Here is a 72,089-nt window from a genome sequence, read left to right on the forward strand (position 1 = left end):
TTTATTATTTAAATAAAATGATTAAAGCTGCTCGAAATATTTAATTTGAATATTTTGCTGAAAAGGACCTTTTCTTTAAACCAAAAAACTTTCACAAAGAACTCACAGATTTTTCAAAATTTTCTAATATTTTGTGTCAAAAATGAAAATTCCTAATTTCTGAATATTTGTTGTTTCGTTTTTTCCCTTCTTTCCCTCTTTTCTTTTTTGTCATTGATTGCAAAAGAATGAATGCTACATTGGATTGTTTGGTGGAGGGGGGTTCTTTATCATTTTTCTTATTTATACTTCATAATTTTTCACAACTTCCTCAACTTTGGAAATGTTACAGAACAGCGACAATGAAACTCGAACCCTGCAACTCTAACTTGGAAGTTGTGAAAAGTTACAAAGTAGCAAAAGAAACATTTTAAAAAAAGAGAAATGAAATAGTGAAGGGAAAAGCCCCAAACCCTAAATATTGTTCATTTTATTGCATTCAGTGGGTATGAGGGGAAAAAAAGGGGTGGGGGAGAAGGAAAAAAATAAAATACAAAATTTCAAAAAATATTTTTCAAAAAAAAGTGTCATGAGAAATTTAAAATGTCTCAGTTTCAAACCTTGTGAAATGGAAACATCAATTTTTTTCACAAAATTGTTTCCATTTTTTAACCAGTTTAAAAAAGAACCCTTAAAGTTGGCTTAAATTCTTTCTGTTTGTAGAAGTATTCTGACCAAAACATGGTTGTGCTCCATACTTACCTCTTAGCAGTTACAGTAATTAGCACTTATCAGAGTTTCACATGTTGAAAGCGCTTTACAAACAGCAGTCACCCCACAGAGCAACCAGGCAAGGCAAGTACGTAAGAATACTATATTCCCGTAGCGAAGACTGACTCCTGATTTCCATGCTGTGCACTAGACCATGTTCCCTTAGAGATCCCATTCTCTCCTAGTGTACTCTTTGTCCAGGAAGTGGAGCAAATGAGCCACTCAAATGGATATTAAGTTTTGATTATTGCTGACACACAGCCATCATGTGCGCCAGTTAAATTTCAGGAAAGGGCAGTGGGGTCAGTGAGGAGCATTTTTCCATCCTCCAGGATCCTTCAAAAAGCACCAAAATTAACACCAAATTGTTCTGATGGTCAGTAAGGCCTTTAACATATAATTGCAATAAACTGTCAAAGATACTGTTACAGCACATAAGAATTCTTACTCACTAAGGGCTATTGTTACAGCATTTGAGACGGAAGCTTGCAACGGGCGTTGGCTTTACATCAGAGGCATTTTATCCATTCCAAAAATCAGAGAAGAGAAACAGGACACAGCCCAAACTAAAGGAATTTGCATCTTGCAGGCTCACTGTGCCAATACGTGTAAAATGCAGTTTTGCACAGACAAATGCAAAACATGGGAATAGTATTTTTATTAATGAAAGGGTGCTGATTAAGCTGAAGTCATGCAATGGGAAGCTTCTGAGAACTTACCACTCAGTAGCCTCTGAGACGTTATCCACTTGAATCCCAAGAACTTAGCTCAACTCCAGACTCAGCACTGAGGTTTCTTTATTGACAAACAGTTAAACGATGCTTGAGTTGATCAGGCATAAGCGTAGGGGGTTGGGTACAAAGTACACCACACATCCAGTGCATATAATCATGTATCAACTTATATACACACTGTCATGGGGTTCACTCATTGTTAGGGGCACTACCTCCTGGCTGCTCTGGGCATTAGCTTCTTCCAGGTGCTGCACCCTCCTCTGGCAGGCTCTCCACCCATCGTCCTGTCTCACCCTGCTGTCCTTCTCACTCCAGGAGCCACAGCTTCCTCTTCGTGACTTCGCCAGGTCATTATAGGTATGTCTGCACTGCAATTAGATACCCATGGCTGGTCCATGCCAGCTGACTCAGGCTTGCAGGGCTGTTGCAATGTAAACCACCAGGCTTGGGCTGGAGCCCCTGCTCTAGGACCCTACGAGGTGCCTCGGCAGTTAATTGGCCCATCTAGCCACCTTAAGCTCTTCAAGCCTTGCATGAGGTGGACACGTATCCTCCTTCTCAAGCCTGTAACTCTTGGGAGTATGTATGCCTCCTGCCCTACATTTGTCTGAGCTGAGCCCACAGGTCATCCCTCTTTTGTTCCACTTCACCCACAGATTATGCTGGTCCTCCATGGCATCCCTAAACTTTTCTCTTTGGTACTCCAGGTCTTCTTCAGCTATTTGCAGGGCTTGCTATGCAGCTACTAGCTTTCCTTGGAGCTCCCTCACTTGCCCCACAGGATCCCCCAGCACCTCTTCACTCAGGGTCTGAGTCCCCACAGGAGCCTGCTCCACCTCTGTGTTAGTTCTTATGTCCATCGGGACCTCCTCCATCCCAATCATTTTATCTTCTAACTCCTTACCATCCACTACTGGGTGCATGGTTGACCACCTGCCACGTCCATGGTTATCACTGTCACATCTACCCTGATAGTCTCCAGCATACTCCAGTCCTCAGACACCCCCTTCTTTTTTCCTATCTCAGTGGGGTCCATGCCTTCCCCTTTGCTAGCCTGCAACTTCTTAAGAGGGCAATGTCTTTTTCTATGGCTGCCATTGCAGTATCCAAAACAAACCCTTGTCTTTGTCTTGTCAATAAGCCAGGCTTTGACCTTCTCTTGTCTAGCCTTCACCTCACAGTTCATAAATGGGCATCTCCCTTTCGGTGCCCTGGCTGACCACAGGCAAAACATGCCCCTCCCTTTCCTGTTCTCCCAACTCTTTGGGCTTTCTTGTTTTCCTGACTTCTGAGTAAGACTTCTCTCTCCCATAGAGATAGGGGCATTTTTTCTTTTTAGGTGTCACCTTCACCCAGAGGCATAACACTCCTTTGGCCAGGCCCCTGGTCTCCTGGCCCCAGTACCTCTTTTCCAATCTCACTCTCTGCAGCCTCTGCTAATTTCTTCCCACATGAGCTTATATCAATACAGTTGCTGTTCAGCCATCTGTGTCAAACAGTTTTGCGGGTACACACGCGCCTCCCATCATCTGTGCTTGTTCTTCAGCACCTGCCTTAGCAGAGCCTGGATCCGTCCATCTTGTTTTTCAGCCCCCTTCTGCAGGGGTGGTGACTCTGGAATCCAGCCTGGGAGGGTATAAGTGCAGTCAGCAAAAAAGGCTTCCATATATTGTGGCTCCATTGTCTCTCCCCATCCCCTTTTTTTCCCTCTTTCTTTCTTGCTACAGCCTTTCGCACTCCCCTTGTATCAGAGGTGACTGCCTCAGACAGTCCTTCACAGTCTCTTACACTCCCCTTTTATCAGGGATAATCACCTGCCCATGTTCTCCACCCATTGTCATGGGGCCCCTCACCACTATGGCACCTCCTCTTGCCCGCTCTGGGCATTGGCTCCTTCCAGGTGCTGCAACCTCCTCTGGTGATCTCTCCACCCATTGTCCTCTCTCACCCTGCTTCCCCTTTTGCTCCATAAGCCACAGCTTCCTCTTCATGACTTGGCCCTCCAGCCAGGTCATGATGGTATTCCCCTTCCGGGATATCAAAGTCTTTCAGTTGCTCTCAGCTACTGGGCTTTATACAGGCCCCTCCTGTTCCTGTCCAGCTGAGCCTTGTCTAATTAATCCCTGCTCCCTGGATCCTTCTCCAGGTGCAGCCTGGGCCTTTAATTGGCCCACCTACCCAGCACACCCCATCACAACACTCATACTTAATACTATCGGTTAATATATCATAGCATGCACTTTATGACTGGCCTACTAATTTTTATAGCTAATCCCCATCTAGATCATGAACTGTTCACACACTGCACTACATGCTGGGCCACAGCTGCAAACTATCACACATTGCTTACTATCCTACTAATCCTTTTCTACTAACTACATATTTTACATATATATAAGGCTACTGTACATTCAGGCTTTGTTCATTGTTTCATGTCCTTGCTCAGAACAGACTTCCACAGTGTACTGGCCAGAAAAAAGAATTTTGCGATTATTGCAGAGAAATCCTTGAAGCCATTAGCACAGTGAATGTCTACAAGAACAACAAAAGCAAATAGTGTAGTGGGAGACCTTGAAGGTCTATACAAAAAAAGAATACAAACAAAACCTGTATTCAGACAAAGCAATGCCTCATCTGAAGTACTTGGGGTTTTATTCACTTTGCCTTATAAAAGAATGATTGCCCCAGAGAAGAGGAAACAGAACGTAGCTAATATGATTCCAAGTTATAGGAATGTTTGTTAAGAAGAAATTGTAAAGAAGTTAAGAACTTTCCTTACTGGAGAACACCACAAAGTCTTCTTGGTCCATGTAAGTCACATTTTAAAGGTATTGGAGTTTTTAATAATTTCCAGTTCAATGGTAAAAGTTATATATGCAAGACATTTTCTTAAAAGCCTGGGTCCTGATCCTCACATAGTGTCCATCGGCATTGCTCCGTTGGTAGCATGAAGCTACACAGATTTACACCAGCTGAGGATCTGACTCATAACTTTGATCTTAAGTGTCACTTTAATCAAAGGACAGAATTTAAAAATTAAGATGAAATTGACAGTTTCTGGAGGACGTACAGTTCAACATTTCACTCTACAGGTACATGTAATGTTCAAGTAAGAGCAGCCAAGGCAAAATGGATCAGCCATAAATAAGAGAAATAGGTTTAACAATAAATACTAAGGAGAACAGCTGTACCCCAGCCTTCTCTTATCCAGCAATTCTTTATGTTCCTGGAATCTAGTTTCTCATTCCCACCCTGCGTTGGCCATTTTGATCTCGTATGCTATTTCTGTTTCAATTATCCTGGACTTTCTAGGAAAGTTTCTTAAAATTGCATCCCACATATCGTAACAAGCGAGGCTTATAGGGCTAAGTGCTGTCCCCAAGAGAGGAGGATGAGGTGAAGAAACCCTTCCCATGGGCCAAAGAGCAGTATCAGAGCCAGTTTGCAGCACTGATATAGTCTGTGTTGCTTCTGCATCCCTGTCCTGCAGGAAGCAACAGCCAGTGGATCCAACACAGCAGCAACAATGATGGTCTATTCCCCCAATTCATTCCTTCTTTGGGAACCTCCTGCACCAGCCCCCTCCCCCCTCAATTTTCACCCTGCACATCAGAACAATGTGGGGTCTGCTATAGCAAAGGCTCTCCACAGCCACAGAAGAGAGACAGGATTTACCCAAGAGTGCATGTTAGTGCCTATAGACTTGGCTTGCTCTAAAATTATTAAAAGACTCCTGGTGCATGCAGACATAGACTATTGATCTGCCTGATCTACCTACATAATATAGTCCTCAAAATCTTCATGATAGAGGTCATGATGAAGAAAAAAATATTGTCTTGAATAGGATTAAAAATAACATTGAGAAGCAGCTGTGACATTGCACCCCATAATGATTTATAGAAATATGCTTATGAGTGTAAATATGACATAACTGGAATATGTGTTATGCTAGATATACCATGTAACATATCTTTGCAAAGGTTATGATCTACTGAATGTATTCATCCTATTCATCCTATCCATTTGTATGCATGTATCATTTTTATATCTGAAGTTATGAGCGTTGGCTGTATGCTTGTATTTAAAATGTTTCCTGTCAGAAGCACATAAGACAGATTTTGGTCAACATAGTGTGAAGGGGTTATTCAAGTCATTGGGAGTACTTAACTAACAATGGACTTCAGGAGATGCCAATCCACATCTGAGCTTTCCTTGAAACATTCAAACTAACATGTAAACAATGGTGTTGGCCTGCAAAAAGCTGAATCATCCATAGACATGTGACTTGCCCAGGTGACTACAGAGTCCATCTTGTTGTTGTGATTTTGCACAAGAGAAGAAAGAGGTTTCCACCCATAAGAGAGAGAATATAAAAGACCCTGGAAACCCCTCCATTTTGTCCTCAGCTGGCCAAAAGATGGCCTCTCCACCCCAAAGAGATGCCTGAAAGAAACTGGAACAAAGGACAGTAACTACGGGGATGTGAGTGATTGCTGGACCCAAACTAGGAAGGAGTCTAGTCTGTGAAAGAAGCTCATTGGAACATCTCTGAGGTTGAGATTTACCTGCATTTAGTTTCCTACAGTATTAGGATTAGATTTGTGTGTTTTTGTTTTATTTTGTTTGGTAATTTACTTTGTTCTGTCTGTCATTACTTGGAACCACTTAAATCCTACTTTTTATACTTAATAAAATCAGTTTTTGCTTATTACTTGACCCAAAATAATGAATTCCTTACTTACAGCTGTGCATATCTCTCTATCAGTGGTGTAGAGGGCGAACAATTTATGAGTTTACCCTGTATAAGCTTTATACAGAGTAAAATGGATTTATTTGGGGTTTGGACCCCATTGGGAACTGGGTATCTGGGTGTTGGAGACAGGAACACTTCTTAAGCTGTTTTCAGTTAAGCCTGCAGCTTTTGGGGGATGTGGTTCAGGCCTGGATCTGTGTTTGCAGCAGGCTAGCATGTCTGGCTCAACAAGAAAGGGTACTGAAGTCCCAAGCTGCCAGGGAAAACAGGCTCAGAGGTAGTCTCAGCACATCACGTGGTCCCAAGGGAGTCTCTGTGACCCAACCTGTCACAGGAGCTATGAGCCTAACAGCTCCTCAATGCCAGCTGGCAGCGGGCCCACTGTTCTGTAACTCCTATTGGACCATTACACTCACTATACCTAAACACATTGCTATCAGTATTTCTCTGTACAGAGAGTCGTATGACGTATCAAATGAAAGCTAGTGGCATACCAGGCATTAATATCATTGCGTGATGTATGTACAGATGGTGTGTAAATGGCCTGGAAATGTGTTCCTAAAATATGTTTTGGGGGCAGACTTGATCAACAAGTTAGTCCTAGACAAAGGAATGTTGATTTGCCTGCGTCTCTCATGTAAATTGAGCATGGTGATGCCAGAGACAATGGGCAGTTCATTTGCATCTGAGGTAATCACATTATCAGGAGAATGAGGAAAGAGCATGGTGTCAGCACATCGGACACAAAGCAGGCTGAACCCTGGGGGAACAGCCTGACTCTTGAGACAAAGACAATGCAATTTGGGGAATACAAGGAGAAGCAAAAGGGTATCTTGTTCTTCATCACTCAGGGAACAAAGAGGCCAGTGCTCTTTGCATCTATGAACAATGGATCCCCAACCATGTGGGTTGGTGACACTAATGAAGTAGCTGTATGTGAGAACTGCTTTAGACAAAGCTTGGAGTCAACTGGCATTGTATGTAGTCTCTTCAAAGCATGTTACACTTTTGTTTTGTTTGTAACCATTTCTGCTTCTTTTATCTCTGCTTAGTATCTGCAGGTTACTTAACTGTAACTGAGATTCTTCAAGATGGACTCTACACATTCACACTCATGGGAGGCTCCAGACTGGTGCAGCCTGAATGGTAGAGCTTCAGCTAGCAGTAGCTATTGGGGCGCTCACATGCCTCCCTTGCCCCTCCCTTCAGAGAACATTCCAGACTGAGAGTATGAAAAGGGCATGGCACTCCAGCCACCTCACTTCCTTCCCCTGTGACCCCAAGCCCTTTGATAAGTAGGGCACCAAGATAGTGTGGAAAGGCAGGCAGGAAGTGTGACTATGCAGAGTCCATCTCAAAGAACCTCATTTACAGATAAGTAATCTTCATTCCTCCTTTTAAGTGTCCTCTGCATAGTCCGACTCATAAAATAGATTAATAAGCAGACCAGACCAGATGGGAACATGGAGTTTGAATTAAATAAGAACTGCTCTGCCAAATCTTATATCAGATCTAGATTCTAAATCTACAGAGTAGTATTAAGTAAAGGTGTGGACAGAACTCCATGTTGCCACTCTGCAGATTTTTATTAGAGGAATTTGCCTAGAAAAGGCCATAGACCCTGCCTTTAATCTCATAGAATGTTTCCTAACTCCTTAGGGAAAGGACAACCCCTTCAATTCATAAGTTACTTTAATACATAATCTAATGCATCTAGAAAGCGTTTGTATAGAAATAGGTTTTCCCTTGTTCTTTCTTTTATGAGCAATAAACAATTTGGTTCTATCTAAATAAAAGGCTAAAGCCCTTATAACATCCAGAGTATGCAACACAGTCTCCCCATCATGAGTATGGTGTTTGGGAAAGAAAACCAGCAAACGTATGAACTGGTTTACATGGAAATCTGATGAGACCACTTTTGGTAAAAAGCTTGGGTGTATACAAAGAACTACCTGGTCTTTATGAGCAAAAGAGTGAAAGGCAGATCAGCCATCAATGCGTGCAATTCACTGAGAGGTCTTGCAGATGTAATGACTATCAAAACATAGTCTTAATGGACAAATTAAATAAATTACAGCTTCCCAAAGACTCAAAAGGAGGTCTCATCGATTGAGAGAGTACTATGTTTCAATCTCAAAATGGCATAATGCATCTTATTGGAGGGTATAAATTGTTAAGCCCTTTAAAGAACCTTTTAACCCCATTATTAGTAAAAATTAATTTCCCCTCCATAGGTACATGCTATGCAGATATGGCTTAGGGCTTAACCTTTACCATCAGTGAGAGCAATCTGCTTTTTTTTTTTTTTTAAGTACAACAATATTGTAAAATTTAACTAATTGGTGCCATATGTGAATCTATCCCATACATAGAAATCCACATTAAAAATCCTTTCCATTTATGACTGTAGTATTACTTTATGGACTCTTTCCTAGAATGCAACGATACATGCACCTCTAATGAGCAATTCTTCTCTAACAGTCCCAGGGTGGAAAATCCCCACCCCTGCATTGTTAGATGGAATGACTGAAGATCTGGGTGATAGGTCATCCTGTATTGCTGGGCCAGCAAGTCTCGTACCAGAGGTAGGGGCTCCATTAGGCTTTGTGGCAGGTGAACTAAGTCCTGATACCACTGCTGTCTGGGCCATGCTGGCACTATTAAAATTACACTGGCCTTGTCCTGTCCTATCTTGTTTATTTGAGGGACAAGATGGGGGAGATAATATCTTTTATTGGCCCAGCTTCAGCTGGTGAGAGAGACAAGCTTTTGAGCTTACACAGACTTGACAAAGAGCTCCGTGTAAGCTCAAAAGCTTTTCTCTCTCCCCAACGGAAGTTGGTCCAATAAAATATAGTACCTCATGCACCTTGTCTCTCTAATATCCTGGGACCGACACAGCTACAGCAGCCCTTATCTTGTTTATGATTTTCTGAATGAGGGGACTTGGGAGAAATGCATCCATCAGACTATGACCACAAAGTAATAGAAAGGCAGCTAATATTGATTACGTCTCAGCCTGCTCTCAAGCAAAAATTCTGACACTTCTTGTTACTGCTGGATGCAAATAGATGTCATCAAGTGCCCCCATAAATTGAAAAGCTGTGTTATTGTGTCCTTCAAAAACCACTCATGCATTTGACATTTTGACCTGCTCTGATGGGCTGCAAGGGTGTTTTGCCATTGGGTGAACATCGTGATCTATCTACCAGTTCTAAAGGCTCTTCACCTCCATGCATAACTGTAGAGAATAACTCGCTCCTTGTTTGTTCAAATAACATAAACCAGTATATTGTCTGTTCCTACCTGAACTACCTTGTGTTGGACCTGAGGTAAAAATGACTTTAAGGCCAATCTGATTGCGTTCAGCTCTAATATGTTCATATAAAGACTAACACACACTATGATAAAAGGAACTAATTGGCTACAAGTGGCTCTAGACACAGATGCCAGCACCTGAGAGGTTATCTTTCTCTGGACTTTGGCACTGGACCTCTCAGAGCTGGAGGAAGACTTTTTTTCTTGGTGGAACTTTCTGGAGTTAATGATGGTCTATGCATTGTCTCTGGACCCTGTTCTCTGCCGGTTCCAGATGTATTTGCTAACACCACTGCTAACAGAATTGCTTGTAGTCTATGCTGTCTCTTTCTTTGCTTTCAATGTAAATGTAATGCAAACTGAACACTTGGAGGGTGAGTGTCCTGCCCCTAAACATGGCAGCCACCTAGCACATGTATCAGACACCAGAAAACCCCCAGACAAGATACACACCTTTTGAAACCTGGTTTCTTCTTTTGGCTCCATTAAGTATCAACTATACTATTATAACGAACTGTAATACTAAACTATCTTCAGCCGTTTTAACAACTAAGCTGTAAGCCAGCTAACTAATCATGAAACCGGGAGGATTCTGGAGCTCCACACAAATCATTCAGCTGGTAGCAGTTAGAAGGAAGTGAGGTGACTGGATTGCCACGCCCCTTTTATATCTTCACCCTGGAACACTCTAGGTGCATGCATGTGCTCCAATGGCTACTGCTAGCTAATGGTCTACCCATCAGGCTTCACCAGTCTGGAGCATCCCATGAGCGGGAATATACAAGGACACTTGAGTAAAACACTGACATCTGTTTTTTTAATTAATAAACTTATTCTTGTTTTATTATTGTAAGCAGAGTCAGGATGAGCTCCACCCTGACATCTGGTGGTGAGTTGTGGCAAGTTGTACTGTACTTGGCCTTTTGTTATGATGGAGGGACTTGCCATCAACTAAGTAGCACTCGCTAGGCAAGGGAAATGGGTTCCAAAACTCAGTGAATTGAGAGAGGCTGGGGACAGGTATTAATACCTGGTGGTATGGGGCACCTGGTGAGGACCTTACATGCTAATTGCACTTCCTCCTCTTTCCACTGTGGAATATCAGAGCTAATTTTGATTCCGTTAGGAGTCTAGGTACAGGCTGCTGAGCTGAATTCACTTTGGGCCAATGGTGCACCAGCACTGCGGCTCCCCTACTACAGGCTAAAATCACAAAAGAGCTAAACTTACTAAGAGCTGAAATCACTGAGTGTTGTGTTAAGTAGTGGGGGAGCCTGAAGATATATTGCGGAGCAGTCTGCGGGACAGCTGGCAGAGCAGAGCGGCTCATGGGATGGCTGGCAGAGCAGAGCGGCTGGTGGAGCGGAGCAGTTTGTGGGATGGCTGGAGCAGCTCATGGGGCACGGCTGGCAGAGAGGAGCGATTCATGGGACGGCTGGTGGAGTGGAGCGGAGCCCACGGCGAGGTGGGGCAATCAGCTTTGGACCACGTAAGGTGCCCCTTAACTCCCCCTCCCCCCATCTCCACCCAGGTTGGGAGGTAAAACTCTGCAGATAAACTTTCGAGCTCTGGTGCTGCACTGACCAGGGACAGGGACTTTTGGGTCGTTGGACTTTTGGGACTTTGGGTGACTTTGGGTTGCTGGACTCAAGAACCAAAGGGAAAGGACATACCCCAAATTGCTTGGGGTGGGTTTTTTTGCTCATGGGTTGTGTTATGAATCCTGTCTGTGGTGTTTCCCCAACATAATGCCACATTGTTTCTCTCTGTTATTAAAAGGCTTTTGCTACACTCAGACTCTGTGCTTGGGAGAGGGGAAGTATTGCCTCTTAGAGGCACCCAGCGGGGGTGGTATATATTTGTCCCAGGTCACTGGGTGGGGGCTCAAGCCAGTTTTGCATTGAGTATTGGAATGGAACCCCTAGATACTGAACCCGGCCCTTGTTGCTGCCAACTCTGACGGGCAGAAAAGTGACATCATAAATTTATCTCAGTCCTGTCAGAGTGAGATGTGCATCCTCAGCTGAGCCAACAGACTGGTGTGTATTCTGCTTCTTTGGAGACAGCTAACTTGGTAATTTCTGCACGTGCCCAGGGAAAGGAGCTGGATCCTGCAGAGGAACGCTCTTCCAGGTGGTTCGAGAACTGGGGACACCAAGAGCGATCCCCAAGGCAAGGAAAGGGTCTGGCAGAGCCCTGAGGAGTTTGTTGGGCTGGCACCTGATGCACAGTTTAGCAGCAGCAGCAAATCTCTCTTTAGCTGAGGCAGAGGGGTAACCAGGTTACTCACAGTTCTAACAAAGTGTCACAGCAACATTTGGGCTACTCGTGTCCATTCATTCATTCAGAAAGCAGGGCTACCTGACCTTTCCAGGGTTATGCATGAAGAAAATTTCCTTGTGATGAACCTAACCACCCCTGGCTGGGGGTGGTGCTCCAGATCAATTCAGCTGAAATACCCTTTACATTAAAACACTGACCCCTCAGGGAAGCCAGTTTTATTATGACAGTATTAGGGTAGTTCAGTAAATCACCCATTTGCAAACAATTTAATTAGAACTCCATCCTATCAGCAATATGTTAGAGCAACATCACATCCATAGAAGGAGAATGTTAATATCCAGGTATCTCTGTAAAAAGGGGAATTCTCCAATCCAAGCTGGCAGGTGACAGAGGAACTTTAGCATACCAATATTCTATTCCCAGCTCAGTCATTGAGCCTTTGTGTGACCTGGGGAATGTTACAACCTTCCAGTGTCTCAGTTATCCCTCTTTTACAGATGGAGAAACAACATTTACTCACCTTGGTAAAATGCTTTGAGCTCTAAGGATGAAAACTCTATATACATGCTAAGTATTGTTAGTTTAAGTTAGCATAGTTTATTTGGGGATGATTATATTTTCTGTTAGGTTACATTTTTTAAACAATATGCAATCTTCAAGCTGTTGCCTAAACAAGCACTATACTTCACAAACATCTATAGGTGATTATAGCATACGCACACATTCTCTGCATGCTACATTTTCTTTTTCATTTGGTTTCACCAAATTCACAATTAAAGCAGGTCACCCGATCGCTCTGACTGTCCTTCCCATGATGAGAAAACTTGTGATGTGCCTCAAGCTTCATTGACAGAAGTTCTTAAGAGGACTTCCATTGCTAGCTGAGAAGAGAGCAACTATGTCAGTAACCATTCTGTTGCCCCACTGTGTGAACATATGTAGACTAGACAGATAATGACCTTGTGAGAAACAAAGATGGCTGAAACCAGAGATGCTGGAAAGTAACTTACTGTGTAAGGCATAGGCGACAAGAGAAAATGGATGCAAGTCTCACAATTTTTTGGTTGATGAGTGCCAATCTGAATATGGGCTATTTCTAGAATTGAACCACACATGAATTTAAAAAGCGTTAGGTAATGAGCCTTGCATTGGTCTGTAGATTCATGTGCAGTAAATGAGGGAAATACCTTATCTACTTTTACCAATGCCTTATACTCATAAGCTACAGGATTGCATCGCAAACCAGCCTAGGTCAAATGAGAACAAAAACATTTCTTCTGTGATCTTCAACATAACATTGCATCACATTTTTCAGAGACATGGAAGAGAATCTTAAGTTGGGTGTTAAAATTCAAGGGCAGGTGCTGTCTGGCCTAGAGCATACATCAATTAGAGACACGAAAAGCAGCTGATCAGTTGTTGAAAATGCTTTATTACAGCAAAGACACATCTGCATCTCTCTCACTGGTGCCATAATGACTTTAAGGTCTCAGTAACTCCCATTAACATTAATGTGAGAACAACAGATGAGCAATCAAGATAACAAGGTTGCAGTTATATGGCACCTTCCAGCCCCATCTATCTCGGTTCTTATCAGGCACTCTCCTCTGCAGTATCTGAGCTCCTCCTAAAAAAGAAACACCATAAGGACGGTTCCAACAAGTACTTTGAATTTCTCCTTCCTCCCTAGAAAGTTGCTGGAATGTTTTGTCCCTTTTGTGTGCGTGAAAGAGTGTGCATGTACGAGAGAGAGATGAGGTCCTCCTCTTCCTCCACAGCCTTTTTTTCAGTAGCTCTTGCTGTCGTTTTGGACAAGTTAGGCTAAAGAAGTGCATCCCAAAGGATCTCAGAGCAATTTACAAAACTGATTTGGGAATCTGGCCTTTGACTTGGTTGCAGGAATAGGCCCCATATTTCATCTTCTGCTGAAGTATATCCACCACTAGGATGACAGGGTGATTGTACAACACAACAGCTTAGAGTGGGAAGTAAAGAATACTTTATCTAGTTTAAAACTACAAGGAGACATTTAGACAAAATAGTACTTACTCAAAATGGAATTTTTCCTGAAAGCCAGGTTGATAAATTGTGTTGCTGGGGGGATCTTTAACAAAAAATAATCAGGACCTTGCTTCTACGTCCCGTCCACAAGACTATACCTCTGGTTGTACAATGATCCATAGTACCATGCTGTGGCCCTTGATTTCAGAGTGTCTCACATGGTGGAATGTCAACCATCTTCATCGCTAAAATTCAGACGCCTGCAAGAGATGGTTTTCCTTTCAGATCTCTGATCCAGGTATTGACTCTTTGAGGTAGGGGCCATCTTTGTCATGAGCTTGTACAATGCCTAGAACAATGTGGCCCTGGTCCATGACTAGGGCTCTTAGATGTTACCACAATACAAATAATAAACAACTCAGCTTAATCTATGCCTATATTATTGGTTAATATTGCAGTGAGGGGGAGTGACTGCAATGTTGTTTGCTAGAGAGAAGAGAAATGTTCATAGTTCTGTATAGATAGGAAGCAAGGTGGCCTCGGAAGTGGAACTATGAAACACAAATGAAGCCCTTCTAGGGCTTCCAGTTGTGTGACTGGGCAAAACTCAGAGAGGGAAGGGCCTAAGTGTGGTTTCTCAAAAGCCATCTGACATAAGGCTACCAGCCCTATGAAGTGATGGTGTTGGATTCTGGAGATGAGTGGAGGTATTCTGACTTAACAAGATGACTGGTGGAATAAGTAAGCAGGATGTGACTTTGCAGCTGCTATGATGGAAGAAAGGTGGGCTTTCTATGCCTCTTTCATGGCCAGAACCAGCTGGAAGAAATTCCTTGTGCTGGAGCCTGCTTCGATCCATGATTTCCTGCACTGAGCCTCAAATTTTTTTTTCATTCCTGCTTATGCTGTTACAGGTCTGAAAACAAAGGAGATCTGGGAGGCTGATGGGGAAGGAGTTGATGCTTTAATGCCAAAGAGTGGGAGTGGCAATGGCAAATGAGCAATCATACTGATTCACTAGCCCTTCTATTCCATGGCCTTTTGGTGGACTAGAAGGACTTGCAAGGCAGTTTTGGAATTTCACTGTGTCTAGGAGATCCCAGGAATAATCCATTATTGTTGCTTTGTACCTGAAGACCAGAGGATTCTGATCTCATCCCAGAGAAGAAGGGCAGTCCAGGATAGGGACCACAGTTGCTAACTTTCACACAGTAAATAAGCACCCCGACTTTCACAATAAGCCAAAAATCAAGCTAATCCAGTTTCAAAACAAGCCAATCCCGAAGAACCCCAACACTCTATATGGCTAGATCCCCCCCAGTGTGCATTCTGGGATTGTGGTGGGCCTGCTGTGCACACCTGACTCTGTCCCCCGCTTGCCGTGAGCCGATCAAAAAAAAGAAGCAACAAGCTACAAGCCAAAAACTAGCCAACAAGCAACGCACAAGCCAATTAAGCCAAAAACAGGCCCAATTTCTGCATTTTTTTCCACAGGTTTGGCATATCTGATAGGGACATGTTTCTTGAATTCCCTATATTTATATATAAGCTGGAAAACTGATTCAGAGTGAGCTCAGCTGCATGCCTAGGTCCAGAGACTAACTGGGAGAAACCTAAGATGAGAATTGTGAAGAGGAAGATTTGGGTCTTGTATCAGAAACATTGTCAACCTGGATGCTGAAGGTTCCCAGGACAATACGTTTTAATAACTTCACCAACATGTCAGACAGCATCACAATGTGCTCCCCTCCAGAACCCTTTGCTTTCTGCAGTTCCATAAGTGAGCAGGATGCACATGTTGGAGTTGTCTCTGGCTTCAGAGTAGTTGAAAGTGCTCAGATGAAGTTGCCTCCAAGTGTCCTTTCTTGCATTTGAGTTTTTAGGGGTCTAGGTCTGAGATGCAGTGAGTAACCTGGCTGTCTGAAATGAGCTAGCACCAAGCCTGCAGCTCCCATCACACAGTCCAGGTTGTTGGGGGGGGGGGGGGGTTCGTTTGTGCTAAAGTTCTGAATAAGGGTCCTTCTGAGCACTGATCTTGCATTGCTCTGTAGGAGCTTGAGAGCCTGGTGTTTACTTGTTCCTGTCGCATGCCTGTGTGAAGTGGTTGCTGCCTGACTGCATTTGATTGGCCACAGGTGTCTAGTGATGTGTGATCCGAGTGCAGGTCTGCCCTTCCTAGGAGTGTTTATTCTGGATAAGACTTGGACTGTAGAGAAGTAGTGTTGGGGGAGTGTTAGTGTTTGGGAGTGTGCCAGATGTGCATGGCTCAGTTAAGTAAAGCTGATCTGAAAATAGATGTGTTTTGGGGGCATTCCACAGAAAATTTTGCTCCAAATGACATTTTTCAATGAAGTTCTCAGTGAAAAATTTCAACTTTTCAGCAAAACCTTGAAAGTGAAACACTGGCTGAAAACTGAAATATTTCAAATTCAAAATGGAATGTTATGAGCCCACAGTTCAGATGCATTATGCTCCCATTCTCCTGTATGGGACAGGCTCCTTGGCCAGATTGCAGTCAAAAAATGAACACCTGTTGACCTACATCTCAGAGGACCTGATCAAAAACCTCTTGAAGGCATTGAAAAGACTCATTGATTTCAGTGGCATTTTGGAACTGACCCATGGTTTCCAGTGATGGCTGGAGCAGGTATAGAGAATATCCTAAGGGCAGACCTGCTTCCCTATAATTTATTGTTTGAGAGTAAAAGTTTGATGTGCCTGCTTTAAAAATTAAAATGTGTTTTTCAGAGTGTATTTTTTTTCCTTGTGAGAAGACAACGGCTCATAAACCAATAAATACTACAGCCTGCACCCCTGAAGTGTATATATTCACAAGCTGTTTGTCTCTGCACACACCCAGGAGGAACCAGTAGCTTTAATAATAGACACCATTAAGAAAAGTTTTTTTAGAAATTAGGAATATTGCACCAAAGATTTTTGGGCTTGTGGCATAAATTTGCTCATGGCTAGAAGCCTAATATGTTTAAGACTGGCTGATCCTACTTTAATGCAATTTTTTCATAAGGTTCTTCTGTTCCTGTTATAAAAACCTTTGGTACCAATAATGATTTTAACACGCAGGCTTCCCCTTGGGATAAAGCTGCTTTGGCTTTGCTACAATTTGTTTAATGTAATCTTTTGGATTTTTTTTCACACTGTATAACTAATGATAATATGGCTGCAATGTCTGATTACATCTGTCCCCAAAGAAAGAAAAGCAGGATTGTTGTTTTTAAAGTACTAGTTATAAGTTAGGAATGCCCAAAGCTGGGTGTCTATGCCTTAAGTAGCACAAATTTTATTCCCTTAGTGTTTGCTTGCTTACATTTTACTTTGTGCATTTTGCCTTTCTGTATTATACAATCCCAATATAGAACTGGGAAGAGAATGATCCAGGCTTAGTTGTTCTGAAAACAAAACAAAACCAAACCCCACAGCATATGTAGCTGCGAACTTCTTGGGCTAGTGTCACAATTTATCTTTCATTGTTATGCAGCTTCCATTCAAACAACCATGGCAACTGCATCTAGCAACAGATTTTAATTCAGCTTTACATATTCATTAACTTTCCAGCTTAGTTGGGGTTCTTTGCTGGGTGGTGGCTGTTGCATTTTTCTCTTCTCAAACTGCCTGTGCAAACAGAGCATATGGCATTTTTAGATTGCTGAAGATCTTAGAGGAGTGTAAGCATCCTACACACATTAGATTGGAAAGAAGGGAATTTTGATGCCAGCTTAAACTACTCTTGAGGGGAAGAAAAGACATGGGACCTTTCCTGTTCATGCAAGACAGATGAAAAAAAAGTCAGTTCTAACTATGACAGAAAAGCACTGCACGGTTCCATGTTTTGTGTGTATCAAAGATACCCAAATCAAGTGTGCTCAGTTTACAGAAAAAAGAGCGATCTTCTCTGTCGACGAGCCCTACAACCTCAGCCTGTGATCTGAGAGTCAAACTGGTTCCCCTTTCTTTCTCAAATATCATCAGCAGAAAAGATTCTGCAAGCCAAATTAGACCTTCAGTTACACCTGTGCAACCCTAGAGCCCTCAGGTAAGGTTACAGAAATATAACTGATTAGAACTTAGGAAACAATTAGGTTATTGATGCAAAAATTATATCTATAAATAGCTAAATACATCATATCTCACATTCTCTTAACTGTCAGCACTGCTAGGCTAACAGGAGTACAGAACAGTAAAACGGTGATTTAGGTCAGTGAAGATAGCAGCTATGCAGTATTGGTAACCCCATGCTCTCAAATTTCATAAGTCAGAATAATTAGAATGTCTTAAAAAAAATCATGAGATTTTAAAATAATAAATCTTCGGTCTTTTATTTACCACTGGTGTCTCAGTCGTTAAGGTTCACATTTTCTCTGCACTCGTGATAGCTAGAAACTTGCTTTTCCTTTTTTTTAAAAAAGTGGACATTCTCACATGTTAACTAACATGACTCCAAGAGCTGGGAGTTTAACAAACACACCAAATATCACAGGAGTCAAGTGCTAACAACACTGCCACTGCATACGCACAGAGAACAGATCTGGGGAGTGAAAATGTGCCATTTTTACACTGTCATTTTAAAGTAATTCTACACAAAAAAGTGTCATCTAAAAGACAAACAAAATAAGGACCACGCAGTTTTCTATCTACTGTAATTTAGAAGGATGACAGATAGGTCAACCATAGTGGGATTTGAACCTGTGGATCCAGGGAGCCTAGCTATTCCAAAGATGATACTTAGACTACTGTATTCTTATCTAACATGACTGGTATTAGTATTCATGTATCTGCAGTATAACAAAATCGCTTCAGTTCTCCCTTTCAAAATCCCTACAATTAAAGCACTCTCTCATATAAATCAGAAAATGATTTACTAAGTGAGTGTCTAACACACTCATAGTACTTGTGCAATGTTTAACAGACAATCCATCACCCACCCACACAGCTCCACCCCTACCCCACTAAGGAAGAAGTCTGAGTCAACGGATGAGCCTTATACTATGTCCGGCTCTAGCAGACCAAGGAGAGGATCAAGTTTGAAAGTCACGGGCTTTGCACTATGGCTAGGGTTGCCAGGTGTCTGGTTTTTGATTACGTTAAAAGTCCAGTCTGCGGTGCAGCAGGGCTAAGGCAGGCTCCCTGCCTGCCGTGGCTCCTGGAAGCAGTGGACTGTCCCCACTCTGACACCTACATATAGGGGCAGCCAGGGGCTCCACACGGTGGCCCACCCCAAGCAACAGCTCTGCAGCTCCCATTGGCCAGGAACCACGGCCAATGGGAGCTGCAGGGGCAGTGCCTACAGACTAGGCTGTGTGCAGATCCACCTGGCCACACTTCCGCATAAGAACCGGAGGGAGGACATGCCGCTGTTTCCGGGAGCTGCTTGAGATAAGCGCAGCCTGGAGTCTGTACCCCTGACTTCCTCCCATGCCCCAGCCCCCTGAGCCAGCCAGGTGAAAATGGAGCGAGTGAGTGAGGGTGGGGAGAGCGAGTGACAGAAGGAGGGGAGAATGGAGTAAGTGGGGACAGAGCCTCAGAGAAGGGGAGGGGAGGGGTGGGGCAAGGATGTTAGGATTGCCAACTTTCTACTCTCACAAAACCGAACTAGGGCCACTCTGCTTTCAGTCTCCAGCTATTTAGACCTAGGGATTTTTGGCTCAAGAACCTCAGCTGATCTCAGCTACTGAGGCTGCTCACAGGGTGATAAATCTGAAGTGATGGACAGACATAAGCAAAATATGATATGGGAGAAATTCCACTTAGGAAGTGTCCTTTAATAAAATTTCCAGGGAGAGGTCACTAACTCCTTAAAGCCACTGAACTGTAAATGGAATAGCTATGAACTGCATGGTACAAGAAAACAGTTTGTAATCCTCTATTAATCCTTGCCATCGGGGCACATGCAGTACAATTATAGACTGCGGCAAAATCATTTGAAGCCTTTATTCCACAGGGCCATAATTATATCCTGGCCATAATCCTTTAAAGCGTTAAAGACATACCGTAGGACTAAATGAACAAATGAACTAAAACATTCTCTAAGTCAGTCACATAAAAGTGACAGCAAAGCAGGGTCTTAAATACGAGGCATGGTTAATAAGGAATGGAAAATATGGTATAGAAATATCAAAATCCATAGTGCCATTCTGTATCTTTGTCACATCGACAGTTGGGTTTCCTAGGTCCTGGGATGTACGGAATATTAATTGCAGAGCAAAATGTGTCAAACAGCCACCAGTCAATCACATCAAGCAGAGGGGCAGGAATAAACTTCTTGAGACTGACACGTGTTAACAGACGTTATATTAACTTGATTGCCGTAAATACTGACCCATACCAAAGTGAGATAAAACTGCAACCGAGCATTTACCCTGAGGCCCCTGCAGATTAGACTGCAGCCATATCTGTAATTTATATTCTCCATGGTATTGTCAACATCCTCCCACTTTTAGCACAATAAACTGAGGCTGACAAAGCTTATGCCATGTGTGTAAATAAATGAGTACAGCATGTACTACAAAGAGTGAGATTTGGGCACAGTCCAGTATCTTTCTGGGCAACCTTTCATACAAGGTTACTGCACACTATTCACACAGGGTGAAATCCACTCCTGTGCAGAAAGACAACATAAAGTCTATTATGCACCACTTTTCACTCCCACTGAAGCCCTATCAGTTCGGCTTCTGCATTGCATAGGCCTCATGCTGGTCCTCGGCATGGGTGTCACAAGTCTCAATCTCTTGTACCAAAACTATAAATCACCGTGTGAATTGAGATTAGGGTAGCATATGGGTCTGGAGGGGAAAAAAATCAATATCCATAATCCATATAAAAACCAGCCACCCATTCACACCTATGTGGACTTTTCCCCCTTATAAAAGTAGCTGCCATTTTGCTGTTGTCTCCTAAAGTAGTGGGGAACCAACGACACACCAAAGCAGACACTAAGGATTATACCAGGGTTGAATCTCACCTTCCAGCTTTAAAAATTGCACCATCAGTTTGTTTATCAAAGTATAGTTTTCATGGCTGGAGAGTCACTTTTTTATTAAATGTTGTTGCAGAGAAGCACAACATGGTCTCAGAGACATCTCAACATTGCAACACGAAGAGGCTATCCCACCAATAAGTCATCACTCACCACAAAGCGGTGTGATGTTGAAACATTGCTTTTAGGGTCCAGATTAGTTCCTTCTCTCCTCCCATCTACACAGACAGAAGGGTTAAATGTCACTGATCATATTTAACATTATTACCACTTGAATTTGTCCTAAGTGTCGAAAAAGATCAGTTGAAAAGAAAGTATTTCCTTCACCCTTTGCAATATATGGTAGATTTTCCATTTTCTTATTTATGAATACTTGTTAGATCATTCACCCTGTACCCCGCACAACACAAAAAATCCAGCTTGCGCTCCTAAACTTAGTGCAATGATCAAACTTACAATATCATTTGAGCACTGCACAAATCATACCCCTCCCCCAATTCTGCTCAGTTTTGTTTGTATGAGAGGTCATATGTTTTGATTTATCTTCTCTTTTACTTTTACAATAACTGAAGGAAATGTATGTAGGTTCTTAGACTCAACCAGAAGACATTCATCTGACTGGAAGAATGCTGCAAGACATAACTGGCCTTTTAAAATACAGTCTGTGTACTGGTGGATGGTGGAGTTTTCTCCTCTCACACAATAACATGCCAGAAGTCAGTGCAGATTAGTAAAACTCACTTCCTACTGTATGGCATTAGTTATGTCCTGAATGCAACATAATATATATCATTGCTGCTACTGGAGGATCTGGCATTTCCTGCAGTTTGTCCAATCTGCTGTCTCAACACATGCTTTACCTGTATGAGAATAAGCTGCGTTTTATGAGTCATTTTTAAACTACTGACAAAAACGATAGTAAATTGTCACCCAAAAATATTGGACTTGCACTAAGCTAGATAAAGCTGTGAAAACCAAAACAAGCCCCTAAGTACATGTACGCTGACAGCAGCGTGTGCAGTAGACGCTGCACACCCAGGCAGTGCAGGTATAAACAGCAGTGTAGGCGGTGAGGCGTAACTTAGGCGAGTAGCGTGCACTACACACCTGAACTTTAAGGTATTTACGCTACACAGCTCTCTACCTGCCCACGCAGTGCCTCTCCCGTTTATACTAACTTTAGCAGTGGAATGTCCTGCTGACAACACGTTTTCCCTGCCACAGTAAAAGGCTCCAGCAGCGGGGAAAGGCTCCCACATTAGGGAGCCACCAGAGCCTTTCACTTTCAAGTGTAGCTACACATAACCCAAGCACTGCTATAAGTGTAGACATAAGAACATAAGAATGGCCATACTGGGTCAGACCAAAGGTCCATCCAGCCCAGTATCCTGTCTGCCAACAGCGGCCAATGCCAGGTGCCCCAGAGGGAGCGAACCTAATAGGTAATGATCTAGTGATCTCTCTCCTGCCATCCATCTTCACCCTCCGACAAACAGAGGCTAGGGACACGATTCCTTACCCATCCTGGCTAATAGCCATTAATGGACTTAACCTTCATGAATTTATCCAGTTCTCTTTTAAATGCTGTTATAGTCCTAGTCTTCACAACCTCCTCAGGCAAGGAGTTCCACAGGTTGACTGTGCGCTGAGTGAAGAAGAACTTCCTTTTTTTATTTGTTTTAAACCTGCTGCCCATTAAGGCTACTGTAGGTTTTGAGGCATGAACTGAAAGCTTTTTCTGGAGTCATTTTGAAGTAGAAGCAACATAACCCACTTGTCTTTGCAGAGTCACAATTTCCACATGTGGCGCAGTGATTTGAATGTTTCTCCCTGTCTCCTCCCACAAGCCTCACTACACTAGTGCCTGCTCCATGACATATTACTCTACTATTATTGCGCTACGGCAGAGGCCCCAACCAAAATCAGAGACCCATTGTGCTGGGTATGGCATAAGTACATAGTAAGACAGTCCCTGTGCCTAAAGATCTTACCATCTAAAGAGACCACATGTAAAAGGGGCAATGCCCCCTCATGGCTGTAGGGTGGCTCTGCAAATGGCCCCCAGCAGCAGTTTCCCCTCTTTTCAACAAACCAGCAGGACAACTCTTATTTTGTTCAGTAATGCGCCTTCTTGGGGCTACATTACAACAACTAAAATCATTCCCAAAATAAAAGTACTCACGTCCACCCTCCCAGTCTCTCCCGTTGAGGGTCTCCCAGGCCTTCCCTGCCTAGAGTCAGAGTTCCCTGCTGGTGCCTACTCACTCCCAGCACTCTCCATCTCTCTCAATCCCACCTGATACCTCAAGGTTCCCTGCTGGAGTCTGTCACTCCAGCTTCACTCTAGTTGTCTCTCTCCCACCTCTGCAGCTCCCTGTTGTTCTTTATAGGTGAAGCACCTCATGCATACCCATTTCTACTAATTAAACCCCAAACCCCGTTGTACCAGACAAAAGAGTGGGAGGGGAAATGGAGGCTTACAGAGATGAAGAGACTTATCCAAAGTCACATAGCATGTTGAAGGCAGAGTGAAACACACAAGACAACAACAGGGATATGCTCAAGACCATCACAGGCCTGATTCAAAGCCAGCGAGTGGCAGGAACCAAAGCATGGGCAGTCAGGCCTACAAGTCAGAGCTGGAGTCAGGCACCAGAAGAGGAACAGGGGGTCAGAACAGAGTCAGAGGCCAAATGACCAAGCCAAGAGTCAAACTAGACAGAGCCAAGAATCAGGGCTGAAAGTCAGAACTGGAGTCAGGGAAGGCAGGAGCAGATGTGTGTCCAATGCAGGACCAAAGCTAGGAAAGCAAAGAAACAGAACCCAGTTACCAGGCAAGGATGCAGGGACCAAGAATCAGAAGATGGTGCAGGAACAAGGCAGGGTTTGTCTCAGCAGCAGGTCAGGGATCTGGCTTGTTGCACAGTTTCCTGGAATTCCCTCCATGCCTAAAAAGTGCATGTGGACCAACTGGAGGTCACGGGGAGTGTTGCTATTTGGGTCTTCTGTGGGCAGCACATCCTGTGGTGCCTAGTCTTCCAGGGTTTACAGAGGACTGCAGCTCTGCCAGAGCTACCAGCTGGTGGTGTGGAAGCACCAGTCACCCAGAGCCCTGCAGACTCACATGCTAGCCACCAGATCTTTACAATGAGAGTCTTTCCATTGTCTTTTGATTAGGCCCTGAATCCTTGGCAGAACTGTCAGAGTTGAAACATTGACTAAAACAGACCACAGAACCAACAAATTGTCAATCTACAAGGATTGTGTTAGAGTTTGAACCTCTCAAATGTCACAAGCATTCCGTGTGGAAACTTAAAACCTTTTAAAATCATGCAAATACCCCAGGTGGCAGTTTTTCTCCTGACCATTTCCCTTTCCCTGTTTAAAAATACTATTACAAAAATCTGGCTATTCAAGACTGACATAACTAGCTATAACTGTACTACACAATTTTACCTCAGAGCCTCCATTTACCACAATTATTTCACCACTGTGGCACATAATTTTTAACATTATGTAATGCTCTTCAATTAAGCAGGAGGTGATCTATTCCTGCTTGCTATCGCTAGTGGGTTTAAAGAAGCTTGTCACGTGATCCATCTCAGCTTCAAGTTTGGCACAACCATATTTTTTCCAAATGAGAGAGAACACAGCAATCATAAAGAATGAATTATTTACAGAAAGATTAGTACTTCAGGTCACATCAAGGCTTCACTAATTGTATTTAATTGACAGTACCACGGTGAACATATGCACACTATTCGTTAGGTTCATAAAAACCTTCAGTGCTATTAAACACTTACTACTGGAAAAGGAGAAGGCTCAGGGGATTGGTAATGGGAGATGTTGCCTTCCGCCTTCAGGGTGCTGGCTCAAATCCAGCCTGAGCTGGACTAAACTAAAAACCATTAGATGATAACTCTTTGGTGACTCTTGTGAAATAGTCAAATGACCACATTATAAACCACCATCAAAATCTGCACCCGTTAGACCTGTGAAGTATGCAGTGTTGCTGTAGCCATGTCAATCCCAGAATATTAGAGAGGTGGGTAAGGTAATATTTATTGGACCAACTTCTGTTGGTGAGAGAGATAAGCTCGCTCTCTCTCAGCAACAGAAGTTAAGTCTGCTCTACACAGCTCTAACTTCTGACAGCAATTCAGGTTGGTTTAAACACTAATACCTAGCTCTTGTATATTACTTCACATCCGTAGGGCTCAAAGTGCTTTACAAAGGAGGTCAATATCATTACCACCAACTGAGGCCCAGAGAGGTGAAATGACAAGCTAGCGGCACAGTGAGAGATAGAATGCAAGGCTCAAGTCCCAAACCCACTAGCACACACTGCAACTTGTGTCCGTTAGTCTCTGGTACACAAAGAACTGAAATGAGTCTGGAAACAGAACCAATTTGTCATGCCTAAAGGAGATTCTTCTCTAGTTCAGAGCTGAAACACGTTTGGCAGGAGCAGTGTTTGTACGTTTGCACCATGACTGTTCTTTGTCTTCTTTCTGTGGTTAGGAACCTTCCATCTCCAGGATGATGAACTAATTGTTTCTTTTCATAAGCACTAAGTTCACACACACAAAATAAAGAATAAACTTGCTCAAGTCGCCAGATATATTTCCTAATTATTTTGCCCTTGAGTTTGAGTACCATGTAGCTTTGTCTCAATACCAACTGGAGTTGGTCATTGCCCCGGCTATGAGGTTCCAAAATAACTAGCATTTTGTGGGATTTTACATCCTGTTGAAAGGCAAAAATATCCAGTTTAATCCAGGCTGAACTCTTACAATGCTTCTGTATTAATTTTAAAATGACTTGTTTAAAAAAAAAAAAAAAAAAAAAAAAAGAATCACACAGCTAATATCTAGCATTAATTAATGGTCTCTATACTTTAACTGTCAACACTGGTTTTGTTCTATGAAATCCTACATTTTATGTTTAGGCTCACTAATCTGTCCAATCCACCTTTGTACCGGAGTACCTAACTAAGTGCCCACCTCTATCCTCACCTTCCACCTCAGTAGAGACCAGCTGAAGAGACTTTACTAACAAGCTTTAGAATTCACATGGAAGCAGGGCACTCTCAATGGAGGGCCTCTGACTTCAGAATTAATTTCCTCTGATTTTTTGACAGTTCAAATTCATGGACATTCAAGCCCTGGTTCCCAGGCTTTCCATTTACTCGGGGTTTTGCTTAAGGAGGTGACCTGAACTGGGTGGAATAGGAGTTTTTTGCCAAGTTCTCTGAGACCCTAAGTCGATACTTCGTTGTCATTCTAGATCTGTTTTAATGTAAGTGATTTAAATAATTATGTACCTGCACCTAGAGAATTCTATTATATTTTTGCCTTTGCAATAGGTGCATCATATATATCGATAAACATATGGAAAGCTATCCTGGGAACATCTCTGGCAAAGCATAAAACAGAGGTAAAGGAATTTATAAATCAAACTACAACAGTATTTGTAAAGACGTTAACAGCTTTTATTTCATTGGTGTAAGGAAGCACTTCATACACCACTCACCAACACCAAAACAAAATTTCATTGTCTATAAAATAGCTTCAGAAAATTCAGACATACCAAAAAATAATATAGACGCTGTAATAAATCTCAAACAATACAGCAAATTGCTTAAAGTTCATGTCACTCAAACAAAATACCATTTTCTAGCACACATGGCAAAAAAAAATTCTTTTTTTGTTTTGCCAACAAGATGCACCAGTACAATTCCAGTACATGCCTCACAATTGGAAACTTGTAACATCACTCCATGCCACTAATAGCTGTTTGTGCTTAGAACTTGTCATTTCACCCTCTGAAAATAATAAAACTGAAAATGATGTGAAACATACATTTGTATTCCAAGTTTAGAACATATTATGCACAAAGGAAGGCCCCAATCCTGCAATGTAATCTGTGTAGGTGAACACTTGTACTCATGCAGAGTCTCACTGAAGTCAATGGGACTCCACACAGGCACAGCAATCCATCCATTGAGGTTGGATTGCAGAATCAGGGCCTAAGTGGGAAAGGCTTAAATCCTTTTTCTTTTCCAGAGGCAGTAAGACAATGTTGTAATCTTCTAGACTGACTCCAGTAGTGTTCTGCACATTCTCTTCAACAGAGACTTACGTATTACCTAGAATCTTACATTTAGGAAGGAAGAGAGGGATAGGCTTTAAAGGTAGTTGGCACATAAATGGCTTTTGCTGAAATAGTTCTGGGCCGTATGCAGTGCTGTAGTGCACTATGAGAGCCAAACGCTCCAAGAGATGAACGTCCACATCTCGCTTCAGTATTTACAGTAACTGCTGCCTTCTTCCATTTCAGAAGAGTTTCTTCACCAGCAAGATATCTGACCCATGACTTTCATTAGACAAGTGTTATGACATGACTCCAAAGACAGGATTCTGACAACAAATACTAGAGCCATATTCTTCATAGTCCTTCTTGGTGTGGCATACTTGGAAAAACTCTGTCTAAGAAAAAAGAAAAATAAATCAAGAACATAAAACTGCAGAAACCAGTCAATAAATCTGTGCACCAGTAAAGGATCATCTAATAACAGTATTTTTTCTGGATTACAGTGCTGAGACAGGATGCTGTCCCTTTAGGAGCAGGGCAAGCTAGGAACTCTTTGGGGAATCAAATGAAAGTTAATGGGTGGAAATCTGTCTGGAGAAGGGTCTAGTGAAATCAGTATTAATTGTGCCCAATTTTCTTGTATTTTTTCTCTTATGATTAATAAGATAGGATTGGGCCTTGAATCCCAAGAGTCTTTGCAATTCTTAAGCGCTGATTTATGGAATCCGGATGATCCCATGTTACAGATGTCAAATACACGATAGTTCAAAAGTGGGTCAAATTCTGAAGTCCTTAATCAGATAAAACTCATTTGTTCAATGGGTTTTTTTCCCCAATTAAAAACTGTGTAAGGATTCCAGTAAGTTTGAGTATAGCATGTACCATTTTGGGTGGCAAAAGTGAAAGAATTTTAAACTGGGTATGCATATCAAACATGTCCAATGGCAGAAAGAATGCATAGGCAGCACAATTCAGAAAGATTTTCATAAAGACATACTGTTGAAGCAAGCATGGAACCTCCAAACCACGCTGCATATGGTGTGTTATCACTTGAACTTCAACCAGTTTGGGCTAGAAAGTAAAATGGTTCAAAATTAGTGAGTCATATAAATTTCATTTTGCTGGCAAGGGTCTCTTCTCTGAATGAGAGAGGTACACATCTTTACCCAGGGCTGGAAGCTCCCCTGTGTTCCTCCACCCACACACAATGCAGAGCACACAATCCACACCTTCCTTCAGGAAAGCAGATCTCAGCACCCCTCAGGACTTGTTAATGAAGTTCCATACCCTGAGTTATACCATATGCTGAAGGGCATTACAATGGACACAATCTTCCCCACTAGAGATTAAGTTCTATTATCACTCTGCACCTAGTTTCCATTGTCATTGAGAGAAGGGTCCCTTGATGCTGCTTGCTAACCTACGTCCACCTGTTTTAATGGTTCATACAACATAATTTTATTAATGTGGTGCAGTCACAGCTGAACTGTATATCTGGATACCCTCATATGTCCCACGCTCCCCAGGTTCTTATGCAGAAGTGAAGTCTCCTATTAATTAACGCAACAGTTGCTTTAAAGCATTCACATTCATTTCACTCACCCATGTAACAGATATATTTGAAATTCTTGTTTACCTTTATCCAACCACCACTGAGTTCTTCGCTAAATTTCAATCTTGCATCCACTACTCTTTTCAAGTCTCTCTGTAGTCGATGTCCAAAATCCCTGAACATTGTGGATCCTCCTGAAAGAACCACATTCTACAAGACAAAGACAAGAAACTCTTCCTTTACATGGAAAAGGAAATTTCCCAACAAAAACTGTTTTGACGCTGTCAAAATATACAAAATACCCCACCACCTTGTTTTCACAGTAGGCCCGGAACTTGTAGGCAAGTTAATTTTATTGAACTGGTTTCTTTACATTTCACTTTATGCTTGACAAAAATGTTAAAAATACCAGCTTTGAGCTACATTTCAGGGTCTGAAGATGAGTATGTGATTAAAAAGAGAAAAACAGCCATTAAAATGGCATGTTGGTGCTCCACGTATCTGCTTAGTGGTAGCCACTTCTGCTTAGCGTGTTTTTAAAAGTTTTATTACTCTCATGCAGAAGCAATATAGCTGCATAAATAAAAGCACATGTATTCTATACTGCATCATCAGCAAAGTTACTGGAGATGCTCCAGATAAGGAGTTTTATTCTTGGTGTCAAATAAAACTTTAGGTTTGTCATGATATGTTTTGGGAAATCAGAACGACAAGTTACATAGTTCATTAAGCAATTGACCTTTTCAGACCCAGCCCTCCAAATACAGTTACTATTGAGTTTTGTGCCACTTCATGATTTCAGAGGTACAGGGCCAACAAACAATTCTATAACAGAGAAAGGTACAGTATCCCAGTCTTCTCTTTTCTTTAAGTGTCTTACTTGAGAGGGTGCCCACCTCTACCTGATTGTCTTGTATTGCCCTAGGAGTTCAGGGCCCTATTGAAAGCCCACTAGTCTGGTCCTGTGCGCTCCAGTGGATTGTGTTCAGACACTAAATACAGGACATTTAAAATCATACGTACATTCACTTACTGTCCTGCAACTCTGAGAATAAATGAAATTGTTTCAGCGCTTTGGAAGATGACAAACAGGACCCTGGAAACTTAAATCCTGCGTATCTAACACAGCACAGGAAGCGGCACAGCAAGCACCATTACAAGGGGTCTAATCCCTGACTGAAGACGTGCTCCGTAAGGGTCAGAAAGAAACTCAATCCGTGTCCGTTCAATCTGCTGCAATTGCAAACCAAGGTGCCAATTAGTACTTACTGCAATCTTTTTTGTGGTGCAGACCACACCTACTAGGAATTTAACTAAATGTGACCAGGCGCTCATTTCACGCAGACCAAGCTTCTATCAGATGGTAACAGGTTTTTGACCCTACAGACCTGGACTGGAATTCAGCCACTGAACCAGAAGTGAAAGACCCCCTGTACCAATCCTTTGAACTATCCAGTCCCCATGTAGATTTTTTTTTTAAATAAAGAAAGTCCTGGAGTCCATGACATCTGTAACAAACATTCATTTTGCAGGATGCAGAATTAACTGCTTGGGGTTATTTTAATAATGGATAGCAAGAAAACCTTGTTTTGCCTTGTAAAATAAGAACAGCTTGCTTCTTTGTTTATGATGATAATCTGGGCATCTGTCAAAGTCCTGTTGACAGAAAAAGTGTCACTTGGGGGTTCATTCAGATTACATTTAATAACATAAGCAAAAAAAGAATGCTCTGGAGAAGAGGCCCTTGCAAAAAAACAAACAAACATTAATAAAGAGTTTAAAAAAAAAAAAAAAAAAAGAAAGCTTGAATCTGCCGTCAAAAACAGAGCAGCTGCAAATACCAACATGAAGTGCAGAAAAATAAAGCAAGGTCTTCTCTATGTCCAGATGGGTTACTAGCTACATGTTCAATATCCAAAAGGAAAACTGTTAGGAGTTAAAAAAAAAAAAAAAAAAGGCCCACTGGAACTTATTTGATAAAATGGCAATTAAGAAGATGCCATCAAAATGTATTGCTTGGAAGGTTAGCATAGAGAGGGACAGTGATAATTCTGTTCAGGATTTAAGCAAGTTAAACAGTAGATTTATTGGATGAAGTGAGAGCTATATTGCTAGAACTAAAAAAAAAAAAGAAAAAAAGAGGAGATATATATGAGTCTTATAGAGTGTATGATTTAAAATGGTCTTTCTAGAAAGGCAGTGTGCAACTAACTATAAACCTAATATCCGCTCACTGCTACTGTTGCTATTACAGCAAACTTTTTAAGGTGGCAAATTACGCATTGTTCAGAAGGTACTTCCAACTTGGATATGCTATAACAGAACACAGAAAATATTTCTAAATGACTGTAAACACTATTGTATATGAAGAACATCAGCGGCATTAAAACATGCTGGGCAAATAGTGAATCATCTCAACTGATATCTAGACAAGCCAGATCAAATTTGTTGCAGATCTTGAGTATTCCTTTAATGGCGCATTTGCTATACCAAGGTTTTTTTGTTTTTGCTTTTTAAACATTAGATCACACTTGCTAATAGACTATTAGTTAGTCTCTCAGAGTCGTCTGCTAAATGTGTTGCTGCCAGTGCTGGGCCAAACCTAAGACAGCCTTGGCAGAAGACAGCTGTGTTCACATCTAGTCTTCAACACATTGCCTGAACTCAGGAGATCTGTTTTCTCCCAGGAGAACAAAAGCCAAAACATTTTTGTGCACAGGGCAACAGGAATCTGCATACATTTTTGTCACTCAACCAAAGCATCAGAACCATTTAGAAATCGAGGACAATGCAAACTGCCAACACCCTCCTCCTAAAAAACATAAAAAAACCCTGCAAACCCTATTGTCTCGGACATTTTAGCAGGTAGAACTCAGCATTACATTCCAAGCGCTACTGGAGCGAAAGATTTCTGTGAAGCATGTTAAAAAAGTTTGGTCATACTGAAAACCGCAGCATTTCTCCACAGTGACATGCCCTGGAATTCTTCAGCCTCCTAGAGGAAGCCCATCAGGGAAGGTGAAGTCTAAACAGCTGTTCTCAGCCAGCTGATTCTTTTAATCAAAATTTTTAAAATATTGTGCTTGACCGTGCAGAATCTGTAGAATCAGAAGAAACCTAAGCAGATCACAGGACCCACTGCAGACACAATCATGATATCCCTCAGGAGCCAGACAGATCCAATTAAAAGATCTTATTTTAAAAAAGATAGCCCTAAACAAGAAGCGGGTTTTAAAAAGTACTTTTCCTTAATGGACAGATAACATATATATGCAAGACTAGCTACACAGGATGGACTGAACAATACAGTGAGCCCCATGTGAGTTCACATTTCAGGGAAAACTAGGAAAATTAACTCCACCCCTCCACGTACAGAACACATTACCCTCTAAAGCAGTGGTTTTCAATATTTTTCATTTGTGGACCCCTTCAAAATTTAGAATCGAGGTACGGATCCCTTTGGAAATCTTAGACATAATCTGTGCACACTGAGGGGTCCGAGGACCACAGCTTGAAAACCACTGCTCTCAAGTGACTGGCAGGAAGGAAAGACTTCCCTTACACTTGCTTCCCTTGCTTTTACTATTAAGCAAATGCCCCCTGGGATACTGAAGTCTGAGAGATGGTACAGATGAGACATCTCCCAGCCCTTCCTGTACGAGGCTGAACAGATTTCATTGCCTTTCATATTTACCAGAGTTTCAACTCCTCATTTTCAAAAGCTTATCAAATGGGTCTCTCCTTCCTATTGATTACCTGAAATAAAACTGGTTTAACATACCACAGAAATTTGATGCAAGCTGTGCATGATGCACTAAGACGACTTATTGCTGGGCAACCACGGAAAAATCAGTTGAAGCCATGTGTGACTTCAGCAAGTCAATTAATTTATTTGTCTCAGTTCCCCGTTAAAAGGGACAATACTTACCAGCCTCTCAGAGACATTATGGAGTTTAATATTTGTAAAGCAGTTTTAAGATAAAGTGCTATACAAATAGCAAATATTATGATTGGGATAATTATACACACAAGTATTACACTCAGATAAAAGATTAGACAGTACCTTACTGTAGGGAACATGGGCCAGACTTGAGTTTGGGTAACTTTATTTGGTCAAATGCTGAATGAAGTTTATATTAAGGAATGCTAAAGCAGCTCTAAGTTTAGGTGAAAGGGCACTGGAGCACGCAATGCACTCATCCTGGACTTGGCCCCCTCTCAGAGTCCCTTTTTCCCTGTCATGCTTACTGTCATAAGGAATGAGTGGAAGTGTGTGAAAGGGTAATTGACAATGAACCTTTAATTATATTTAGCAAAGTGAGAATGGGCCTTTTTCCATTAGACAGACGTCTCTTGCCAGCTCCTCATACCAGCCTCTCACATGTCCTGCTTACAATGAAGACATCTGCTCATGGTCAGCAGCAGATTTTGCAAGAAAATGTCCACCTCAGATTGGAATCTTCTACTATGACCTCAGATCAAGAAACCAAATTATTGGTCCATGATGAGCTACAGCCAACACACTGGAATCTCTAAGTGGAAAAGGATGGTCCCTTAGGGAGAGCAAGGGGACACTGAACCCTATATAAGACTAACCATCAAGAAGGAAAGGGGGGATTCTCTCATATCAACACCTGAACCAGCCATCTGGAGAAGACGTGAAAGACTGACCGTCAGCTAAGCCAAGCCTTAAGTCTACAACTAACAGAGGGAAGAAACCGACCACCTCCCCTTGCATATGAAACAAGCTCAAGTTATTTACAACACCAGAACTAGTTCTCTGCTAAGACCAAATCACATGAATTCCAGATTCTGTGACCTGGTGTACACTTAAAAATTAGATTGACCTAGTTACTTTGCTCAGGGGTGTGAAAAATTTCATGTCCTAGGCACCATAGGTAGATTGACCTAACCCCAGTGTCCATGCGGCGAGGTTGATAGAACAGGTCTTCTGTCAACCTAGCTACCATCTCTCAGGGAGTGGATTAACTACATAGACTGAAACGCCCCTTCCGTCGTCATGGGAAGCATCTATGCTACAGGTGTAGCTGTGCTGCTGTAGTGCTTCTACTTTTAGTAGACTCTTAGCCCAATTTATTAGATGAAAAGAAAGGAATTTGTCCTTAATTCCCTGGGAAGCACTGAAGTCATTTTTATGTAAACTTTATAAACTGATTTAATAATCTTTGTATAGGTGAGCTGGATAAATTGAAACTGATCTATTGATTGAATTTCAGTTGTAACCTTAATTTGATCATTGCATTGTGTTATATTTCATTAGTTTGGGGAAGTCAGAAGTAAATTAGATAGTGATTTTTTTAGCTTCATATTTGTTTGCTTATTCTTTTAATTAATCTATAAAAGCAACTATTCTGGTTCCTCTCCCAAAACTTCAATGCAGGAAAACAACCTATTTAGAGGCAAAGGTAAATAAATTGAGTCACGACTGGAGTCATATTTTAATTATTTGATTAAAATCCTATTACAACTACACTGCATGTCAGGAAGATGCCTTGTAATCAACAACGTATTTCTGAACTAAACTTGACTTTTAGTCCTGAACGAACAGGACTTAAAAGTCCCTTAAAAGTACATTTTCAGTACATACTTGACATTTGGGTGTAATTTCCAGCTCAGGTAGACATACCCGCACGAATACACTAAAAACAGCAGTGTAGCAGCACCTGCGGGCTGCCCCGAGTATGCACCTGGGGTTTCAGAGGGGATTGCGCTCGGGGCAGCCAGCCTGCCCTAGTGCCTGTGCAGCCACAGTTTCACTTCCGTCTTTAGCCTGCTAGCACAGATAGGTCTACCCACGCTGGAAGTGACACCTCCATCTGCACTGTAGACATACCTTAAGAGGGTCACCTCAGCTGTTCTTCTTAATGATTAAGGCACAGTATGTCAAGCCTGTAACCAGACTATGTCGTTAGTAAGTCTCCAGTCAGACTGCAGAATATTTGAACAAATGTCCAAATAAATTAAGACATTATCACAGAATCAATTTAACAATTTATTAGCAAATTCCAAGATCATACAGATTAATTCAGCTCATCCCAAACAACAATAATGTAAAGTTTAACCTACTTTTTACACTACATGTTGTAAAAGCTGACAATCATTTGTTTTGGGTAGTCTCCAGTCATTTATAATTTGTAACAGCAAAGGTTTAGGTGATGCAATGGTTCCTGTACTAGTTCCTCATAACAATGGATAGGGGTCAAATTCCAGTTGTATCAAACTAAAATGGGCACTGCTCAATCCTAGTCCACATTTGTCTGAACTGTAAAACCACCACATAGTTTGGCATAAGCAGAAGCCTTGAAAGGACCCAGACTGTGTGGGTAAGTCAAGTCTAAGATACTTTATGCAGCATCTGAACACACTGTACTTGGAGCATACTTCCATCACCACCATTTTTAGTCATCTATGTGCAGTATGTAGTCATACACTCCACAGCCCACTAGGGGAATGCACATCACTTCTCACTGGATGAGAAAAAGCAGAGGTTGGAGCTATGGGGAGATCTTTTCTCCTCAGCACAGAGAGATAGCAGCAGCCATCTTTAAGCTCTCCCAATAGGTGGGCTGAACGCCATAGAGTAAAGAAGTGATACGGCCTCTCTTAAGAGCTGCCACGAAAGAGAAGGGTTCCTCCTTAATGATCCTGCAGTGGCTGCGCTATGGCAACAGTACAGATAGGATGGCGTGCCCCATGCTGCGTAGCAGGAAGAAAGATAGAAATAAGTTGCTTAACTTCTGTAGTCAAAACTCAGTGCCAAGAGATGATGTGACATGGACCTAATGGCATCACCACTAGCACTGGCCCCTCCTGCCAGCCTCCCTGCTCTGCACTTAAACTGCCAACTGTGGATTTACTATTTCCTGAAGCACAGATTAGCAAGGTTCTCGATAACATTTCCAAAGCTTCATATCATTTTGGAAGAACCAAAAATGCAGAAAAGAAAACTGATGACAGTTGAGCTAGGGACCACTGCAGAATAAATCCTCATTTGTAACTCACAAATCACCATATCTGGTTATTGGACCTGAAAACATCCACAGTATGACGGTCAGACAGTGCCACCTACCTATCATGCAGTGCATATTTTTAAGCAACCTTCAGAAAACGCTTAAAATGGCATGATATGTTAGAAGACTTCAGAGGAAAATTTTCACCACCACCCATAATTGTTCTTAACCCTCCACACTCCAACAGATATGCACAAGTAGAAAGCCTATGTGCCACATATTGTGGAGAGTATCTTACAGCTTGGGGGAGAGACATGACTCTAGTTTAGAAGCAGGGTGTGCTACCAGAAACTCTGTTAGCTGTCAGGATAGTTCAGCTGGGAGCTAGAGCTTAAGTCTCATAACAGAACACGGATTCACACCTAATGCTGATCCCATAGTGCAGCAACAGGGAGATACTGCAGCCTGAAATTCTTGAACAGCGAGCAGAGATCACTGTTGCCCATTTGTGACTGAAAGGAACCTATATGCTCCTGTAATAATCTTTGTACAAAATATGCCCTGTGAGGTATCACTTGAAAACTAATAACTTGCTGGTCAATAATATCATGGTGAAATGTACACAGCAACATCATATGTAAAATTATTAATTCCCCTGGTGCGATGATGTTAGCACATGTTCATACCCACACAGCCCTGACTAGGCATTAGTTAAATGGGTTTATCCTAAACAAAGGAATGTATGTTTACCTCTATTTACATGTAAGTAGTAAACAGAGTCCTGGAGACAGCAAGAGGGAGAAATGGCAAGAGACAATGCACATCTGTATTTCAGAAAGAGCATGGAGCCACCTTCATCACCAGACTCCATGTCACCGTCATTACTGTTTGAATGAACTTTGCTTTGAGGCATAAGCCTCAGAAGCGTGCACTTCAAAGGGTGACTGGATCATAAAAATGAGGGGTAAAAACACCCAAAGGCATCTCTCCCTCTCTCACCTAAGACAAAGGAACCGACCTTTTGATCCTGGGGGAGATCCTGGCCTGATAATTTGGTTATCCCTGTTACTGGGAACTTATGGTAAGGATTTTTTTTTTTTTACCTTGAACCAAAACTAGCTTATTACTGGAGAGCATTTTATCTTTATTTTTCTTGTAACCATTTCTGACTTTAATGATACTTGAATTCACTTAAAATCTCTTTTTTTGTAGTTAAATAATCTTGTTTTATTTTTAATCTAAATGAATCCAGTGTTGTGTTTAAACTGAACTGTTCGGTAAGTCCAGTTAAAGCAGCAAACTGTTGAATATTGATCTTTTACAGGAGTAATGGACCTCTAATACCTGAATTGTTCAGGAGAGGGCTGGACAGTGCAGACCATGTTTTGGGGGAAAATTTAGGACTGGGGATGTGTTGGGGGGTCACCCTGCAAGTAGTTAGCTTCCAGCAGCCTTGAGTGTGGCTGGAATATTGCTGACAGGCTGCTGAAATCAGACTTGCTGTACCAGGGCAGTAGCTATATACAGACATTGGTATTGGTATGCGGCTTGTGAGAAGCGGAGGTTGGGAGCTACAACAGCATTTTGAGGCACCCAAGGTTACAGGGCAGGTAGTGAAACAACACCTGGATTGCACTCTGGAATGTGACACCATCTCAGCTGCATGTCCAGGTGGAAGTTAAAGACAGAATGAGAGAGTTTAAAAAAAAAACAAAACAAAACACTGATATTCTCAGAATTCTGGCCAATAAGCATCATTCCTCCCATAAAAAACGCGAGACTGTCAATGACTATAGATGAAATATGTCAAACTTGTGAGTAATGCTCTCCAGTCAACTTCACAACAATTGTCCAGCCAAAATTTAATGCATTATTTTAAAAAGACTTATGATGGCTATTAGAACTACTACATAAACCCAGATCTGAATTCATCATATTAAAACACATTTATTCAAGACCTTTTGCAGTCATCTCTGGATACAGGTGGTACTAACTCCCTCACAGAACTTGAACATTTTTTTTTAAATGCCTCCCCTCCCCTCCCCACACACACACTTGCTCTCAGGAGATAAGAGAGAATGGGAGGGAATAAAGAAATGAGTGGTGGGAATGCCAGCTGCACTACACCTAGAGCCCCTCCTGCTGACCAACACAGGCACAGATCAATCCCAGCCTCCTGGTCGAATGACATTACAGCAGCCACCAAAAAAAAACTTAGAAGGTATTACAGAGGAATTTTTATTGAGCAAAAATGAGGCAGATCAGATAGGTAAGAACAACAGCATGCTGTGAATTTTCTGTAGCTACCTGACACCAACAGAAATATTCTTTTAAAAAGATTGAGAAGTTTTACAAGAATTATATAAGACCATTGTGCGCATCTGTAAAATTACTGTAACTATATCCAGAATTGCACCATGGGCCTGGGATGTTTGACTACTGCTCCCTTCGCTACACTCAGATTTAATCATATTATGGAATCATTGGTGTGCAAGAGACATGGTGAGCTTCAGTTTCAAGACTTCAGATAACACTTTCAGATAAATAAAATGGTAATCTCAGGACAACATTGAAGATCATCCAGTACTAACATCTGCTACAGCCATGTTATTACCTGTATAGACAACAGGGAGCCAGATAGCTATCGAAAGTGGAGGTGGGTTTTCAGCTCTGCTGTAGACTCGGTGTGTATTATTCCCTGTAATACTGAAGATAAGTACACTTACTACTTATCTAGTGACTCAGACAAACTTATGTTCCTCTACCAAGCCCAAGTAAAGTTCTTTTCAATGCTATTGCTCTCTCCCTCTTTAGCCACTTTTACCGACAGCAACTTTAACTTCAAAATAATTAACATAATGGACAGAGAAAAGGATAAATTGGGTGAAAACAGGGGAATGGAAAGGGTGAAGATCATGGGTGCTCAACAAGGCAAAAATTACAAGAGTGGAGTAAAAAGTCTGGAACCCACCTGTTAGTAGAACTAGGGAAGCTGTATCCTTTGGGAAGATCTGAACTTAACTTTTACTTGGAGGCTCCCACTGGTGGGTGGACTTGTCCCCCATTGCCCTGACTGAGCCCAGGTGGAAGACGCACCTCTTGGCAGTTATTCACGGGATTTCTACCTTCTGAAAGTTCAGCACAATGAGAAAGGGCAGCACAGCAGGGAAGCCCAAAGATCTCTCAACCAGAATGGAAAATCTGTACATGAGTGAAAAACAGTGAGAGAGAAGAGGAACAGAATGGGGAGGGGAGGGGGAAGAGAGAGAGAACAACAGAAGAGCCATCTACTCACAGTGTCCATAGGGGACATCCTAAGGGAATCTAAACTACTGTATTTAGCTTGTAAGTTACTGCTGCATTCTAGAAATACTTAACATACAGAGACAGGGATCGGAGTGGAAGAAAGCCCATATACTTAGTCACCAAGTAAAAACCCCCACTAGCCACTATGATTTCTGCACTGGTAGTTCATCTCAAACATCTCCTTTTTGTTTCCTCCTGTTCTCCTTTCCCCTATTCCACGTATAGAAATAAAATCATAAAAATAGGCCTCTATATTCTGTCTTCCCTCTGCTTCCAGGACCTAGTGACCTACCCATCTTCTTCCATCTAAGGAAAGAGCAGCACTTCCTATCAATTATTTTGGAACTATTAACTCCATGTAAAGAGAGACAAAGGAATCAATGCTTCCCAGAAGTAAAGTCAAGATGGAGTTTAAAAACAAAAACAAAAACAAACAAAAACAAACACTGGCAGTACTATACATAAAAAGTAATAAAGTGAACAAGGAGAGAAGGCAAAAAAAAAAAAAAAAAAAAAATCTCCCACTTAGTGACTTAGCCACGGAAAGGTTATTTGCCAGGCTGATTTTGATGCTAAAACGGGAGCCAGCTTTAGCTTTTATAAACTAGCAAAGTGGCAACCCTGATTAGTGTGTGCAGCCATTCCATCTCATTGTGATCCTGACAGACCTCAGATTAATTCAGCCTGGAACTAATCAATATTTGACAGGGAGACCACCCTCTCCCCAAAAAAGAAACACCTACATGCGGAGGACAGTGGTACATGCAATTCAAGAGATGGCCTTCTTTTGTAAAGACAGTACAGTACTAATCAATTCCCTAGCATTGGGTGCAAAGAATGCCCTGTTGGAATTGTGGTCTCTTAGAACAAAAGAAGTATGCACAGACTAAATACCTGTGGGCACTGAAGATCTCATTAGATTTTTCACAAATCTAGAAAAAAAATTAATCTTGGGGTCCTAATCAAAATGCCTAATCCCAACTGTGCCAACTTTATTCAGTATTTTTTTACTTCCTGTCCTGAAATGTTGTGCAGACTTGTTGTGCAGGGTTCACTAGGTCTATCTAGAGAAGGCACTATAGAAATAAGATATTTTTAGCAAGCAAAGAAAAAGGAAGAGAGCATTAAAAATGGAGACTTCAAATAAAACACACACTCATGTCTGGAAAGACCAGACTGAGCTGTTAAGTGAATAAGCCCCTCACAAATTTGGTCACAAAACATCTACTGGTTTCAAGTGACCCAGAGATCAGACTTACTTAGCATACCTGCTTTACTGAGCAAAATGATTTCCAGCACCATCCCACATACATCACCTTTGAAAGGCCAATGTTACTATGTAACTCAGACACCTCAATGACTACCACCAAATTCAACAACCAGGGAAGATGCATTTGAGGTCAGCAGTGAGGAGATCAAGCTATCTTCTTACTCAATTTAGGAGAAAACCATCACCACTTATATGGGTAAACAAACAAATCTGCACAATAACCTGGCATCTTTTATTCATCTGAAGTGTATCACAGCTGCAAGGGTGAAAAACAAGGAGCAACATAGGCCTGTAGTGAGCTTTCTCTATGAGTTGGAAGGACAACCTATGTTTTAAAGTCAGACTGAGGATTTATGGGCTGTAGTTCAGGAACCTCCATTTTCATATTCTAACAAGCCAGTAACAAAGATCCCTCTTGGCTGATGCCTGATAAACTTATACAGGGTTAATAGCCTGGGTTACATCACTATTTTTTATTTACATATTTTAATATCTAGCTTCAGTATTTAGCTATGTTTGGGATGGAGAGGAGTGAAGGGGGAAATGCAAGAATCAAGATTACCAAAAACATAAAAGTTTTCAAACCATGGTATATTAATAAATTTCCAGGAACTCAAATTATAATCCCAGCTCTGTTACAGACTCCACATCTGGCTCAGGCAGGTTACTTAACTTCTCTGCCTCAGTTCCTCCACTGGTAACATGGAGAGAACACTTACTGATTTCACATGTCTGTTGCAAGAATTCAAGTGCTTCGAAAATGAAAAGCAGTAAATACTAAGTACCTTTCAATGAGAAATCCAAGTTATTTGGATTCCCCCCAAAAGTTTTTTTTCTAGTAGTTCTCATACCTAGAGCTTGCACTTCCCATACCAGATGGGAATGGTACTTACATAATTAAAATAGTTCATTGTGAGAATATGGACCTTTAATTTTCAGATGAAGTTAGTTAGTCTTACCCCAAAAAGACCATACCTTATATAATGGACAACGAACATCAATGGGACAGTTCTATAGACCTTCAACTACATCCGAAATGGATTCCATAAAATCTGGATTGGCAAGCTGAAAGAAGTGGAATACAGACATATAAATGACATGAGAGGACTCTAGAGTTAATTTCCATGAACGATACGTTGCAACAACATTTTTCTGTAAAAAATTCACTGGGGCTGATGTTGCTTCTACTTACTGAATATGGAATGTACTTGTAGTGACCAAAATAAACTCTTCTCTATATAAATAAAAGGGAAATAATGCCACAGAGGTGTTAAAACTTTTTACTGTTGTAGCAAAATATAGGCTTTATTTCACTCTCCAAATCTTTAGACTCATCTTAATATTTGCCCTGTTTTAACTCCAAATCGTGTTTTTCACTGCCATGAGTTGATATATTGAGGGTATAATCTACAGATATGTAAACATACACAATAACTAAAGTTCAAGTGTGTGTATATATATTTTTAGGAAGTATAAAAAAATTAAGATTGAGAAATCAAGCACTCATGCTTTAGGAAAGTAGTTATGAGCTCTTCCGCAATATTAAATTCAGCCATATTGTGCATATTAATAGCATTTACATTTAAGGAAGAGGGACAGAAGAAGATAGAACAAATATGCAGCATGGACAGATTAACACTGAGGCAGGAGAGAGATTTGGAATTTTCTTACTTCAATGCTAGACATCTTAACCCTAATGTAACAATGCTCCTCTTCTGCTGTCTGCAGGAATGGAACGTGGGATCTCTGGATCTAAAAGTTTACTGAGCTAATGAATAAGGTCCACTAGCTCAGAGGCAGTAGCAGACTCAAACCTATATAAATGATCTGGCTACTAGATCATACAGAGAGCCACGATGTTAGAATGGATCACTCCAATACTGCATTAACATTAGTTTAATTTCCCTTAAAAAGAAGGTCAAAGTCTTGTTCTTATCGTACATGCCCAAGCACACGCTAGGTTAAATGCAAACCTGGCTAACGTCCTCTGAAACTGAAGATCCAGTATGCCAAAAGCCCTTGTATCCAAACATTCAAGTGTCGGTTTTTCTAAGGCCATCGACACTACGAGCTAGGGGTGTGATTCCTGCTCACATGCGCATACTTGAGCTGGCCATCGCTGAACTAGCAGGAGTATAAACCGTAGTGTAGACACAGTAACACTAGTAGTGGCAGCAGAGGCGCAGCTGAGCCATGCTGAGTACAAACCTTCTTGAAACCAAGGATATGTACTCGACATGACTCTGCCGTCCCTCTACTACCGCTCCCCACGCGCCCACCGCTACATCGCTATTTATACTTGCTCTAGCTCGATGACTGACAGCACGAGTATGTGTACACAAGCACTACACACCAGTAGCTTGCAGCCTAAATCAATGAAAGACTTTATTACTCTGCCACATGTGAGCAGAGAGTTACAAGTCAGTGATCAAGTCACTCCAATAGATGAAAATAAAGCATTTCACCACAGCTGGCACCATCTGTGGTGTGTTTATTAAAAACATCACAGGAGATGTTTCTTGCAGACCCTGCATCACGGTGTGGCATCAATGGACTGAAGCGTTTTTTGTTTTGTGTTTTAACAGAATCAACACATTCAGCTGACATGCCAACCCAATTCAATCGGGTGTAGGGATCAGACACTCAACAGTGATTCTTTGCTCCCGGATTCTGGAGTAGTGCAGGCAGTGCACTTGGCCTCCTGCCACGTCAAGATCAGTGCTAGAAGGCTCCAGAGGGAACTACACCCAGCCTGCCTTGTCTTTGTAATAATAGGGCAAGGGCCTGAAGAATGATTAAAAACATTTGAAAAAATTAAGTGAGCAGAGATCTTAGGACTTTCAAGGATCACAGCCCTTCACGCAAGATGCCAGGGATGAATATGGGCTTAGAGGTGCAGTCTGAAGCCAGTGCCAACACATATGAAGACACATGTGGGTGAAGCTTTTTAATATTGTGGATCACTCCTCAGAGATTCCCTTATCGTCCAACCTTTCCTTCCAATTACAACAGTTTTTAGTGACATACATTAGTAACATTCGTGCAGCATTAATGAGACAAGATAAAAATAAACGTTTCTTTAATGGGGATGGATGCAGCTGTTACATTACATTCCCCCATATTTTGCACCTGTTGATTTTCCCCTCTTTAGATATATGATTTTTGTATTTGTCAGTACCAGATCTCCGCAACTGCCAGTAGCCAGCATTATTCTACTCTTTCCTGATCTTGCTGCAGCTTGGATCTAGCTGTATGTTCAGTATCTCTCCAATTTTGATCATGATTGACTTTACACCAAATACGAAGAATTTGCACAGATGCTAAAAGGGTTCTGGGGTTTTTGTCTTTAAAGTTTGGATGTCAAAAAAACCCTTCTGCGTACCCTATAAGAGCTCTGAATGAGATACACCCAGCAGGAAGAGTAATTGCTTTCAGGGTGGATAGATGCTTTACCATTGTCCAGAATCACTACAGTATAGTCCATTACTTCAAGCAGGTGGGCTAACTCACTGGCCCACGCACCAGAAAACACTTTCTAGCCACAGGATTTCCATTCCTTTCCTTTCTGGATTCAGTTTTATTTCTTCAGATTAAGCAGTTTAACACAAGTTCAACATATCGACTATGTCCTTTTCCCCAACCTAGGGTCTTCTGCAGGAGCCTACCTACCACCTACAGGATACACTCCACAGGCTGTCTGCCTGGAAGAAAGGTGAGCATCTCTCCTTCCTAGCCTTTGCCCTGCAAGCCATCTGCCTGAGCCATATAAACTGGGTTCTTTCCCCTGCCGTGGGGTGCCTACTTGACGCAGCTCTCACAACTGAACTAACTTGCTGTGCGGGTTGTTTGTTGGGTGGGAAACATCATGACGTCAGTTATGCTTATACAATCAATGGTAATTTTAAATATACTCAGACTTGTTTAATGACAGCCAGTTTTAAGAGACTTGATTCAGAGATGAATTTGGCCTTCAGTTTTACAAGGACAGTCACTATAATAGGATCTGTTCATTGGAGTTCTCTCACCTAAAAGGCACCTCAAATATAAGTGTCCAATAATTAAAATACTACTTCTGGTAAATTGCTATAAGCAGGAATGATATTCAAAGGATTTGACTATACAACTAAATATACTGTATATAATTCATGACGTTTGCTAATTTAAACCAGTATTTTAAAAAAAGAAAAAAGCCCCAGTCAAGATCTGAGATTTCAGGTAAATTTTTCTCGTTTTAGTTTGTGCTTCTGAAAAACTGAAAGATTTAGACATTATATACCTCCACAGGAAAAACAAAAGATTAGGCAGTTATCCACCTATTATTGTGTGTCTGTGCATATATTAACTGCAAGTCTTCCAGCCCTCTCAGACAAGACTTACTAGTATTTATAATTTCCACAAGGTGGTGCTCTTGCATCAAGAATTATATTGCACCTTTTTTTTTTTTAATCAAAAAAAAAAATGTAATGCTAGGCACTGTCATTCTTACCTCAGGATGAAAGAAAATTTCAGGTCCAAGAAACCTTTCATAACCAATATCTATAATTAATTTATTTTTGTTGATTGCACTGATGCCTGTGTACTGTTTGATCCATTTTCATGGATCTACATCATATTTGGCAAATTTTTTTACTATGTCAAGGCAAATGTAACAATATTTTTCCTGTAAAGAAATACCATGCATTAAAAGTTGCCTAAACTGATCATACATAACTATTAAATATACCAAGGAACAGTTCAGAAAAACAGTGAAAATTACTTAATTGGAGAATCAAAAGCGAGGTCTAAATCTATTAACCTAGGGTTCACATTTCGTAACTACTGTTCTTACAATTCTAACCTTATTCTTAAGGAACAGACTGTTCAGGAAAAGTCCTACATAATGAATTGGTAAAGCCCCCAATCCTGCATTGAGAGATGTGCAAGACCCCACTGATTTCAATGGGGCTTCACACTGGCAAACTCCTTAGCTTGCATGCAATGTCACTGAAATCACTGGTTTCAAAGCAGAGGGTCCACCTGTACGCATTTCATTACATGATCAGAAATAGGTGATTATCCCAGTAATATTATGCAATATATGCAAGACTCAGAGGTTGAGTTTTTATGGAGAATTTTCTTAACTAGCACAGTTCAAATTTGAAGCAAATTCTAAAGCCAATTTCACCTTTAAAACACATACATATTAATTCTAAACGAAAGTCTTGCTTGATAATTATTCATATTTCTCCTTGTTTCCCCTTTACATCTTTTCCCCCTCATTTTCTGAAGAGCTTAAATAGAAGGAAAAGTATAGTTTGACAATTCCTATATTTGTATATGTAAAAAGGGCCACTGGCAATGTGTTAAAACAAAAAACAAAAATCTACCTCTCTTAAAAGGAAGGTAAATTTCACATCAAATGTTTACCTTTATGGCTTTTGCTGTCTCCAGAGACTGTTCGGGGGAATTTCCACCTCCCTCTCCCTTAGGATCTGCTGAATGAAATATGTAATATCTCCACCTGCAATAGGGATATGTTGGATGCAACTTCCAATTATATAACCTTCTGCTTATGGAAAAAAAATGCTTAGAAAAAGCTGGCGTACGAAGTACCAAAAGTTAACAGCAGAATATAATGTTCATTTTTACCCAGCAGCTTCTTGCGTTTTTTTAAAAAACGCAAAGTGAAACTTTGGCACCTTTCAAAGTGACCTCAAATTTGTAAACCCTAATGAAACTAGATGCTACTTTCTAAGGCCCTTGATTACTATTTGGAGAACTGATGCTGCTTAATATTATCTAATACAAACATCAGCAGTGAATGTAAAAAAAATAAGGATAATCTTAAATGCATGCTGAAGATAGAGACGTTCCAACCATGAGGTCTTTTTCAGGAATGATCTAAAAAGGCAAAAAGTACTCATGAGAAGAGAAAACAGGTATCCTGCACGAGAGACTGAAAAATGGATAGAGAAGAACAAAGGTTACAAAAATAATGAACAAACAACAAAAAAAGCTATTAAAGGGAAGGGAAAGTGACCAATAAACACAATAAAGAAAAGAGATGTTTTAAAATGCATCCTGAAAAAGGCAACAAATAAAGACAAGAGAAAAAGGAAAAGGGTAATATTGGCCATAGCCAGTAACAGTAAACACAATAATGACTACTTCGTATGGCAAGCTTGTGCTGTTTCTAAGAGTTCCCATTTTAAGTTCCATATAGCAAATATTGCAGGGTACAGATAACTACCAACAGGCAATAAGCTTAAAAAAAGTTAATGGAGCCCACAGCATTATAATATATTTCAGTACTTAGATGTCATTCAGGCAGACACACTGGATGCCATAATTGGAACAGAAATTAGAGTGCATAAATAATGATTACATGTTTGTATCCTGAGAGGGTTCGACAATTAGAAATTGACTAGATGCTTGCGATGCGTTTATATAAGCTTGCCTTTGTTTCACACAGGTAACCTGTACTCTAAATTTCTGACAGTAGCATGAGGAAATACCCCATGTGTGAAAGGTAGAATACTATACAAATGTCCAACCAAAAACTTTTTGGAAATGGAACTCAACACACAGAAAAGTGCTACACATTCAGGCAAAGATGAAATCTCTGCGTCAAGTGAGAACATCCACCACACTGACCAACTTTCCAAATTTGAGCAGCATTAACAAATATTGGTCATGGTAAAAATTTGTACACAGCAGGATGCATGGACAGGATTTATACAAGAATAGGAATCTCCAATAGGCATATTGACTCCTTTTTCATGGCCTTCATTTCAAAAGACAGGATATTGGGCTAGACGTACCTTTGGTCTGACTCAGTATGGCAGTTCTTACTGACCTCAGAGAGAAAGAGCTGTAATGGTATTTAATGAACTTGGATTTCAATTTTTTCCACACCACAACTACTGTAACCACATTGTGAAGACTCATTTGAAAAATGCTGACTTTTTTATGTAAATATCACCACTATAAAGTTTAAAATTTTAAAGATCTGATGATTTACATATCCTCTACTGCATAAATTTCTAATGCGTTATCTATAGTTTGGTCCTAAAATATGACAGTGTCCCTTTAACACATTATATATATAAAAAGAAAAGGAGTACTTGTGGCACCTTAGAGACTAACCAATTTATTTGATGCATCCGATGAAGTGAGCTGTAGCTCACGAAAGCTTATGCTCAAATAAATTGGTTAGTCTCTAAGGTGCCACAAGTCCTCCTTTTCTTTTTGCGAATACAGACTAACACGGCTGTTACTCTGAAACCTGTCATTATATATATACACATTCCTTTTCCCTAACTTCCACTACTCCTCACAGTGCCACAATTAATATCCACAAAATCTGGAAAAAATAAAATTGGTCTATTACCTGAAGACCAAGGAAACTTTCACACTCACACAAACAGTTTGAGATCTTAAACTGCATCCTACCACAGGAATTACATGAGTTACTCCATCACCACTGTCAATGACTATTCCTGTTAATGTATGTTCGCCAACCTGCCGTGAAGCCCAAGATGCAGCTAAAGTCCACGCTGCCTAGATAAGAAACAAAAGTTAATATTTAGATTTGGATAGAACATGTTAGATAATCTTAGAAGACCCTGCTTCAAACATTTTAGGTATATGCTTGCAGACGACCATACATACTCCAGCTATACTGTACTTCAGAAGCATAGATTCACTTTGTTCACCTGAACAGCAATGTAAAGTCCTGGTACTTTAAAAGATTCAAACATGATTTCTGCAAGATACTCTCTGTTTTCTGGAGTGTTCAACAGAGGTTCTGTCTGTAAAGAAAAGTCACCTTATTAAATATCTAATGCAGTTCAGACTTTTATCAAACTTGGCTCCTGATCCAGCAGTAACCCAATTTTTCAGTTTATGAGGGCACTCAAGAATCCCAAATAAGTCCGAGGTAAATAGATCTGATCCTTTTACTCTTTGGTGGGTAGACACAGGCCCAACCTTCCACAACATGGTTGTTAACATTTCTTTGAAAAATTACTGATTATTAGGAAAAAAGTTTGGTTTGACATGTGAACAGAAATGACATACTGTGGCCATAATAAGTAGTATGACTTTGACATATAAGTACATGTAAGGAGGAACGCATCCAGAGTAAGACACTGATCCTGCAAACACTTACGCAACTGCCTAACTTTCCTACCGAAAGTGGTCCCATTGATCTCAATAGGACTACTCACCATAATAAAGTTAAACACGGTGTACGTGTGTTTGCAAGACTGGTGTATAAGGGATAATCTGCATTATGTACAGGGAGCAAACTTAACGTCTAAGGATTCTTCACATCACCGCTACTCCTACCTGGGAGCGGATGAATTACCAAGAAAAATAAATGAAAGAATGTGCATTAATTTTAAAATAAACTAAACTAAAATCAGATTGTTTTGCAGGATTCCATGTAAACAAGTTGCATACAACTACTTAGTGTCATAAATTACAACCATCTTTCCAAACAATTCATATAAACAGCCTGATGTTCAGTGGTGAACAAGTTTCAAGGCTGATCCAATTTGGGACCTTAACTACTTAACAGTGGTCTTTACTTTAAAAAAAAAAAATCCAGCTATGAATTGTGTATTCTTTATATTTATCTCCTCCTACGCAAAACCACTGATTTTAAAAAATCATTTTGCATTAAGTAACTAATTTCATCTTCAACAGAAACCTTTCACAGAAGGGAATACATAATTGTGCACATGATTGCTAACATACAGCATATTGCTACGTGACATTTCCCCCTATTTCACTGTAATGCTTTATTTTGTTTGACTGAAGTCAGCCAATTATTTTAAGCAGCATCTGTAATTCAATCAAGCCATCCAAAGCTTTTAAGAAAATAAAGCCCAAACCAAGAAGCCTGTTTTAGAAGTGTACTAGAAACAGGGTCTAATGTGATTTTATATATTATTTCTAGAGCAATAAAAAAAATGAAAAATTACAAAAGGCTTCTAGGCTTTGTAACAAAACCTACTTGTGCTGGGAATGTTATCCACCACAATTATACCATCTCCCATTTGTGGAAGCATTTTCTTAGCCAGTTCCATTACTCACTATTAAAAAGTAATGATCCTCAGGTTCAGGGCGAAGATATTTAAAAATTACTTGCTCCATGAATCTCTCCATGAGATCCCAGTCTTCAACAAGACCATGTCGTATGGGCCACTGAAGCAAAAGAACACTTTAAACGTGTCAGTGTATGAGCCAGTAGGTAAAAATACAATGAACACGAGAAGCAAAATCCTAGTATCCTCTATGAGAACCATAAATACTAGCCTATATAAACATTGTGTCACCGTTCTACTTTTAAAAGAAAGCCAATAATTTTTAAGTCATCATTCTCTCCTGGGTCTCTCATTATGATTCTGTCTGTGGATAGGGGACTGGACTGGGAGTCAGAAGACCTAGGTTCTATTCTTAGTTCTGCCGCTGCTTTACTGTGTGACCTGGGGCAAGGCACTTCACCTTCCTGTGCACCAGTTACCCCATCTGTAAACTAGGGATAATGATACTTCTTATCCATTGTAAGCATTTTGCAATCTGTGAAAGATAGGAGCTAAGATGACAAACCAATACTTCAGTATTATATTATTTTAGACCATAGGTTCCTATAAGCAGGGGCTATCTTCACATTTTCTTTAGTGCCCAGCACACAGTTGGTGCTTAAGCTAATATATAAGAAAGCAATATCGGATATTATTTTATGAATATTTAGCATATACCTTACTTTATTAATCTCCCACAGAAAAGGGTTCTTTACAGGACAAGGAAAAACAGACTCACAGAGAAATGGACTTATAGGATGACCCTGTGCAAAGGGGCCAGGGGACATGTTCTGACATTTCTCAAAGCAAACTGATCAGCACCAAACTAGTCAGTAATTTTACCATTTAATATAGGTCCCATGCAATTTTCAGCAAGAGGAAGTAAAAAGATTTGGTATCTATGTCTATATCAGCTACTGACATTACTGGGGAAAAGAAAATGCATTAATAGACCCTCACAAGATGGATCTGTCATCAACTGTTGCTAAAGCACTGGTAGAAGAACTATTTAAAAGAAAGAACGAAAGAAAGAACGAAGCCAACCAACCAAATTTGCACATGCTAAACTGAAGCCAACTATATTCAATCCTTTCATTCTGCAACTACAACGACTAGTATACTTAATGACAGCAAGCTTCAGATAAGTGTTTGTTTCAAATCTTCTTGACAGGCATTTAAATAATCTACAAAAATGAAAATATAGAGTCAATTCAAAAAGATTTCTGAAAGATGCTTAAAGCTTCATTATATATTCTTACTTTTGTAGCATAGGTAGGTTTATCTATGGCTTCATCTCCTATGAAAAAGTCTAGATCATCAACTCCCTTCATTACTCTCCTCTGGGCTTGGTCGCCTACTTTTGCTGACTCTCTGATTGCAATAGCTAAATAAATAAATAAATAAATAAATAAATAGTCCGTCACAAAAGAACACATTAAAAATAAAACTCTTTTTCTAAACATAGAACAATGTGAGGTGTTAAGCGGTTCCCCTTTCCTGCTTTAAATAAAGCAAGCAAGGCTTCTTTTCTCAAAAATAAAGACTGGAATGTAGGAAGTGATAAGCTGACACACTAATATGTTAGGGTACATTTTCAGTGCAGTGCACGGAATTTGGTCACTTATCTCCAATTAACATCAGTGGGAGTTGCAACCAAATCCCCTCCCTCCCTCCCTCACACACACACACACCACTTTAAAAATTTACCCCATTACCAACTACAGCACTCAAGAGAGCTGCATACTTTTGGATTTCCAATACAGTAGGCACTCCTGAAGTGAGGAAATTACAGGTTTTTCTGTGTCTCAATATACCAGGCAAGTTGGAGAATTAAGAGGAAGAAGAAGGGGGAGGCAGTGGGAGCATGAAGAAAATATTTGAAAACATTAAATTACCAAGCCATTATTCTGGCTGGTAGAAAAAAAATCAATTTGCAGCCCTACAGAGAAGCTTATTGAGACATTCATGCTTGCTATTAGCAGGAGGCAACTATCACTAAAATCACTAGCAGAAGGCTGGTGTAGGCAGAAAGACTAAGCAGCAAGACATCGAGGGCAAACTATAAATAAAAACAGAATAAAATGTAGCCTGTTTATTTACAATCTTGTTTCAGTAAGCCAGAATCACACACTCAACCACTTCTAATGGAGAACAGGCAGTACGTAGAATAATCACTTAAGAGTGCTTCTAACGGTATTAGGACAAAACTTCTTCAGAGTTTGAAAACTTTTCAGAAACATACACCAGACCCCACAAAACATTCCAATTGACAAAAGTCAGATTTACATTAAATTAATAGTCATAGGAAATATTTCTTACCATATGGTGTATACATAAACCTATTTAGCACAACACATACGTATATCTTTATAAATTCTTTTGATTTAGAAAATTGTTTTAACACTTAAAACTATGTTAACTGAACTACGTAGTTACTGCACTATAGTTCTGATAGAGAGTGCTTCCCCAATAACTTCCTTGGACCTCTGGGCTTATTTAATATTTCCTTACCTTGTAGCATCTATCCAAAAAAAAGTCAGCATTCAAGGCAGGCAAAAAAATACTGTGGACATTAGAAAACTAGATGTTGTTTTAGATTAACTGAACAAAGTCCCATAAACCTTTTCAAATACAGCAGAAGCATAATTAGCACCTCAAATTTAAGGCAATATGTAGTCCAAACAAAGTTTTTAAGCATAAGATACAAGACTACGACATATTATTGATATAAAGGACAGCTAAAATCAATGGAGTTTAGAAAGGTATCAAATTTAGATTTCAACATTTTTGGTGTTAATATGGATCAATAAAAAAATTAAGTAACAGATCCAAATAAAGAGACCATTTGAATATGCTATGGGCACAGCACGTACACACCACAAAAAGTGATACAGTATATTCCTGATTCTTCTTTGAGTGATGGTCCCTATTGTAGTCTATTGAGAGTTATGCGCATGCACTACGCACCCAGAGCTGTTCAATGTAGTATTGCTTGGTGGTCCGCACATGCGCTCTTGTATTGCTTCATGGTTTCGCCTGAGCCGATAAAGGGTGGGGCAGTCCACGTCTCCAGTTCCTTCTCACGGACGCATGGTCTAAGTTGGAGCTTCTGCTGCCCTCTCATTCTTAGTGACACATTATTTTATTTTTTTAACAAAAAAAAATGGATCTTATTTTCATTCATTAGTTAAAATTTTATTGGTTTTCGTTGTACTTTGGTAATTCCTAGCATTTTTTATAAGTAAGGACTTGGGACATCACTTCAGCAGTTTTTCTCCCCCAAACAATCTCCCCCCCTTTACCCCCACTCAGCTCCCAGGTCTGGGTACTGGTTTATGCTGAAGATGCTGGCATTCAAAGTCTGGGATTCCTGCCCTCACTCGTTTTCCATCAGCAACAAACACCAGCGTCGTTTACACTATCTGGGGGAAGGCCACATGACAGTATCCTTCACAGCACGTACACGGGAAGGCTGAGCTCTCCACCTCAAGAAGCACCCCCCATATATCGGTCTGAGCAATACAAGAGTGCTCCTCCTACCCCCTGAAGCCTCTATCCAGATCAACCAGTATCAGTGCTACAGACCCCGCACTGGGGCCTAGCCATGAGCCATGGAAGCATGCACATAAGTATGGCAGTAAGTCTTCCTCTAAATCCAAGAAAGATGCTGTACTGTCCACGAGTTCCAGCCACGGAGGAGCTATGTGCTCCAAGGCCACACCACTGACCAGATCCACCAGTCCCAGTGCTGGATCCACATACCCTTCCTGCCTTGGATCTACTGGCATCCCGTGACTCGTTGGTCCTGACACAGGTACCTTTACCAGTTCCAGTCCCATCAACAGACCAGATACCATTGACTCTGTGGAGAAATTGGAAACCCTCCCTGCCCTCACGAACTGTTGCTCACCCTGGAAGGAGTGAGGTCTCCACATGTTCCAGTGCTCTCACTGCAGAGGGCTCCATAGCCTGCATTACATCTACCATGCCTGCTGGCCATACCTCTCTAATGCATCCCATTTCGATGGATACATCAGCACCACCATTCACACAATACTCCAACTCCTCTGAATCTGAGGACCCAGACATTCGGCACAGTCCGTTGTTTCCGTTCCGGAAACATGACTACCAGAGGGTTCCTATGGCTCCATGGCAGTTTCTTCCTTTGCCTTACCCAAGAAGCTGATATCTATCTCCTTGGGCACAAGTACAATAACAGCGGGATCAACGGGTTGGCCATATTGGAGCTCATGGCCCCAGTATTCATCTTCAAAACAGTCTCGTTCAGCTGGGGAGAACTCCCCTATTTCACCACCCCACCCTTCAACTAGTAGACGTTTGGAAATGGTGTTAGACAATGCACTGATCAACCCGGTTTAAACTGTACTGGCGGATCCAGAGAGATTCCCTTCACCATCTCCAGGCACAGCTATGTCATCAACACCTTCCTCCGCACCAGACGAATATCATCAGTTTCAAGAACTCCTATGGAGAATAGCCAATGCTCTTGAAATCCCACTGGAAGAGGTGCAGGACAGCCAGCACCATTTATTAGACATTTTGCATACATCGGCATTGGCAAGGGTGGCCTTACCAATCAATGATGCCATTCTTCAACCAGCACACACCACTGTGGCATACCCTGGCCATCTGTACACCGACCCTGAAGAGAGCCAAGAAAAAAAGATACTACATCCTCCCCAAAGGGTCAGAATTTTTATTTTCACACCCTCCGACTTCTTGGTAATACAGGCTGTGGACCAAACAATGCCGTCCATGCTGCACCCAGGCAGACAGGGAGGGTAAGAAACTGGACCTCACGGATTGAAAGGTTTTCTCCTCGGCTGGACTACAGTTCAGAATCTCTAACAACTTGGTACTGATGGCCAAGTATGACTTTATAAACTACGGCCGGATGAAGGAATCTGCAGATAAGCTATCTCAGTAGGATTGTACTTGATGTAAAATCACTTGTAAAGTTGGTCGCCAGGTCCATACTTCAGGCTGCAGTTGATTCAGCGGACACGTCCTCACGTGTGTTGCGACTGGAATTGTCATGAGGAGGGAATCCTGGTTACACATCTCAGGTTTTGCTAGAGAGGTGCGGACACAATTGAGAACCTTCCCTTTGATGAATCACACCTCTTCAACCAGAAAACTGATGATTCCTTACACGCTCTAAAAGACTCTAGAGCCACCTTACGATCCTTGGGCATACATACACCATCAATAAAGAGAAAATGTTATCGCCCATCACCAGCCCAACCCTATACGACTCACTTCTACCACCGATAGGCCTACGAACCTCCTCAGAAGCGCCCTAAGCTACACAGAACTCGTCCACCTGTTCCGGCAATGCAGACCTCTGCACAACACAGTCATCGTGAAAACGGTATTTCTGAGTGCACCTAGAGAGCCATCCCATCCCCTACGTCTTTTAGGCATCATCTCAAACTCCTACCAGCTTGGAGAGCTATAACAGTCAAGTGGTTCTTGGATGTCGTTTGACACAGCCAAACCATAGACTTTATGACGACGCCTCCTCCACATCTCCTGCCCCGACCCCCCGCTCAGAGATCCCTCTAATGACAGTATTCTTACCCTCGAGGTGGACTGCTTCCTACAGCGAGGAGCAGTGGAGTCAGTCTCTGCAGCCTTTCATGGCACAGAGTTCTATTCCAACTATTTCTTTGTACCCAAGAAGAAATGGGGATGGAGACCAATCTTGGATCTCTGACACCTCAACCGCTCGATTTGCAAGACGAAATTCCGTGTGGTCACCCTTGCGACCATCATTCCTTCACTAGAAAAAGGCACGTGGTTTACAGCTCTCGACATGCAAGATGCCTACTTCCATACATCCAACACATAGAAGGCTCCTGAGGTTGGGCATCGATACTTCCAATACAGAGTTCTCCGATTCAGACTTACCACCTCCCCACGAGTTTTTACAAAGGTTTTCTCTGTGATAGCGGTTCACCAACGACATCAGGGAATCCTTGTCTTCCCATACCTAGATGACTGGCTGCTGGCAGCGTGATGCAGAGAGGAAGCTCGAGCATCGACATCCTAGCTTGTTCTACTCTTCTCCTCCCTAGAAGTGAGCAACATCATCAAAAAGTCAACTTTGCACCATACTTGGCCCCTGGAATTCATAGGAGCTCGCATCAATTCAACCTCTGCCTGAGCATATCTGCCACAAGACAGATTCCAGAGCCTAGTGGACCAAATAGCAGGGATAAACTCCAACACTTCTGTCTCAGCCAGGACTTACCTCTCCATCCTAGGGCACATGGCAGTGTGTAAATATGTATCATCATTCGCCTGCCTGCACCTTTGCTGTCTACAGCTATGGCTGCAAAGAGTCTGTTCCCTTATGCATCATGCTCAACTTTCCACCAGAAGTCATCTCTTCTCTTCAATGGTGGACAGACCCGATACAATCTGCTCCGGGATGCCCTTCCTCGCCAACCGTGACAGTCATAACGGATGCGTCACACCCAGGCACTCACACTGGAGATCACATTACACAAGACACCTGGACCATGTGAGAGGCCAGGATGCATATAACATTCTCAAACTTTGGGCAGTACACAAAGAATGCCACTTGTTCTTACCGGCTATCGCCACGTCCTAATCATGTCAGACAACACCACCACAGTATACTACATAAACAAACACGGGGGCACGAGGTCCCCAGCACTGTGTATGGAAGCGATTCGCCCCTGGGAATGAGGCATCAAACCTCATATAATTTTGTCAGCAGCCTACCTGCCTGGCACCTAGAATGTGATTGCAGATTTTCTCAGCGGGAACTTTGCAACTGACCACAAATGGGAGTTGCACGACACAATAATCGTGGACATCTTTGGTCACTGGGGTACACCAATCAGAGACCTCTTTGCATCTCACACCAACACCAAATGTACCCAATATTGCTCCAGGGGAGGACTCTGTGCCCACTCACTGGCAATGCTCTGGTCATTGATTGGTCAGATCATATGAACTACGCCTCTCCCCCCTACACACACACACTCCTACCCCGCTTCCTCCACAAATTCTGGCAGGAGAAAGCGACAGCCATCTGATCGCTCCATTCTGGCCTCGCCATTTCTGGCTCTCTCTTCTTCTCTGTATGTTGAAACAACCTCCACTCTCGCTACAGACATTTTTGGAACTTCGGACACAAAACAATGGCAGACACAGGCATCCAGACCCATGGACACTACAACTGACAGCACGGGTTTTGGATGGACACCTCCATTAGTACAAGAATGCTCATTGGCAGTGCAAGACATCCTCTCCAGTAGCCGAACCTATCAGGCAAATGGACATGCTTCACCTCCAGGGCACATTGGCAGAGACCTTTGGGCGGGTGGGGGGGAAGGTTTCGCCTTCCTCTGCGGCATTGGGTCTGGGTCACTTGCAGATTTAAACTAGTGTAAATGGTGAATTCTCTATCATTTAAAGTGTTTAAACCATGATTTGAGGACTTCAGTAATTCAACAAGAGCTTAGGGGTCTATTTCAGGAGTGGGTGGGTGAGGTTCTGTGGCCTGAAATGTGCAGGAGGTCAGACTTGATGGTCTCTTCTGACCTTAAAGGGTATGAGTCCTGGGCGCAACAGCAAGGTCTTGCCACTGAAGCTGTGGGTATCCCCATGCTCTTCGACTATTTCCCCCACCTGAAAACCTAGGGACTGGCTCTCAGCTCTATCAGAGTACATACAGCCGCCATTAGCACTTTCCATCCTCCAGTGGAAGGGCATTCCATTTTTATCTACCCCTTGACCACCCAATTCTGGAAGGGCCTTTTATGTAAATATCCGCTCATTCAGCCCATTGCTCCCCAATGGGACTTAGTCCTTACCTCTTTAATGAGCTCTCCCTTTGAACCGCTGGCCTCCTGCCCCCTCTCTCTCTCTCCTCTCCATGAAGGTTGCTTTCCTTGCTACCATTACCTCAGTGAGGAAGGTTGGTGAGCTGGGAGCCATGATGGCAAACCCCCCTTTTACCACGTTCCATAAGGACAAGGTCTCAATACAACTGCTTCCCAAGTTTCTGCCAAAGATGGTTTCCCAATTCCACCTCAACCAACCCATACATCTCCCTACCTTCTTTCCAAAACCACATACTTTGAATGCGGAACGGTGGCTTCATTCCCTCAATGTGCATAGGGCCCCAGGACAAAGCCATTCTGGAAGTCTCCCAGACTATTTGTCATCATAGCGGAGAGAATTAAAGTTTAGGCCATTTCCACCCAGAGAATCTCTAAGTGGGTCTCAGAGTGCATTACGGCTGCTATCACTTGTCAAGGCTCTCCCCACCAGATGGGATATGAGCCCATTCCATGAGAGTACAAGCATCGACCACAGCCGCACTCCACGACAAACCCCTTGCGGATACATGTAAGGCGGCCACGTAGAGTTCGGTACACACCTTTTCCTCTCATTATCCTCATTCGGTGCAGCGGTCCTCTGTTCTATGGTTCCGCCATCTTCCTCACACCCTCCTCCTATCTAGGTACTGCTTGGCAATCACCCTCAGTGGAATACAACAGGGACCATCACTTGAAGAAGAGGAGGTTATTTACCTGTAACAGGGACTACACATCTTAAAGAACCCCAATCTGTATTCCAAGCCCACCCTCCTTCCCCTCTACCACAGCTCTGTAGGTGGAGAATGAACTGGAGATGTGGCCAGTCCGCCCCACCGTTTACCACCGTGGGTGAAAACATGAGGCAATAGAAGGGCGCATGCTCTGACCATTGTGCAATATTACTTTGAAAAGCTCCGGCTCCAGAAGCATGTGTATAATTCTGAGTGGAATACAGAGAGGGACCACTCATCTCGAAGAACCTCCAGTTACAGGTAAGTGACCTTCTTTTATCTGAATACCGTGGGGGTTATGGATTTTATTCACATAATTGAACGGGCAGAAACCATTCAGCAGCAGGGTGGCCTCCCCCGCAGCCAGGAGCTCTTCGTTTTCCTCGCAGTGCTGGCCAGGGGTTGCTGCTCTGCCCCGCCAGGACTGCAGCCACTCCCCACACCTTGCACCTGCAGGGATTAGGTGTCATCAGCCTTGCAGCAGTGCAGGAAGCCCTCTGCAGGTCCACTGTCACGGCCCCACTGCCATGACAGTGGGACTGCAGAGGGCTCCCTGCGCTGCCGCAGAGCCAGTGATACACAGTCCCTGCAGGTGCAGGGAAGGCTGCAGTCCTGGCAGGGCAAAGCAGTATCTGCGCCAGGGATCTCTGCTCTGCCCTACTAGGACTGCAGCCTCCCTCACTACATCGTGCACCTGCCAGGGTTGGGTATCACCAGCCTGCAGCAGCACAGGGAGCCCTCTGCAGCTCAGCTGTCACGACCCTGCTCACTGACTCCCAGGCCATTCCGCAGCAGGGTGGCCTCCCCAGCAGCCAGGGGTTTGTCCTGCTCTTCCTCCTCCTCCTCACAATCTGGCTGGGAACTCTGCTCTATTATCCGAACCGCCACATTATCTGAATCCCTTCCTTGTCCCCCAGCATGAGATACATGAATTCTGTGCCCACTGCAGCATGTATCTCATGCTGGAGACAAGGAAGGGATTCTGATAAAGCAGAGGTTCAGATATATAGGAGTATACTGTATAAGACTCCCAACCAGGGATACTGTTATTTAATATTTGGGTTTTTTACTCTGTGTAGAGTCCCAGTCAGCATAAAGATGGATACACATTGCTGCCAGGTGGTACCTGCATTTCAGTACTTAAATTGACAAAAGGCCTCCCACATACTACCCAAGCTGTAACCACAGAGTCAGGTAGAGAAGAAGTACCTTGTATTCTGTCTAAGCCAGAGTCCTGGCAGAAAAACAACAGAGATAGGACTAGAGCTCTTTTCATCTTAGTCATAGCAACCAGAAGCTGATTTAATGAGGAACAGTCCTGGCAAACTGCAGGAAGGAGTTTTCATTAGCTATACTCGAGTCAAGGATGCAGATATAGTGAATATGGACAAGAGACCTTGGAAGGTTGAGTTAAGAACTGGAAAGTAAATTATTTATTGCTCATCACTTTCATGAATAACTTTGTATATCAGAAGCTGAGAAAAAAGTTACTTACATGATGGAATAATGAACTGTGGTTCCGTATTTCCTGCATAACCAAGTTTTGTGTACCTAAAAGAGTTATCAGTAGGTCTTTAGATGCATCAAGAAAAAAATCAGTTCATTTTCAAGCTCAGTACTGACTATACAAAGTAAAGACACTAATCACGCTTCTTGCGGTGTGAAAGCCAAATAAGTGTACAGACCATCTACACTGTTAAGCACAGCTCTGCTCTAAGAAATGACTAAATGTCACATATTGGAGTTCCATATTTATGTCCAATTATTTCAGTATCAAACATTCTTAGTTTACAAGTGAAAAGGTATTTTTCCCCCCTTCTAACTATCAACTCAACTTAGGTTTTTTCCATCTCACTTATCACCAGTTCAAAAAAAATTAAAAAAAAGATTCTGCAGGACATATTATTCTGTTAAGAACATAAGAACGGCCATACTGGGTCAGACCAAAGGTCCATCTAGCCCAGTATCCTGTCTTCTGAGAGTGGCCACTGCCAGGTGCCGTAGAAGGAATGAGCAAAACAGGTAATCATCAAGTGATCCATCCCCTGTTGCCCACTCCCAGCTTCTGGTCTCCAACATCTGTGCAACCCTATTATCATTGACAGGGTTAGCAGAAGGACTACTCACAGTTACCTCTAAGCTCATTGTGTGTTAAGTTTATATTGTCTAAAGGAGGCAGATGAGAACAAGAGGTGTGTTCAAAGCATAAGCCAGAGAGACAAGAACTAGAGTTCTAAACCTGGCTCTGATATAGATTCTCTCAGTGACATTAAGCAAGTTACTAAGCTTCTTCACAGCTTGGATAAAAATCAATTTACATTGGATTTTTATTTAAATCAAATCATTTTGTTTTAAAAATCAACCTATTTCAAATTTTGATAGATTATAGTAATATTAGGCCTTAATATAGGTTGTTAAATCATTTAAATTAGAAACAAAAAAATAAAATTAAGCAGTACATGTTTGCTGCTGAAGTTTTAAAGAAAGTCAAACCACTGAACTGGTAAAAAAATCACTGTATATCCACCTGGCACTAGAGTTTGTTGAAGTGTTAAATCAGCTTTTGACAGCAGTAACCTCTTCTGCAGGTGCAGAGAGTATATTCTTCATTTCAGTTTATTCAACTAGTTCAGTTCAATAACTAGTTCATTCAAAGTTATGAAACCAACTGGGAGTTGAAACAGCAGGAAAGCTTGTTTATCTCCTCTTATCTATGAATAAAAACTAGGTGTGAGCGGATATCCACTACTTCTAGAATCATGATGTACATAGTGACCAGAAACAATCAGTTCAATTCACTATCTACAGATAGTACTTCCTTGTCTTAATAAATCAGTTAGTTTTAGTTAATTAATAAAAAAAATATTTTAAGCGTGCTGGATAGGTAAGAAAAGTTTATCCAAACATGTTTTGCATTTAAAACTAACACACTGTTTTTGTGCATTTTAATTTAATTCTAATTTTCATCCAAACAGAGTTTGACACAAATCACAAATAGAAAAGTAGTGTAATAAAGAAATGCTCCATTCACCATTTTCTAACACAGTAAAGTAGAAGTTATTAATCTGAATAAGTTATTTAAGCAATTATATATCTTAACATACAGTATCCTCCTAGTTAGCAAAAAGTAGCACCAAATTTAGTGTAAAGGCCTTATTTACTTGCAAATCAACATGTTTTAATGGTTACCAACCAATGAAAATCAATTTTGTTTATTTTCTTAAAGAAAAATACAAAAGTAAAACAAGATTAAAATAGATAATTTAAATCAAGATTGCCTGCTTGCCAGCGTGGATAAAAAATTACTTTTTAAATTTAAAATCAGACTTTTTATTTTACTGTATTTAATTACAATAAGTTTTTTCTTTTTAAAAAATAGATCTGTTTAAAATGAAATCTGAATTTAATACACAACACATAAAGGCCTAAACTACTTATAATCTCAAAATATTTTTAAAAAATAAATATGCTGAATCCATAATCTCTATCAAAATTTTTGAGTTAGGCTACCTTTCTATAAAAAAAGAATCAGGGGAAAGCATCTAGGTCAAGCTTTATAAATATGGCATGTAAGGCCCTGGACTATATTAAGGACTTGTTCCTGTGGGGGACCCAGGGGCTGAGCCACTGGGTACAAGAGACTGGCAAAGTCACCACAGGCACTGGGACCTGGCCTCTGACTCTACGAGGCACCATCATGCATCTCACCAGGATCATCCACTGAATCCACCTCAGTAGTCTCATGCTCCTATTTTATAGCTTCTCCCTACCTGAGCGCTGATTGGCTCCATTTTCAAATTATGAATATTTATAACTCCACCCACATGGATACTTACTCTCCAGCTCATGGAAAAATACTGATCTACCAAGTAACTACCAGCCTTTGCTTCTGGATGGTTCTGGGCACTTCAAGTAAACGGCCCTGCTCTGCCTCTTTGCGGGTGTATAGACAGCCAAGAAAACCAGAAATCCATTAATTTCTCAACTGCCTCCCTCTCTCTCTCTCTCTAAACAAATAAAACACGGCAGTGCAAAAAACATGTGGGTCACACAAGCAGAAGTCTGGGATTGTTGTTAGTTCTTTTGTTTTTCTGTGGGTGAGGTGGGGGAGTTATGTAGCAAGGGGGAAGGAGCAGAGAGTGTGCAGCCAGCAAGGAGCAACACTGTTGTCAAAGCAGGACATTGTGGGAAGAAGGGACAACATTCTTCAGAGAGCAGCCTCTAGTGTTGATTTCAATACCTGGGAATTGGAGGAAAAAACTGACAGGGCTGCAGGTCATAAATGAGATCATCCAGTGCACTGTCTTTTGGGAAGTTTTGGAAATGTATAATGGGTCCAAAACAAGCTTTGTAGGGATGACTGGGAGCATGGGATCAACTTCCAAGCGTGGAATAGTCTCCATCCCATAATGTCACCTGCATCCCATAATTTTTGTGCCTTTTCTCAAAATCCCACAAGGCCCTCTCTTACCATCTACCATCTTCAACAGAATCATGGAGCCTGCACAGATCTGCACTATCATCATAAGCGTTGCAAACAGAGGGCACATAATCTTGTAGTATTTGTAAGGAAGAAAAACTAGAAAAAACAAAACAGCGGGGAACATGATGATTTCTTGGAGCACAGACTGCTGTGGGACATAACGAGAACCAATTCAAGGCTGTTGGTGGCATGCACGGAGCAGCTGCAGATGCTGGAGCGCCATTTGTGGGCCTGAGAAACTACCACTGACTGGTGGGATCGCATCGTACCATAGGCTTGGGATGACAAGCAGTGGCTGCAGAACTTTCAGAGGCGAAAGCCAACATTCCTGGATCTATGCACTGAGCTCACCCCAGACCTCCTACACAGCAACACCAAAATGAGAGCTGCACTGTGGAGAAGTGGAGGCAATCACACTGTGGAAACCTGCAACACCAATTGCTACTGGTCCGTTGTAAATCAATTTGGAGTCAGGAAATCCACCTTGGAGGCCACTGTCATGCAAGTGTGCAGAACCATTAATCACCTCCTGCTATGTCGGATTGTGACTTGTGGCAACATGCACAACATAGTGGATGGATCTGCAAAAATGGGGTTCCTGAACTGTGCTGGAGCGACAGATAGGGATATGTGTGCTATTTTGATATAAGACCATCTTGTCACAAAGCATATCAACAGAAAAGGCTACTTTTCTATGGTTATGCAAGCACTGGTGGATCACCAGGAGTGCTTCACTGACATCAGTGTGAGTTGGTCAGGGAAGGTGCAGGACACTCGCTTCTTTAACAACACAGGACTTTTCAGAAAGCTGCAATCAGGCACTTTCTTTCCCAACTAGCAGATTACCACTGGGAATGCTGGAATTGCCAGTAATGATCCTGGGCCACCCAGCCTACCCATTGCTCTCCTGGCTTATGAAGCTGTGCACCAGCTATCTCAACAGTACCACCATCCAGCATGTCTACAACTTCAAGCAGCACTGCTGGTACCACCAGCAGTGCTGCAACTAAACGGATGTCAGTAAATTACCTGTATCAGAAAAGAGAGAAAAGAGAAAAGGCTGTCTTTGTCTAGTAAAACCAAGGATGAGTTCGTAATCAGGACCAGCAAATTGCAACATGACTCCATTTTGACTCCAAGATGAAAAGATTGCTTGGTTCATTTACACAACAAGTTTTCCATTTCATCTTGTTCAGAAGGGACATTTCATTAACATGGTTCAATCATTATGACCAGGCTATACAAAACCTGGCAGAGCAGACGTTGCTGTAAGGTTGCTAGATACAGCGTATGACAAGGAAATTGAACAGTGCAAAAAACATTGATACGAAATTGGTTAACCTGAGTTTTGATGGGTGGTGCAATGTACAGTAATATGTGCTTGTGTGACAACAGAATATGGCATTGTCTATCTTACAGAAACAACTGATACTTCAGGAAATGCCCATACAGCAGAGCACTTAAAAGTAGCAGCAGTCAAAGCTATAACAAACTGAACAAAAATTCAAGTGTCAAGTGCATAGCTTTGTCACACACAATGCTGCAAATGCAGCAAAAATGAGAAGAAATCTAGAAGAAGATAATGAAGAGAACCTGACACTTCTAAAATATGGGTACAGGGCTTATTTGATGCATCTTTCTGCCAAAAACTGAAGTACAACTCCGGAAATGAAGGAAAATGTTGCTGAAATTGCAAAATACTTCCATGACAAATACTTGCTTCAGCTTCACGGAAGAGAACAGGTGAATCCAAACTAATTCTCCCCCAAAAACTATGATGGAATTCAGTGGTTGACTGTTTTGAGCTATTTATAAAGAACTGGCCTATTCTGATGACAATTTGTAAAGAAAATTGAGAACAAAATAAATGAAACTAGCACAGCCAAAGCAGTGAACATTGGACTAAACAGAAATGTAGAAGATATACTGAATATACTGAAACCTATTTCCATGGCCTTGGACAAACCGCAGAAAGATTGCTGCTGTATTGCGATGCTGTTGAAATTTGGAAAGAACTTTGGAACATTTGAGAAAGAAATACCCGGTAACACAGTTAAATTGCAGGCAGTAAAAAAACAGATGGATTGAGCACTTACTCCGCCTCATTTTCTTGCCAATATCATCAACCCAAGGTAGATGCCTAACCACTGAAGAAGATGCTGCTGCTATGACATGGGCATCTAATAATCACCCATCAATAGTGACAGCCATAATAAATTTCAGAGCTGGAGGTGAACCATTCAAATGGTACATATTTGCTGAAGTTTTAAAGAAAGTCATATGACTCAACTGATAGATATCACTAGCAAAGCACCTGGAACCAGACTTTTTGAAGAGCTAAACAGGCAGTAGCCTCTTCTGCAGGCACAGAAAGAATATTTTCTTCATTCATTCAAAGTTGAGAAATCAACCGGGAGTTGAAAAAGCAGGAAAACTTGTCTCATTCTTCCAGTCTATGAATAAAAATGAGGAAGGAGAGGATGAGATCTACCAGTTTTAAAAGTTTGAAAGACAGCCTAACTAACTTAGGAGTCAGTCTCCTTTTCAAGAGATTTAGACAAGTGAGAATTTAAGCTCCAGTCACTTTCACTTAGGCACATATGAAAATTTCGCAGGCTGACCTGAAATAATCAGTTTAATTCACTGGCTGAAGTTAATCCCTCTGTTCCTTTAGTAAATAATTTAGTTGCAAATGTGAAACATGTTTTGATAACAGAAGTGTAATATCCAAAACATTTAAGGTTTTGTTTAATAAAAAAAAAAAGTGTTATATGCTGGTTTGTGGGTTTAATTAAATACCATCCTCATATAGCTTGACACAAATCATAAGCAAAAAGTTAATTATCTAGTAAATAAGCAATGTATCATTCACCATTTTGTAACATACTAAACATGTACAGTTTATAAGGCTCTGAAATATTAAGCTGTATAATTGCTTAAATAAGTGTATATAGTTAAAATGTACCTCCCAGATAGCAAAAAGATGTACCAAATCTAGTGCAAAGGTAAATCAACATTTTTAATGGTTACATCAACCAATCAGAATGTGCCTTTCTTTAGCAAATAACTGAAATACAAATGGAAAAGTTGATTATAATCAATTATTTAAATCAAGGCTTTCCACTTGGCGACTTAAATCACTCCACCCTACTTCTTTACCTCAACTTCTTGCATCTGTGAAATGGTGATATTTACCTACTTCACAGCAGTGACAATTAATTGATAAATTGTCTTGAAGACAGAATGGAGAGTATGAAGAAATCATTACAAGTAGGTTGAAAAAGAGTCAGAAAAATTCCTTTTATATCGGATCAACAGAGAAGAGAAACAGAAGGCTCAGGGAATGGGTGCTCCAATGTGGAGCCTAAATCTACTACATTAGATCACTGGTTGCAATCTAGCTCGGGTCAGTAGCGAGCAAACGCAGTTAACATCTGAGATTACAACAACTGGTTCCAATGCCTCATGCACAAGTGTCCACATTACAAAAGTAACAACAACTGGTATCCTGAAGATTGAATTGCCTTCATACCCCTAGAGGTGCTCTCCCCCCAAGTCAGGATAAAAGCACACCAACGGTGCGATGCAGGTAAACTGCACTCTTTCCACACAAAGCTAGGGAGCTGCATTATCAAGTACTGTCAATGCACAGGCACATTTAAAATCTTACACTCTCCATAGAGCCCACTACAAATGGCTCCAACACTATTAGGCTATCCCTATAGTAGAAAGTTTTTTCCTCCTTACCACATGGCAACTTAAAACAATAAATGTTCCTTTATGGAGTATGTACTGTAAAAACTCATTAACAGTCAGTCTGTTTAGCTTAAGAAATTAAATCAAATTAGCTGTGACCTTGCCTGTTAGATACTGTCCATTTCAAAATCTTTTCCAACATCCAGCCACAATTTTCAATTATACAAAAGGATCGTACTTTTATATTATCTGGTCTCTTTAAAACCTTTTCAAGGCTACCAAGATAGGGGCCATATAATTTTACCTGGACATATGCTATAGCTCTAATTCTGAAGTGCCTTGGATATTTACTAAGGCTTCAGAGAGGTTTCAGTTACAGTCCCTAAATGGACTGGTTTATGAACAAAACTGACTCTTTATGATTAGCGCCATAAGAATTCTTTTAATGTTTTATGATGAAGCCTGTAGTGACAGAACCATGCTTCTAAGGAGTATGAATAGGATCTCAAGAACTCTGATATTTACCTTTGTTTTTTGTTAAGTGGGCTTTGCTCAAATGCCTGCCGCAAGAACAAGCAAGGCTGTAATCTAAAAGCTCTCTGTTTCTCTGATTTAATCACAAATGGGACAGGCATCAAGTGAGAACCCCACAAATAACCTCATGGTCCGACTTCAGCATACTGAGACCCAGTAGTCGAACAGACTGAAAGTTAGGACAAAATATGTATAAGTTTCCAGAAGCTTTAAATTATTCAGGATCAATTTCTCTAAAATGAACACTGACCCAAATTCAGAGAGTCTCTAAATTGGTGCAATTTACACCTCCTTCCCACTCCCAGAGCACATAACTTGGACTCCTCCATACTTACTAGACTCATCTCACTTGCCAAATTACAACTTAATATGAAAAAAATCATGTTTCAAGAACCACTTTGGACTGGAGTTTGACACAGCTTTTTCCCCGCAAACGATGCATCAGAGGGGGCCTGTAAAGTAACTTAGAATGCTCAACAAACATGAACAGATCACTATCTTGCAGGTGTACTAATGTCCTTGACCGAATTTCTCTGCTAAAAATTATCCTATAAATTGGTTAGTCTCTAAGGTGCCACAAGTACTCCTTTTCTTTTTGCGACTACAGACTAACACGGCTGCTACTCTGAAACCTATGGATCTTGAGGCCTAGGTTTTACCCAATGGAAAGTAGATTTCTAATTAAGACAATTATCTCAAGACAATAACTTTGGATATTTTATTTCTTCTTCACATAGGACTGAGAGGACAACAAAGTCATGGTTATTTCCTCAAAACCTCAGTTCTTTTTACTCTTATCTTTTCTGAATTTTCACTTTATGCCATGCTTTCTTTCTCCTCTATTACAGGATAGTAGAATAATGCTAATACAATGTCCTGTGATCTGTAAATTGAGGAATAAATCCTGCGGATGCTTATAATTCCATCTTAATGCCATAAAAATTACAGCATTTATTGCCAATGAGATAGGCTCCTATTGGAAAAAGCTCCAGAGCATACACAATAGCTGAGAAACCATTTAAGAGGATCAAGATGCTTTTTAAAAAGGCATTTAAAGGACCACTATTATTAAAGTCACACTTTTGCCTGAAAAGTATAACCTGTTGTGATGAGTAACCCTTAAGATTAATAGAACAAAGAAATTAGAAAAAGTATATTACATGCACAGGAATAGATATATTTTTTCAGTTGTTTAGTTTGGGTATAATCAATTTTACTGATTCCCATATAGGGTTAATCAGTTTTCTTGTGTGAGTAGAGAAAAACATTTTTAAAAATAGGAAAAAGTGATTGTAAAGATGACAGGAGGACTCAAATGGATACAGCACCCTGAACTACTTTTAACTCATTTTTTTAAAATGACTATATTTCCAATTCAAATTCCAACCCGGGAATTGGCTTTTGGAGCATAACACCTAAAGTTATATGATCTAGAAATATAAATACCTAAACTCAGGTGGCTGACTTTATCCATCTCAATACATGGCTCACTGATGTTGCTTCCACTTTTATAGTAGTAAAGTTAAAACTCAAAGATAAACCTTGCTGTTGAAGCTCTGAAATTAACTCAGTTCTTGCTGCTTTTTGGTTCAGGTCTTTATGGATACAACAGTTCTTGCCATTTTAAACAAGTTTTAGAGTCTGCGATAGTTATTAAACTGTTACTTAATGCCAAAAGCCTTCGTGAATGCCTTGATGAAGCAGCTCCCCACATAGGCTGCTTCAACAAGGCATTGTAAGGCACCTTAGGCTGCAAGGTAATGGTGACACAGTGCCCCATCAGTCTGAATTGTACTCTGGTATGTCATATCCCTCACTGCAGAAGAGTAACCTAATATCAGTGCAGGATTTCCATACAAAAGTTTGAGTTCCTTGTATTTTCTGAGAGATTATGGTCAACGCTGCTCAAATATTCCCCAACTTTTTGAGAAGCACTAAAAAAAAAAAAAAAAAAAAAAAAAAGAGAGAGCGGTGGAGTAGGGATCAAATGCTTAAATAGGGTTAACAGAGGAAATAATATAATGTTGGTGTATTATGGCAGTTCAAAGATTATTATGGAGTGGCAGTAGACACTTCAGTAATTAGAGGTGTATCAGAACTTCCATTTTAAACCCAATTTTGGACTACCACTTATTCCCCAAAAAAATCCACAAACAATGGAATATCTGCCTCGAAGCTGACAGATAAGATTGAGCTAAAGAAGGATATTTTAACAAATGTGAAGTGAATTAAAAAGGGGGGTCCAGAATTATCACACATGCAAAACAGTGTTCCCCAATGTTCAAAATAGTTTGCTTACTTCTCCCCCACCCCCCACACCTTGTAGCAAAACTGTACGAGATACAGATTTTTTTTTTTTAAACAGTTTACTGGCTCCATCTAGTAGCAATCTAATACATATGACTAAAGATTAGGCAATAAAACTAGTTTTGAAATTTGACAACAATTTAAATAGTAATGTCAGAAAGGCACATCAGCTCTAATGGTCTTAAAATAGATTGATGTGAACATGTAAACTGATCACTAAGTAAAACCATCCATGGAGAAAGGATGCTTTAGTCCACCAAAAATGAAGTTAGTCAGACAAGCTGTTTGCAACCTAAGACATTTTAAAAAGCAGTGGTCACCCCAGATAGAAAATACTTCCTACCACATATTTGTTTGCAAATGAAGATGGAGAAATAATTAAAATTGTTTTTTAGATTCATCTTTCTGACAGGGGAGATATGCATCCCTGTTCTGCTGCCATGACAAGTTCCCAACTACCCCACTATATCCACTTCCTGCACTCCCTGTAATTCCATATGTCCACCAGTTAAGCAACTCTCAGAGACACTAACTGTGTGTCTCCCATGAACAAACCTCATAGTAGGCCTACTTACATGAGAAGGACAAAGGTTAATGCATGGACAAAGCATCAGACTTCAGTGTCAGAGATATGTATGTAGGAAAAAATACAAAATCAATCCTTGTGGTGCACATTTTCAGGACTCAAGAGGCAAAAAAGCAATGGCACCTCTCCAGAGTAGAATAAAGGTATTTTGGAGAATTTAATTATGAATGTCCATACCTCCAAATATTTCAGTTTCTTCTAACTTTAACCTTTACTCTGAGTTCCCCAGGGGAGGCATTTGGGAGGTGGCTGGGGGAGCGGATTGTTTTTAATTTTAACCAACTATTTTGTTCTAGTAAGGACTTTTATCCTTCAATTATTGTTATGCACTCCCAAACATCTGCATTTTAAAGTTTTTTTGAATGAATTATCTGAAGCTTGTATGGGAAATGAATCAAATTAAATAGCACATCCCAGGGGTGGCCAAAGTGTGGATCGAGAGCCACATGGGGCTCTTTTACCATTGAAGTGCGGCTCATGGAGCCCCCCACACCTCTGTCCATTCTCCACCTACCAGACTGGGTGTGGGGAGCTTGGGACCTCTGCCTTGCAGCAGAGTGGTGGGGTAGGGGTTTCTGCACAGCAGAGAGGAGGGTCTCGGGGCTTCAGCAGGAGTGGGGCTGAAGCACTGAGCTCAGTCAGGCACCTCCCACAGGGCTGAAGCAGGTGTGTCCTGGCTCTCAACTTCTAAAGATTGTCGTATACAGCTTGGAGCGTCAGTAAGTTTGGCGACCTCTGGCATATCCCTTTGTAATTACTTCTATCACTTGTCTATAATCACCTCGAATCATTCCACAAAATAAGACAGTCTCAGCAAACACAACGGGAACATTCCAGAGATTGCACCAGTGAGTCACAAGCTATTTCTTGATATTAACACTACGACTGGCCCTTGCCTGGCTTGTTCCAGTATTTGTTCCCATTCCGTCCTGATTTAATCTTGTTCAGCTTGAATTTAAAATCCCTTTGCTGAAAAATCTTTTCTATCTGAGAGCAGACCGCAAGCCTCACCAAATGTTAGTAAATTTAGGACACTGCCCTATCTTATTTGAATTAGGATGAGGTGGAAGCAAGGACTGGGAAATCACAGGCATTGCTTTTTTCAGATATGGTCTAATTGAAGATTTTCTGGGGAATCCCCTATTGTTTAATCCCTATACACCAGATCAAGTAATTGCAATTTCTTCATTTACTTTGAATTATTACTCTCTCAAACCATGTGCTTGGTCATTTTTCCGAAAACTGGCAGGGGGCCTGTCTCCTCGTTCAGTTGTTTTGTACAACTGATCAGATGTACCTCACCTGTAAAGGTGAGGTCTTGGAATCACTCCTCAAACTGAAAGCAAAAAGTTTGTGTCCACAGATCTCCATCGAAGAGAAAACACTCCTTAGGTCAATCTGTAGGAAATATTTCTGTAACACTAACACTTCTCTAGGGCACAACTCATTTCAAGTAAATCAGAGCGAGAATCACCAACTGCCCGAAGGAACCAAAAACAGAGGCAGAACTATGTGCAGAATGGAAGAGACAAAGTATTCCATCCCCTGAAATACTTGGACTATTGGAACTCGCAACTGGAACTATGGACTATACCATACTTGCCTTGAGAAGGCAAATAATAAATTTGTGACTGACCTGTGTACATATAGGTGAGATTTATTTTAAGTTTTGCTGGAGAACTAATCCAATTTGGGGTAATTAAAGATGTACATGAATGTATGGCATTCTCCTACAGAAGAACTCACAGTAACTCCACATCAATGGTGGGAGGAATTCTGGTGAGCTCACCTATCAGTGGCTCTAGACAAAAAAAAACAAACAAACAAAAACTTCTTAGTTTTTATGATTGGGAACATAATAGTGTTGTCTTCCTGACTCTGCTGGGAGATCTCAAGAGCACAGCTTGAGTAGCCAAGGTGTTCGCTGGATAGTTCTTTGGGTGACAAAATGTCCTCCCCTCCTCAGAGCACTCTGTGGCAGTGAAGCTACTACATGTTTGCTACTCCAGTCTCAGGTTAAAGTAGCTTCTGTGCCTTCCACCCATGACACATAACAGGAATGGCCAATAAACTTCAGCAGAAAGATACAGGCTCCACAAGATGAGCTTCTGTGGCCAAAGACAAGTGGTAGGATCTGTTCCTCCCAGAGGCAACCCGCCTCCTTTCACATCTACAGGGTGTAAGCGCTGAAGCGGCTGGGTTCATTTTACCCTCCAATGAAGTGCTTGTCAAGAACTTTCCCGAGGTTTCATCCATCTGCCACTCATCATCATGGGCAGCAGGTAAGATAGTCTCAGAATGATTTGGAAAGACCGTGAAGAGATGCTCAATATACCCAGAAAATACTATCAGCATAAAAGAGCCAACTTCCCAACTGTGATCGCTTTGCTAACTTAGTCATGTTGAGTAATTAATTCACATTTTAACCATGATCCCTTAAAAACATTAAAGACCTTTAACACAAATTAAAGCAAGGGTTGTAGGGAGTGGGGCCACGGAGGACATCTGCAGGGGGAGAGAGGGAGGGGGTGTGAGAGTCTCCAGGTTACGGGACACTGAGCTGGGGGTGATTCCCCAGAGGACGGAGGGAGGATGCCTCCCGGGGGTTAGGGGTCGGCTCCCCAGCAGGGAAGGGAAGCAGAGGGAGATGGCTCCCTGGGAGAATGGGCAGGACAGTAAAAGAGACTCCCCAAGGGCAGAGGGGAGATGGTGCCCCTGGGGAGGGGGAATGGGGGGCTGGCTCCCCAAGGGTACGGGGGGGGGCGAGGCCGGGGTGGGACGTCGT

The 72,089-nt window shown here is 41.4% G+C and overlaps 1 protein-coding gene across 5 annotated transcripts; it reads right to left on the reverse strand.

The window, feature by feature from the left end:
• Positions 1–26,328: 26,328 nt before the first annotated feature.
• Positions 26,329–50,737, reverse strand: ACTR3B (actin related protein 3B). 5 transcript variants are annotated; one of them, XM_074946302.1, is made up of 9 exons: positions 50,350–50,737; positions 49,101–49,211; positions 47,392–47,561; positions 45,429–45,522; positions 40,998–41,087; positions 38,418–38,574; positions 28,560–28,685; positions 27,921–27,994; positions 26,329–27,318 (listed from the first exon to the last, which is right to left on the reverse strand). In XM_074946302.1, the coding sequence occupies exons 1-5, from the start codon at positions 50,551–50,553 to the stop codon at positions 41,034–41,036; spliced, it is 633 nt and encodes a 210-aa protein (XP_074802403.1). In that variant the 5' UTR covers positions 50,554–50,737; the 3' UTR covers positions 26,329–27,318; positions 27,921–27,994; positions 28,560–28,685; positions 38,418–38,574; positions 40,998–41,033. The 5 variants fall into 5 exon arrangements, with proteins under 5 accessions (XP_074802403.1, XP_074802399.1, XP_074802402.1 ...); XM_074946298.1 differs by lacking the exon at positions 38,418–38,574 and adding an exon at positions 44,509–44,682; XM_074946301.1 differs by having other exon boundaries at positions 38,418–38,647; positions 50,350–50,736.
• Positions 50,738–72,089: the final 21,352 nt, after the last annotated feature.

The sequence above is a fragment of the Natator depressus genome, chromosome 2 (assembly GCF_965152275.1).
Source record: "Natator depressus isolate rNatDep1 chromosome 2, rNatDep2.hap1, whole genome shotgun sequence".
NCBI lineage: Eukaryota > Metazoa > Chordata > Testudines > Cheloniidae > Natator > Natator depressus.

Excerpts from the sequence above, each read along its gene's own strand:
- ACTR3B (XM_074946298.1), bottom strand. The coding sequence starts at position 50,553 with ATGTTTAGAAAAAGAGTTTTATTTTTAATGTGTTCTTTTGTGACGGAC. Across the intron at positions 49,212-50,349 it reads AACCTACCTATGCTACAAAA|TGGCCCATACGACATGGTCT; the intron begins GTAAGAATATAT and ends CTTTTGCTTCAG. Across the intron at positions 45,523-47,391 it reads AAAGTTTCCTTGGTCTTCAG|GTGGAGATATTACATATTTC; the intron begins GTAATAGACCAA and ends TCCCTATTGCAG.